The sequence below is a fragment of the Poecilia mexicana genome, unplaced genomic scaffold (genome assembly GCF_051168715.1).
Source record: "Poecilia mexicana isolate PSO_F unplaced genomic scaffold, ASM5116871v1 scaffold_20, whole genome shotgun sequence".
Classification (NCBI taxonomy): Eukaryota; Metazoa; Chordata; class Actinopteri; order Cyprinodontiformes; family Poeciliidae; genus Poecilia; species Poecilia mexicana.
Genome location: NW_028263389.1, coordinates 19,944,757 through 20,009,507, shown reverse-complemented (window position 1 = coordinate 20,009,507; position 64,751 = coordinate 19,944,757). Strand labels below are relative to the sequence as shown.

At 38.3% G+C, this 64,751-nt stretch overlaps 1 protein-coding gene and 1 long non-coding RNA gene across 2 annotated transcripts; one reads left to right on the top strand and one right to left on the bottom strand.

Annotated features, from left to right (window-relative positions):
• Window positions 1–13,939: 13,939 nt before the first annotated feature.
• On the bottom strand, window positions 13,940–61,216 carry LOC106928093 (uncharacterized). The gene is made up of 2 exons (XR_015761603.1): window positions 61,044–61,216; window positions 13,940–14,663 (listed from the first exon to the last, which is right to left on the bottom strand). It is a non-coding gene; the product is annotated as an uncharacterized LOC106928093 (long non-coding RNA).
• On the top strand, window positions 47,742–54,340 carry LOC106928090 (cadherin-12-like). The gene is made up of 2 exons (XM_015004141.2): window positions 47,742–48,045; window positions 52,998–54,340. The coding sequence occupies exons 1-2, from the start codon at window positions 47,766–47,768 to the stop codon at window positions 53,507–53,509; spliced, it is 792 nt and encodes a 263-aa protein (XP_014859627.2). The 5' UTR covers window positions 47,742–47,765; the 3' UTR covers window positions 53,510–54,340.
• Window positions 61,217–64,751: the final 3,535 nt, after the last annotated feature.

Sequence of the window (64,751 nt, the reverse complement as noted above, 5' to 3'; positions counted from 1 at the left end):
AGTCCTCCGTATTGAATGTCAAGTGTTTCCAGTTTGTAAGGTGACCTCCATCGGCCTCATACTTCTGCAGCTCCATGCGGAGGAGTGAGCTTCTCTGCTGGCCATATATTGTGCATTTTGAAGTAAACTGAGCGCCTCCCTGCTTGCCTTGTGTATAACCCTCCATTTCTTTCTCTCTTTATGTCCCAACCGCTCTTTCCCGCTACCTCCTTTTTCTTTTTCCCCCCACTTTGTGTTCCTTCTCTTTTACCTCCTACTCTCATAAATCTTGTTCTCACACCAGGTGTTATAAAGACAGCTTTGCCCAATATGGACAGAGAAGTGAAGGAAGAGTACCAGGTATTAATCCAGGCCAAGGACATGGGGGGGCAACTGGGAGGACTGGCTGGGACCACCATTGTCAACATTACGCTCAGCGACGTTAACGACAACCCGCCCAGGTTCTCTAAAAGTAAGTGTACTCTGAATACCTTAATATTGATTAAAAAAGCAGGAGCTCCACTGACAGATTATGTCACTTATAACAAGGGGGGAAAATCTTGTTACAAGTGAAATAATCTGCTTGTGTAAAAAGATCCATGCGTTTTCGTCGCAGCAAACGTCCCACGAAAAGCAGTGATCCCTGAGAAAAGAAGCTGTTACACTGATAAGTAAATCTCGTTCCTGCATGTGGAATTGCAGTAAAAACCTATGAAGTGTTTCACAGGTAACTGGGATGTATACTTTTCAGACTTTTATTCTAAAATCACCTTGAAAACCTTCTAGAAATGTCCTTCCACTCCAAAATATGCTCAGTTTAGTCTGTTACATAAATTTCCTCAAAAATACACAGAGTTGCTGGTTGTAATGTGACAACGTTTTGACACTTTGCGATGAATATAAGTTTTGTAGGAACACAATGACCTTACCCAGGTTCACAGATGATTTCAGAATAAAACAAACACTCCACAATTACAGCAAGGCAGGGGGCTTTCATCATCACTTCTCTTCCTAATTGCTTTTCATTATTTGTCATTATGCTCCGTCGTAAGCAGTGGCCTGTTTATTTGTTGTGATTGCATCTCCAGCTACAACTCCTGGCGAATAAAGCAGGGTAGATGTTATTTGGCTCGTGGGCATCCGTCTATATTTAGATCAGATTTGAGATTTGTTGCTGCAGCGTCAGGGATTCAGTCGGTGTGTTTAAACTCTGTATTTTTGTTCCCGTAAGCTGCTGCTAAACCAGATTACCTCGATTGTAGCGTTTACTAAATCATGCGGAGAGCCAACGTTTAAAATAACATAAGGCAAACCAAAACATCTGCTTCTCCGCATACTTTGAAGCACACGTATTAAAATGTATGCTAATTATATTCTTGATAGAAGCAGCAGGGGAGCAAGAACAGAAAGCAAAAGATACTCCTCCGTATTGATGCGGCTTCTTTGTGCGCTCTGAGGTGACACTGAGCGCTCTGCCCTGAATGTAAATACAGCCAGTCAGACGGTCAAGCTCCTCTGGCTGCTAGGAAAAGATGATATTTCCATAATGCTGTCACAGCACTGAGGCTTGGGCCAAGCATCCCCGCTCCTCTGCCCCATCCCATCCTCTTTTGTCTCCCACTGCTCACCGCTACAAAGGGCATTCAGGTTTTAAGGAATGAGAAGAAAAAAATTACCATTGAAGATTGTGTGCATTGTCCTGTGACATTCCTGATTTGCCCCCTTATGCATTTACTCTGTTTTCTTTTTTCTTTGACAAACATAGCGTCATCGTTTTAATATGAGACACAGACTAAATACAGAATTTAGTTTTTAAATAGCTGTTTCATTTATGACAGGAAAAATACTCCAAACTAATTTGGTCTTGTGTGAAAAAGTAATTGCCCCCTTTGTTAACTGACTAATGAACTGTGACTAATAACATTTTTTGGAAAGCGGAGTTCAATTTTATTCGCCACACCCCGGCCTGATTACTGCCAAATCTGGACAATTGTGATTTTACTTAACTAGAAGCTGTCTGACAATAACAGGTACATTAGAAGAGAGAAATAAATAACATCCAGCCATCTGACAGCCAATATTCAGAAACGTGTAATACAATAAGTAATCACTCTCTGCACTCAGGAGTGGCTAGCCGTCCAACGAAGGCTTCGTTCACGCAGCAGGTTCTGATGCTCATTTCCAGTCTTTTACTAAAATACAATATTTTTACGTTGTCGTTCTTACAACTAATTAAACCCGCCTGCAATGAGACGTTGGTGTGAACGGTTTACCACCACAAAGCAACGCACATGCACACAAGAAGGAGGTTGAGCAGCAAAAACTGTTTATGGGAGTAATAACAGATCGATTTCAAAGTTCAGCAATGGGAGTGAACGGCGTCACACGATCAGAACATGAAGGAAGCTAATAAAAAGAAAGTACAAGTAGCAGTAGTTTTGTGGAGTACTGAGCAAAAATAGAGAATCTGGTTTGGATTTTTCCTGCTGTGTAAATATTGCCTTACTTGCACATCGACAACTGGGCCAGAAAGTCACAGAAAAGCCAAAAGAGCAGCTCAGGCTTCACCTGAAAACAGATGGAAGAAGGATCTGGGCAAAAATTGCATTCACAATCAGGTTTCAAAGCCAAAACCACTAATAACCAAGAAGCATCTTAACACTTTTAAATCCTAATGAAACAATTTCACTATTGTGTCTTACGCATATCTATTACAGCATTTCAGACAATGAAAATGATGCCATCAAACATGTTGGTGTTAGTGTGGTGGGCTGGGCTGCTTTGCTAACTCAGAAGTAGCTCCATTCCACATAATACAACCAACATAAAGGTGTCTGTTGATGTTTAAATGTACTAAACTTGATTTAATGAACTAACCAAGTCAACACCTGGCCTAATAAACCACAAACGTCACATTTTTGGCTTTTTTCTTTCGCCAAACAAAGACAAGGATCTGGTTAGGCTGGAATAGACATAAGAAAATGTTGATTGCATCTAGTTAGCTGTAGATAGCTTTCATCTTATTTGAAAGGGACAATGTAGATTAGTCACATCAATGCTCCCTTATCTGTCATTAAGACTAATTCTCATACATGAAGTTGATTTTTGAACATCAGCTCAGAGAAGGAAAACTCTATAATCAAACCCCCAAACACTATATTGAAAAAAACCCCATCTGCGAATGCCACTCTGTGTGATCGAAAGATATTAAAATGATATGAAAGGTGCTAATTAAGCACAAGGCCTTGAGATGTGATGAATTACTAAACATTTTTTTGAGAAACAGCAGAAGCTGGTATTTTATCTGGCTCAGAAATGAGTTGGTGCTCAGATTGCTTCAGCTCATGGAGTGAACGTTTGGGTCAACTACACACTGGAACCAGTTTTATGGGAAATTATCCACAGATAAAAAAAGCAGTACACCAAACAAACTGAAAATGACTGCTTTGCTTTGAGATCTATTGCTTTGTTAATTGTCTAAATACCAAGAAAAATGTGGCAAAAATTACAATTTAGAGTCAAACAACATTCCTTTTTTTTTTCAAAAACTTTGTGTTGTGGCAATGATTTTAAACATGTTTTTAAATACAAACCAAAAAGGTGTATTTTAACCTTGTTTTACAAAGGCTGTATTCATTTACCACCAGCGAAAAACATTCTTTTCCTTAATCCTGTTTCGCATGATGCATTCACACCAAGATGGAGTTGGAGTTTATTTTGTCAAATAAGGGCCAAAGTAATCAAATTCAAACAGAAAGATAATCAGATTTTCTTGAAGCGCCCTCGGCTGTTTTTTTGTTGTTGTTGTTATCTCAAAAGTGAAACATGTTTGGATTTTTTCTGGATTCAATTTAAAAATGTGCAAGGACAGAAAAAAGGGAAGTAGCTCAACCGTTCAGAGGGAAGCAATTTGAATTACTTATGGAATTTCATTCAATAAAAAAAAGTCTCAAATGTGTTGAAGTTAATCATTTCTACATGAATGTCCAAACAGAGAAAAGAAAGAGGACATTTTTAGTTGTGTGGTTTCTCAGATCGTACCTAAAGTTATGGACTCTGATTGACTCGCGCCTGTTTCATGATCTCGGCTCGTACGGGTGTCAGACGTGAAATGCAACCCAGAAGTTGTCAGTTTTCTGGCACAGACAGAAACTAATCTTTAAGCAGATCTCAGAGAGTGAAGTGAGGCATAGAAATGATTAATTTCCTTCCACTTCAGGTGTAAGCGATAATCAGTCAGCTGTTTGCCTGTCCGTGGATTTAATTTTTTATTTTTTTAATGCCGCAGCACCTGGGATGTGCCGTTTTTCTTTGGTCTTACTGGTTTGTTTCAGGCCATTTCAATGAAACTCCAATAATACCATGCAAAAAACTAAAGGCTTGACATCAAACAGAGAGAATCACAGCTCCTTTGCTTATGGGTAGATACTTTTCGACATCCTTTGGAGGGTGAGGGAATAACTACAGAAGTAACGATGTGAGGAGTTTGCTCTGTTTCCTTTTGATGTCATATGATAAACCCGTCTCTGCTCTCATTTTCTCGGACAGGTTTCTTCCACCTGAGAGTTCCTGAATCCTCTGCAATGGGGTCTGCTGTCGGCAGAATAAAGGCCCATGACTTGGACATTGGGAGGAACGCCGAAGTAGAGTACACCATCGTTCCCGGCGATGGAGGCGCCATGTTTGACATCACAACCAATGAGCACAACCAAGAGGGGATGATCATTCTCAAAAGGGTACGCTAACAATCTACTTACAATTAATTGTTGATTAAATGAGTTCCAATTGATAAAGTAACAATGCACGCCTAGACCTTCCTCCAGAGGTGTAGTTTGGCTGCCATCCAGTAGAGGGCGGCGGTGGTCGTCCTTAAGTGGAGCCAGATGATACAGAAACAAAGATGGCGGGGCCATACTCTCCATCATGTTTTACATGATGGAAAGAATGTTATGACAGAATTGCAGAGGGGATGATGGAGAAAAGTTGTAAAAATGTGGATAAAAATCATGATGTCAAAAAGCAGGGTTGATTTTGAGAGCTGTCAAAGTTTTAACATTTTACTTCAAGAGCAACGGATGGTACTTCAGTTGTAAATATCTCTGTATTCATGGGGAAGTAAGAATATCGTATGTTATATTCCTTTAATTTTTTTATGTTTCCATTGAGCTAACCTAAGAAATTCCTGATTTGTTATATTTGACAAATATTTTGTCTAATAATGTGAGAATACCAACATTTTCTCTTTATTCAGTCAGTATTTCATACAGCTGACAACATTTATATTTAATTATGTTTCTTTTAAATTCAACATATTCTGAAAAATGCAAGCCTCTATGTTATGGAAAGATGGTCAGCCCTCTTGATACAAGGGAAAATGGCTGCTTACTGATTAATCGTTAGTCAATTGACAAAATCAATAAACAGATTAACTCAATCAATAATTTGCATCCTTACTACATGAACTCAATTCTTCTACTTTTCACTCACTCCATTGTTACATCTTTTGATGTGATGCGTTTTCTTTCTTGGTTGTAAGTCGAGGCATAATTTCAGTTTATTGGTGCCTTGTTGATAAGTCGGTGGTAGGATGGAGGACTGGGACCTATTCTGCAATAATGTGAGCTCAGAGTAACAATTACTTCTCTGCATTGAAAGAAATCAGTTGTGGTGGTTTAAATAATCCCTCTGCCGATTTTTCAAGCATGTCCCAGTGGGAGATGACTCAGCAGCAGACCCAGAACCTGCCAGGGCAAATATATATATATATATATATATATATATATATATATATATATATATATATATTACTTCTGGTCTGTGAACAACTTGGAAAATGAGCTGTAGAGTCGCTCTACAGGTGAACTGTCAAACTGTTTCTTGTTTTTCACCTTTGGGACCAAACACAAGCCAATCTACTGATTTGTTTTAGATTATATTTCATGTCTGACATGAATTAGATTAAAGGAGGCGACAAATAGCAGTTTGTTGTCAAACCAACAATGCAATAATGCCTTATTGGTTACAGGCCTCTGCTCAGCTCATGTGAAGCCTGTAAGGTCAAATGATAACTTTCTGCTATCAGTGCTTTCATTTTCAAAGGATTAGGCCTTTATGTCAGATATGCAGTGGACCCTTGGTATTTGCAGAGATTAGGGACCGATTGCTTAAATCTGAATTTAAATCCAATGCCAAACATACCTTAATATGCATTTATTACTAATCTAATATGTGAATCTGTAAATACTGAACACTTAATAGGTGGGATCCCTCTTTATGTGGCTTTTTTAAGCTGCTGAGCCGAAAATCGGCTAAAATGCAGTTCAGTCCCACACAGTTCAGTTTGCATTAAAGCTAAACTAAGCCATTCACTACTTGTGTTTCTCAGGAATATTGTTTATACTAGAACACTTGTAATTTTATTTTCAAAATAAATTGTTTATCCAAAATACGGATTTTCATGTTACTAGCCATGCTATTAGAAAGAGATGCATTTTTCCAAAAGTATAATTCTGGAGCTTAATGCCAGCTGATGTTATATTTAACAATGTATAAAACAATATTTTAGTAAACAGCAAACAATGTAAGTTTCTGCTTGTGAACTGAACCAAAGTTAATTACGTGGCTAACCTGAGATTACAAGTATTCTGGCAGGTTTTATTTGTTTTATTTTTATTTAATTTCTAAAAATTGTTTTTGTGATGCAATCACGTGATGTGTTAGATTAGCAGCAACTAAATGTGGATCCTAAGTAAAGGAAACTGAATTAAATGTAAAATACTCTTCATATTATAAGCACAAAGCAATAGAAAACTACTTTGAGATGCAACTGACAGAAAAATAAATTACATTTTATTTGATTCTTGTTTCCTCCCCTCTCATCTATGCCACCCTGAGTAACTGCCCCAAAAAAAACAACCAAGAACCACTTCCTTATATGGAAATTACCTGAAGAAAATGTTTTACTGGTGATATTAAGCAGTGTGTTCTCCCTCCTGCTAAATGTATTTTTACATCTAAACAAATGAAAATTCATATAAAAAGCATAATAAATTTATATATTAGTAATATATTATTTTTACACTATTTGTCCTTGGCTGGAGTGGAAGGTACTTATTTGCATCCTTAACATTGTATGCATTTTTTTATGCTCTTTTGGTGAGGAGCAGCACAGAGTCATCACTCAGGAAAGCGCTGCAGTTCTGAGGAGCCGCCGGTGGTTGAATGCTGCATTTGAACTCTGGCATTTCTTTCAAGTGTGAGAGGCTGTCTAAATCCTGTCCAAAAACTTTGTGCTTCGACAGATCAGCAGAGAAAGAGAAACATACAGTATGAAGCATCGAAGCCCTGCCCCGCTCGCAAGACTTTTTTAAAAATAGAAGAGCTACCGTACCTGACAGGGAATGGAAGAGGTGGGATGCAAGCACATACAGAAACGTCTCACAAGCAGGGAGGTTTAAAAATAAACAGCAATTCCCAGTCACTAGGGGGAGAGAGAGAGAGAGCATGAAGGGGAAGTTGGTTTTTTACACTTCCCAGAGTCAGACACCCATTTGTTAGACTTCTAATAAAGTGACTCACCTTTTTCTGCCTTGTTTTTCCTAAAATATATATTTGCTTCTTTAAAAGATGTAGAGGCAGATGTTGGGTCAGAACCTGTGATCTGGACCTCATTCGACATTGAGATGCTGCTGCCCAAGCGGTGAAGCATCTCAAAGCGATGACATAAGTCTTTCTGAGCGCCTGCGCTATCTAAAGCATTCACTTAGCATGTCAGGGCTCATTTGCTTTGCCATATGTTCCGATGGATTAATACACCCACAGCACTGTGACCTCCTCTCAAAAGTATCTCATTTAATACCAACTACTTTTACCACATAAAGCATTTTTAGAGTCATAATATCTCTTTAGAAAATGGCAAGTGGCATAAAAGAGCGCGATACATTAGAGAAATTTATTACTCCCAGGATAAACCCTCAGAGATATATCATCTCATTTTCGAAGGAGACCCGCAACTGCCAGAGGTGAATGGAGAAAAAAAGACATTAGAGCCCAAGACTAAAATTAGAGGGAGAAATATGGTGCTAGAGCCAATGAGATGAGTCCTAATCTGCTCAAAAGCTACACTGTAAGATTTGACATGAAATCAATTACTATTTTTGAAAATATGTTTGCATATTATTTTAATCATATATGCCCACTAGAGGTAGATTAAGAATTATATGTAAAATATTTATCTGTAAAATTACTTGACTGAATTAGGTTTTTGTGCTTTTTTGTGGCTGAATATTTGACCTTCATTCTTGGTAGAGTGCATTAAAATGTTTGGCTTCATGGCAGATGAAGTGAATCTATCGTATTGACCTTTGTATTTCAGCTTCCCAGGCTGCATTTTCTTTCCAATATTTCAGATATCTTGACAAAATAATAAAAAAACCACACATTTTCCATGAACATTTTGACGTTTCATTCCACAGAATAACATGTGAACAGGTGAATCCAGGAATATTTAACTGCATCCAGAAATGTTCAACAAGACTCGTACTATCAGTCTGTTTGACCCATTCTAAAACAACTAAGATGCATGTTTTGGGCTCATTCTCCAGTTCACACCTGATTATCCAGTAAACTCCATCCGATTGGGGACCAACATGTGCAGCTGCTGCAGTTCTCTTTCAGACCAAATCATTTAAAAACCCTGTTCCCCTCCTCTCCTGTGGGGGCGCTGCACCAAGAACCACTGAAGGAAATGACATGAAAAGCTCTGCATAAGTCACTGGGTTCAACTTCCTTCTTCATGAAATGTAAACAAAAATTTATTTTTTGCCAACCAGGAAATACGCAAAAGAACCGGAACATCCAGAACCTACAACTTCAGGATCAAAATTTACTCTGTTCTAATGATCTTTGCTCTTTGTTGTTTGCAGACTGGAAGAAATATTAGTTTGTTGAGGGCAACAAAAAGCATCTGAGACTTGCTGGAAAACTTTTGTTCAAATGTTTTAGCAGATGAATGTGTATATTTGAGCCTGAATGTCTAATAAGTGGATTAATGTAAATTCATCATGACTGCAAAATGTTGCAACCATGGTATATATTTTGCAAACATTTAGGTTTTATATTGTATAATCAGTTCAAACAGAAAACTATCAATTTAAATGAATCATTAAACCCCCAAATTTAAGTAGATTATCTTCAGAAGTGTGATTGTCCTTCCAACTAGAACAGGAGCTCTTGAAATGACTATCAGTCAGTACTGAGCTTCAGTTCTGCTTTACAGCAAAAACAGACGTGAAATCCTCCATCAGTCTTTGTGTGAGCTCTCAGAACATGGTCAGGACTTTCTGCTTCGTAAAAGTCTGCCCATTAAGAAAGTATCTTCTCACTTGTGTATGTGGCCTTGGTCTGGCATGACCCCATCTCCTTAGGGTGTGTGCACAGTTAAAATCTTGCAGATCAATCATGTCCAAACACATTAATAAAATTAATATCCTGCTTTCCCCACAGGCATGGCCGCAGAAGGCGAGGACATGATATTAGTTCACTTTAGGCGCTTAAAGCTTCCAGCTTGATGACAGTGGGTGGGTAATGTGCATTTATGAGTTGCATGGAAAGAGAATAAAACAAGAGCCTCAACAAAGTCTCATTAGTGTTTCAGGGGCCAAGATACACCTACTCTTAGAATAATGGCAAGCATCAACAAAAGGGTCACTAATAGAGGAATGAATAAAGGAAACGAACCTGAGCCTGATTATGTGACTGTTTTGCCACAATAATCAGAATTAAACCTGTCATTACTCAGATTCAGACTCTGCGAACTCCCTCCGACTGCTTTTGTTTGCAGCTTTAAACATAAAAAAAACATTCTGCTTAACGACTTACAAACTATTTCATTTACTTAGATTATATGCCTTAGCTACAAGAGCCTGTAGTACAAGTACACTTCTATATGACGGCTTATTATAGCCAAAAACAAAACAAGAAAAGGAGTACATTTCCACCAATTAACTCAGAAATGTTGAAATTTTATAGAGAAAAAAAGGTGGAAATTTCGGTTCCATACAGGTAAAAAAATATGCTACTAAAAAATAAATAAATTTGAGGTTAATGTCAGAAATTTTCTAGAGAAAGCTTGAAAATTTCTGAGTTTGAAAAGTGAAAAGGCTGGACTTTTTCAGCTTTTGATACTCAGAAATGTCCAAGTTTTGTCTAAAATAAAATTTTAGACAATCTAAAATTTTAGACAAAATTTAAATTTTTCTCACAAATTTCAAACTTTTGAAATTAAATTTTAAAAAAGTTTCTTTTCTGATTAATCTAAACATTTTGGAGTTTTGTCTCACAGATTTTGCCTTTTCAAACCCAGAAATGTCCACATTTCTTCTGGAACATTTCTGAGATTAATCTAAAAATTTCTGAGTTTTTGGTTGAAATTCAGTACTACTTTGAATCACTGCAATTCTTTGCGATGATTCAAAGCCTTAATATGCTTTGAATCACTGCAAAGATTTACCTTTTTCTCCTAAAATGTGCTATTTCTGTGGTAAAACACACATATTGAGGAGTCTGCCGCCCACACAGGAAGCTACACAGCAAAACCTTCCCTAATGTAAGCTTTTACCTGCCGACGCTGTTGCTCGCGGTCTGACTCGGCTAACATAAGACCCTCGCTCGCTGATACCTTCCTGCTCTGTTCTCTGTGTGTCCCTTTGGCAGGATGCAGCAGACCCCTGTGGTGAGTTTAAATGCCATTTGTTGTCAGAGGTATTGAGATTCGGAAGAATAAAGAACGGCAAAGGAATGCCACGTTTGCATAATGCAAAAGCCCCAAACAATTTGTGTGATATGGCGAAGGAAATAAAATGTAAATGTCAGTGAGTGAAGAGTTTTGTAAGCAATGCTTTTGTGCGAGGATGAGACGGGTTTCCTTCTTGATATTAATTCTTTTATCTGCTGGAAATGCTTCCTGGATTTGGGCTGCAGTTTGGTATCAGAGTTGTGGCATTATTTCCAAAAACTTATAGAAATATTAATGTTTCCAAGGGAATGCACAAAATATTACCAAGTGTATTTGGTCTAGTTTCTAGTGCAAATATCTTGGTGTACTTGAAATAAGACAAAACTACCTCAGTGAAATAATCTGCTAATGGAACAAAACAGCTTTGTTCTACTCACACATTACTCCACTTTAAACTAGAACGTTTTCATCAATATTAAGGAATTATTCACTTTAAAGAAGCTCCATCATCATGTTAAAAGGATACTGGTAAATTAGTTTTGTATTAGTTCAAGTGTAGTAAGATATTTTCACCAGAACGAGACAAAAATACTTTTTATGATTTTGTTTTTTCCGGTAATTGAACAGTTAAAGTAGTTTTGACAATTTAAATGGTTCCCAATTTATATGGCTTCTCTTTGTTGTGTAGAGATGGAAAACCAACCATGATCCAGAAACAAATATGTATCTTATGTGTTTAAAACTAAGTGAAAAAAAATATTTGATCACCAGAAAAACAAGACTTTGGCCAAGACACCTTTGCTAGCAGGAGACTTCCTGTATTTGTCAGCAGCGTTGACACTTCAGGACAGATTTTAGGCCACTTTTCTTTATAAAAAGTCTCATTTTCAGGTTTTCTGGATGCTGCGTGGCAGCTCAAAGCTTCAGACTCTTCTACAGATTTCTTAAAGATTGGGAATTTGAAGATGGGATAAACTGGTCTACGACTTGAATGTCTTTTTTTATACAGCACCATTTCACACTGAACATCGTCTTGAGAACCTTTAGCAAATTACTTTAATTCAGTCACTAAAACATTCCAGTTGATCCTGTATATCAAACAGTGCATTAATATCAGTTTATTATTGAAATTTGTTTAAAAGTTTCTTTTTAGATTGCATTGAATCATTGACTAGCAGCATCCTTCTGGACATATCGACAGTAGGAACTGTGCATTGTGTTGTTGCCTTTGCATGGAAAGGAAAAAGTCCCCTTTAACAGGAAGAAACCTCCAGCAGAACCAGAGTCTGGCTCAGTACAGGCGGCCATCTGCCAGGCTGAGCAGATTCACAAAGAAACAGAAAAACTGATACAGGAGTTAATAAAAAGTAATAAGTTAATGGAAGGAGAAGAGAACGTTTAGTTGGCAGCGTTATTTCAGCCGATGCTTCCCTGCAGTAAGGCAGCAGAGCCAAACAGAACGGCAGATCAGATGCAGCTTCTATAGAGACAGAGAGAAAAAACAGAGGAAACATAAAGCTGGCTGCTGCTTTATTGCCTTAGTGCTGTGTGGTCTCTTTGTCATACTGGGAGATTCCTTTATGACCAGTCCTATGAATCCTGGCTGAAAGAAGGAAGTTCTCCTCCAAGTTTTAACTCATTTGAACACTCAGCAGACAAACAGTCTCAATTCATAATGTTTCCAGCTCTCTGCTTGACAGTGGAGGTGATATTTTTTAAAGAGCTCAACTTTTCATGATTGCTACAGGATGGAAGATCCTGCCATCCAGATCAAGGTCGACTGATGCTTCTATCTCCCAGCACTTTCTCTAACAGTTAACTTCTTATCAGACTTTCTGCTGACAGTATTCTAGTCCAGGACGTTTCCATATCTTCGACCCCAAAGAGCATTAATCTCTGGCTGTGCAAACACAGGAAATATTATAAAACATGTAAAGAAACACCAACCTTTAAAATGTTTTTTATTCACCTTTCAGTAAGTATTACATTCATTTAGCATAAATGCTGCCTCATAACTTCTGACTTCATATGGCCATGAATTCTGTATCTGAAAATCTTAGATTTTATTGACAGATTTTTTCATTTTTCATTACAGTCCTCTCTATATGTAATATTTTATACTTATCGCCTCAAGTTTTTTGTTATTTCATAACTCTCCTTTGGTCTTTTTTTAATCAGAAACTTTTCCACTTCTTGTTTGCTATGCTAGCTTTAGGAGCTAAGCGGCTTGGGGAATTTGACTGGCAGCCAATCAGAAAATGAGCATAAGAAATTATGTTTAAATCAAATATTTTGACTTATATTTTATATTTAAGAATGATTGAAAAACAAACTGAAATAGTGATTTTTTTATGCGATTCAATTTTTTTTTATTTTCCCCACAGTGCCCCCTTGTGGCCCTCCAGGGCGCTGCAGCCTAAACCTTGTAAAACACTGTCCTAGTCCATTCCATATTTGGGTGTTTTTTTTACCTCAAGATGCAAATATTTCAACGTTTTTCTTGATCTTTCTTTCTTTATGCACACAGACTACACTTGGTTAATTATGAGTAGATTAGGTGTCCTACAAAATTGAACACTAAATGATATAAATCAGCGCCAACTTTTGTCCTGGCATAAAGTATCGTTCATTTCCTTTCTTCATTTTAACATCCAGACTTCAAACTTCCCTATTAAAGACTCTCTCTTTCACATCTTTTCATGCAAATTTCAGGCTGGAGGATCAAAAACATAGGTTTCTCATTAAAATCCGTACCTTCTTTGCCAACAAAATACTTTAAAGGAGTTATGACAAACCCGGCTTTTGTCTGTTGTTTTAATCAGGTATAAAGCACATATTTCAACTGATTGCAGAAGTAAGAGACGAAAGCACTTCAGTCTGTCTTTGTGCCTTTCGGGCTCTTTCTGATGTAAGTGTCTAAAATGCTCTTTGGGGGGGTTATGCAAATTCACATTTTTTTTCTTCTTCTTCTTACGTATCAGACAGAGAGGTGTTCGTTACCCGGTTACATTTTTAGAACATGCCCCGGCACACGAGCGCACAAAAGGTGCGTGATCCTTTGATCCGCAAAAATATGCAGCGAAGTGAGTAATTGATTCATGGCTTAGTGCAAGAGACGCCTCGGTCTAAACCGAGAACCTCGCGTTCTCGTCATCACAATGATACATCATGTTTAGTGACCTTCTCATTGACACTAATGGAGCAGCAGAAAGAGACAGTGTGCAGTTCTGATGCAAATGAAGACATTTATTTGTTTACATCGTGTACACCCCTGACACACGGCGTGGAAGGATTTTTTTCTCCCATTGTTTCACTCCCAACGTTTGATATACTTCCATTTAAAACAATAAGACATTGTGGTGTATTCCCTACCCTGGGTGGGATTGCGAGCCCATTTAATTGACCACATCCCCCACAGAGGAATGCACCGAACATGTGCTATAAGCCATAGGGGAATGTGATATTTGCAGGACACAGAGCCAGGGAGGGAAAATGAGCGATTCCTTGGAAAGGTGTGAGTAGCAGGTAGCTGAAGATGAAGCCTTTGTGTTCCCAGAATACTGACCCACCCACATGCTTGTCTTATTTCAGAGTGCTGGAATATCCCCTGAGATAGGTGCGCAAATGTGTGCAGAGGATCCCTGTTCACTCTCCTTTGACTCACTTCCCTCACACACATATTGATGAGGTAGAAAAAAGAAGAAGAAGAAGAAGAAGAAGAAGAAGGGCTCAACAGGAGAGAAACGAAAGCCACATTGTGCACAGAGCGGAGTTTGGCAGACCCCAAATTAGAGACTCAGGAAGGTTGGTTATGATAAGAGGATCAGGCTGAGTAATGGGTTCAAAGGATGATCATCTGCTTCCCAGTCTGCCAATACAAGGGGATGGATGGTGGAGTGGAGGGGGGGAAGAGCAGCATGGAGGCATTGAAGGGGTTTGCACATCCCATCTGCAAAACACAAGATTATGGGAGACAATAGGTAAACCCTGCGGAGAATTCCCAGGAAAGCGTGCAGACAAATGTGAGCGCACAAACCGACGCACTGAACATGAAAACGCATGCTCAAGGACACGGCTGCATTATAAGGCAACACACACAGATGGGAAGCAGTTGTTGCACACAGAGATTCAGACGGATAACCTTGGGTTGTGGAGGTAAAGATGAAATGATTGTCCATTTGCATGCTTGCTGATTTTCTCTTAGGAATGACAAAGAAACGTACACTGCAAAAACACAAAATGTTACAGAGTATTTTTGTCTAGTTTCCAGTTAAAATATATTAGTACACTTTAAACAAACAAAAAAAAACATTGCAAGTAAACTTTGGGCAACAAATATGAGCTTGTTCTAAGCAAATAATTCCTTAATATTGAAGAAAAAGTCCAGTGATTATTTCACTTCCAACATGGGGAAAATGTCTTTTTATAAGGCAAATAATATGCCAGAGGAACTAGGAACTCATCAAGATTAAGGAATTATTGACTTAAAATAATTGCTAAGAAGTTACTTTCAAGTTAGTTTTGTCTTATTTCAAGTGTACTAAGAAATCTGCAGTAGAAACTAGTCCAGAAATACTTGGTAAGATTTTATTTTTTTTCTGCAGCGGAGTTGAAATATTGTGAGCGCTAAAGTAGCAGTGCTGTTTAATGACAGCTTGTGTGGCATAACATTTGCTCGCTCCTACTCAGAGAATCCATTTTTCAAACATGACTATATCCTCGCTGTGCAAACTGAAAGCCCCCACTGGCTACAATACACTGAGTAAAGAGCATTTGCAGCAGACCCGTGGTGACACTTCCAAATCATCTGGCCGCGGAGTCTTATGGAGGGTCCATAAAAACTGTTGGACGGAGTTGCAGATGATTTGTAAACTGCAAACTTCTTAATACTCGGCCCAACCACAAGCTAGGAAAATAAGGGAACGCAAATACAATTGATGCATATAGTGATATCAGTTTGAAAGAATAATTTGTTCTTTACCATTTTCTAATAATATTCAGATTTTACTTTCATGTGTACAAGAACTCAGATTCCACAATGTCAATATGCAAGAAAGGTCGCGTGCTCTGTTGACGGTTAGCATGCCGAGTTAAAGTACAAGCAATTATTTTAGCAATTATAAAAGTTGCGTTGTATTGTCATTGGTTAATTCTTCATGAAAAAGCTAAATATTTAGCAGATTCTTTCATTACTATTAAAATGGTATGACTTTTCTTCTTAAGTAACAAACTTCTGTGGCATGGAAAGAAAACAGGCCACTGCAAGTAGAGTCCACATAATGTAACTTTTACAGCCTGCAACCAGTTTAACTATTGAAACGTTTTTGTTTTTCCAATATTTTCCGTCTCTATCGACTGTTCCCTGTAGTTCCATAATGTACAAGTCACCCAGAGGATGTTTACAAAAGAACGACAAAGTTTGTCTCGCGCTGCTGTCACTAAAGTTTGAAAACACAGTTTGCTTTAAGAAAACTTAAACTTTTTAAAATTCTTTTTTTTTCCTTCTTCTGCTTTGGTCCCACTAGATCTCAGAGTGGAACATTTCTTTCAGTGAGATTTCAGTGGGGATCCTGTAATCCTAGACCTGACAGAACCAAACACTTTTACCTTTTCTCACATCTGCCAGAAGAGGCTGAGCTAAACTCATTACTCTTTTTTTAATCTTAATTATTCCTTTTATTTTCAGGGTCAGAATCGTATTTCTAAGCTCCCTCGAGTGAACAAAAGTGTCCATGAGACATTCCTCCACTCGATGATGCACTGACACATTTACAGCTTCATAAATACTTGTACTACCGTTGTCACGAATCTGCTGACTGCTCACTGTAAATAAAATGTGGATATGGAGAGAAATGTGAAGCAGTGAATAAAGACATCAGTTTTGACACAAGCTTGCAGGATGGAGGGAAAATACTGGATACGTTGTCAGTCTGTGTCTGGTAAGTTTCATAAATTTAGGTATTGGAAGTGGAGTAAAACTTATTAAAACTGGATATTTTTAATAAATCAAACAGGGTATCTGAAAGTCAAATGCAGGACGTAAGACCAGCATAGTAAGAAATGTACTCTGTAGTTTGATACTTTATTGTATAAAACATGGTCTAAGAATAGAGCCTTGAGGAACTCCATGTGAGGCCTTTGGGCACTCATGTCAACAACTGCTAAATGAAGCAAAGTAATCCTGATCATTCAAGTCTTTCTTAATAAAAAAGCAATGAAACTGTTGATAAACTTCTTTCTTTATGATTTTTGGCACACTCACATCACATATATGGGTTTTTGGAGAATTTAGTGAAATATTAATCCAGTGTGAAGAAGTGCTAAAGTGAGTCTTTATCAGAAGTTAGATGAGAAAACAGACTTCCTTTCTCCTTTTATCGCCCCTGTCATTAATTACAGACTTAATTACACTAAAGCTATAAAATGACTGCTGTTTAATATCGCAATCAGACTTCTTATTAGTTGACTGTTGGAGCAATAAATATTTTTATGCTTTGTTGCCTTCCAAATTTATTGAGATGCTACCATGCTGTTTGGAAAATAAAAAAAGACTAAATCCAGTCCCGACTCTACTGAACAACAACTACTCACTCTGGTTTGCTGGTTGAATACTGCAGCCACATGGCATGAGATCAACCGTGTCTTGCTCAAAGACAAGAGCTGAAACCAACCTATTGATTGTAGGGCTGAATGTTCCAGTGGGAGGTGGAATGAGTTATTTTTGTCTCCATGTGGCAGGGACTGAAACGGAGGAGGAAAGGAGGAAACAATACCTCGGAACAGCAGGAGATTCAGGTGCCAAGCACAGCAGAGTAACACCTCACCAAGCAACCAAGCGGGGTGCAACGCGTCTGTTTATGCATGTGCTACGCCTGAGTCAAGTAGGGAACAAACTGTAGACGGAGAGTGACAAAGACGGCCGGAGAGGTGCTCTGAGTCGATGAAGTGTCCGCTCTCTGGTGGCTTTGAGGCGTGGGTGTAATAGATTAAGCTAGTGTCTCGGGGCTCATCCCAGGGCTAACCCTGTCCTATTAAGAGTGGCAGCGCAAGTCTTTTGCAGTCACTCTACTCCACTGCAGTGTGGACAGAGCTGCTGGCAAGCCACTCAAATGGCACTCCACTGTTGGGAGCAACCGAGAGGATGGAGATGCTCGGAGGCAGCCAAGGACACAAACCGATGTGACTGATGGCAGCACAATAAAGTGAGCATCTCTTCTCCACAGTGTTAAGACCCCCCGGTATTCAGAGGGACATGAAATGGCTCTCTGGGGCATGTAAGCTTTGCTTTGTGAAAGAGAAGCTGTTTTTTGCTCCGCGTTTGCTCGTCCGCCGATGGCAAAATATCGGTCAGTGGTCTTTAGTATTCTGCAATGTTCAGGTGAAATTATCAGTCACTGACCCCATGACATCACACAGCGCCTTGCAAAAGACACTCAGACCATTTGGGGTTTTCCACATTTTGCTGTAGTACAATCACATTTCAAAACATTTATTTTCTTGATTTTATGAGATACAGTGTACTTTGGGTACAGTGTACCCTGCAAAAGCACAAAATCTAACCAAGAATGTTGGTCTAGTTTCAAGTACAAATATCTTAGTAGACTTGAAATAAGACAAAATAACTTACAAGTAAGCAAGATTGTTTAAAGTCAATAATTTTTGATGAAAAAGCACATGTTCCGTTGACATTTTACTTCCTTTATATTTTATAACAAGACATAAAATACCTTGTTATAGGTGAATTAATCTGTCAGTAGAACTAGTACTTTTTCATCAATTTAAGTTTATATAGCTCCTAGATCTGAAAGTTTACTTGTAAGTCAGCACACTTGAAAATAAGATAAAACTAATATTTGCACTAGAAATTAGACAAAAATACATGGTTAGATTTTGTGATTTTTAGTGATTGTAATAATTGTAAGTTGGATTGAAATGAAGGCAGAATTTTCCCATTTTTTTTTACCAATATAAATGTGTTGGATATCTACATTTAGTCACATTTACTCTGGATGTATTTCCAGTGCAACCGACTGCCTTCAGAATGTAACAAGCTACAAAATACATCTCCACATATGTGTAATTTATTCAGAGCATAAATCCAGCTGCTCTGTGAAGGCCTCAGTGGTTTGATATGCAACATTTATGAATGAACATCATGACGAACATCAAGAAACGCACAAAAAAAACTCAACTTGGAATACAACCTCAGGAATAAAACAGTGAAAAAGTTAGTAAGGTCAGAGGACAATCAAATCAACGCCTAAGTGTGCACAGTGTGCAATTAACACACTGTGGTGAAATACGGTGGTGGCAGCATCATTTTGTTTTGAAGCTGCAGTTCATCCTGTAAACATCGTCGTTTTGAGCGCGATTAGCTGAGAGTAACCAAAATGAAGAGCCAAAATGTTTTCCAGTGGAGTGTCGATGCTGAATGTGGGATCAAAGAGCTTGAAATTCGGAGAAAATTAAACACCCCAACATCGCCTTTAATGCTGCCGTTTGGAGTTATATTTTGGCTCACGCAGCTGCAATTAGGAGTCTGTGATATTTTTGGCGTGTTTGAATTTGCTTTGAGTTTCTCTCAGCGGATAAATCAAGGGAGGGGGCGTTAATGATTCATAAGTGGTATTGTAAATATATAATACTCTGGTTAAATAGATTTAAGGTCGCACAGTGTATCATAGATTAAACATAATTCTGGAGCTTTTTCCAAGCCATTTAATCCCCATCCTCTTAGAGTAATGTATTTGCTAATGATGACAGAAAGCCGTCCTGGTAAGTCAGGTGAGAAATGTTTACACGCCTCTCTTTGGCATGAATGTCATGTTAGTTTTGAGGTTCAGACTTGTTTATATGGGCCGCTCAGTTCGTGTGACACGGATAATAACTCTCAAGCGACACACACTGAGAGTTAGTGTATCGCTAACTCTCATATGTAGTCAGGGGTACATATGAGAATGTTTTGTTGCAGAGCTCTGAGATTTTCTTGGTTTTCTTGGAGCGCTCCATGGGAAACCTTCAGCTCAAGTGCTCTTGGATTTTGCAGAAATTTGGCAATGATCTGAAGTACGTCAACAATTCCACCTATGAATGTTTCAAAACAAACAAAATGAAGGATTTGGAGGGGCCTAATCAAACCCTGCATTTAAATTACTACTTTTTCTCATGGGACCATGTTGGTTTTATTTGCTTTTTCTACCCGAAACAAAGAAAAGTAGCATTTGAAAACTGCAAATTGTATTTTCTCTGGTAAAAGTCTGACGTTCTGGAAAAATTTTAAAAATCTGTTCAGTGGGTAGGTTTTTTTCTGTACAAAAGATATTTATAGTTTTGATCTTGTCAGCTATCAGTAATGTGCACCTAATTGTTGTTTTAAACATCAATGCATGCTGTATGTCGTATAATCATTTCACTCTGAGGTTCAAAGAAATCATTACAAGTGCAAATTAATATGGTGTTCATCCCGAGGATGAATCTCTGTAAACTTCTGACCGTATCTAAGGTTTGAGAAGATTATCGGATTCAGGAATTGTAATTCTAAACTGAGCACAGCGCCAAAGTGAGAAGCCATTAATTATGCATTTCATTCTGGTTCTTCATTCCCTGAAATAAACAGTAACCAGAGAAAAATCTGCAACCAAGATTTGAGAGAGCAAAGTGGGAGTAAAACTTGAGTTCTTGGACATTTATTCCAGGACGAACTGTCACTGTTTTGGGAGTCTAATGATGTAAGGACTGTTTTATTATGTTTGAAGTGTAATACTGTAGCGGTGAGAGCGTGATGCGTTGATTAGTCCCTTGTTCTAAATTAACTAAATCCCTCGGAACATGGCAGGTTCAATTGGAAGGGGGGAAAAAAGCAGCTTCATTCAGTGGCACTTCCAGTGCAATGAAGGTGCACATTTACATATCAAAGGCTGCAGCACCATGTCTGGAATTTCAAGTGTGTTCTGTTGTGATGTTGAAGAGCAGCAGCACTGACATGAGAGGAACTTGCTCTGTCCTCCTTACAAATTCCACTGTTGATACACTTCCTTGTTATGTCCACAGTAACACATGAAAGGTGCAGAGGAGCCCGGGTTGTAATGAGACGCTTCAAATGCTCAACTGCACACGCAGAAGGTGCATGCATTTTGTTTAAAGATAACACACGTGTGGATCGGTGTTAACAGATACTCAAATGGTGCTGGATTGGGAGTGAAGAAGTAGGTCATCTGCGAGGAATGGGGAAAACATGTTAAATCATTTCTGCAGTCTCTGAACAAATGGCCTTTTTCCCCTCCTTTTATCATTCTTCACTTCTTGGGAAATTTCCCCCATGGCCCAGCAGATCTGATTTGATTCCCTCTTAGTCAAGCGTTGACACATTAGCACGTCTTCTCATTAACTTAGACTTTGTCATTATCCCCTTCTGGTCCCATTTTATTCTAATTTAACAACAGATATACCAGACATATATGCACCATCATGCATCTCAGACACATTTAGAAGTCAGTGAGCCTCTTAGCATTAGCGTTTTGTTGCCAAAGCTGAGTATGTAAATCAGTCCATAGAATGTGTTTGGAGGATAATTATGCAGCCAGTGAACCAGATCATCTCCATCTTCCCACAAGTGAAACCTTTCTGTTTTGATCAAATCTACATGTGAAAAATATATTAACAAGAATATAGGAAGTCTACGATAAACTTCCTATGTTCATCAAAAAACATTTAAAAACTTCAAGATTTAAAAGAAAATTATAATTTTGATTAAGTTTGCCTTAATCAATATAATAAATTCAAAAATTTTATATGACAATCTTCTCTATTGTAGGCAAAAAGCCATCCATTGTTGTTCCACTTTTTAAATAATTTCTGATTAACCAAATTTTGGGATTCAATTTCACTACTTATGCTGAGGCCTGATTACTGCATAAATAAATCAGTCAGATAAAACCTGTCTGACAACATGAAGTAGGCAAAAAAAATCACTTTTTTTGATTGTTCCCAGGTTAGTGTGTTTTGTAAAACTGCAAAGGAAACACTTTTTTGCTTCACACGAGTCATGTGATCAACAGTTACTACTGGTGGAAACCACAAAGAAGACGACAGGAAGTGGTAGGAGGACGACGGAGCAGCATTTTTTTATTGACTTACCATATGAACAAATTTATTCACGTGGGATTTTAGTTGTTTCTTATTTATAGGAAACACCGCAACTGTGATTTTTCAACAATAATGCAATATCGACAAAGTTTCAACAAATGAACACGCAGCTACATTTCTGTGATTCTGTAAAGAAGAGCGTGCCAAATTCCTCAGTTGACTAATTGTCAACCTTTAATGCCAACTGTTGCTGTGAAAGGAGAAACAAACCGGTCTAAAACTTGGGTGGTGATTACTTTTTCACATAAATCCATGTTGGTATGGACAGTTCTCTGAAACATACTGTAAGGGTGACAAAAAAAGCAAAAAAAGTAAATCTCTAATGGGGACAATGCTTTATTTTCAGCACTGTATACACAAACGAATCTGTCAGCAGGAACTTCAGAACACCAGCTGTGTTTGTTCGAATATTTTAACACCATAAAACACACTGCAATATTGTCCTCTGGCAACTGGGCTTCACATGGAAATTAGAAGCTCATATTTCAGTCCTAACTGAGGTGATGCACCAGAGTTCCTGCGTCTCCCTGATGAGAAACATGCTAATGAGGCCTGGTGTTCACCTCCTGCTGTCCACAATCCCTTGCACCGCCCTGTCTTCTCCATCCTCCCTCCACCTGCGCACAGATTTCAGCTGAGCTAGGCAGGATCATCCCCCGGCGTCCGTTTTGACTCAGCATGATCTATGTATGATGCGCTTGTAACACAAAAACCCAGAGTGCATTGTCATACACATTCCAGCCGTAGTGGCTTTACCTTCTTTTCCAGGCTGTCTCGACGTAAGCTTTGCATAATGAGAGGAATTTGATTACATATTTGTGCATTTATTGCAGTCTGACTCACTCCTTCAGAACGGCAAGCTGCTTTTAGATGCAGACTTCCAGGAAATCAAATGAACTGGCTCTGAAAGCTGAGATAATAACTGCTAAGCAGTCTTATCCTACTTTGTTGGTGTAACTTGATTGTCACGATCGGCATTTCACTGCAACGCATGCTAAATTCAGTTTGACACAGCGCTACTGGTTTGTCTCCTGTCTGTGTCGTCACTCCTTGGGAGATATTGAAGGGGACAGAATGAATTTCCTCCTAAAGGATCTTTTCTCTGGGCCCTGCCAGTTGCATTTGGTGTGCAATCAAACCAATCACAGCAGTTGATGGTCAGTGATTGCTTTCAGATTGGCTTGGCTTCACATAACTTTTTTTTTCCTCCAGTCGTTTTATGGGCCCCTGCTGTGAATGTGAGGCGAGGTGGGACAGACAGAGGGTTAGAGATGCACCTGTTATCACGGTGGAATCACAGTTTCACAGCCTCGCTTCATTTCTCCTGATTGGCCTCTAATCAGATGGCTAATTCATGCACAGATAAGCCATCCCATTTATTCTGCATCACAAGGCGTACAGTAGCTTGCAAAGATATTCAAACCCCTTGAAAGTTTTCACTTTTGGAAACGTGTCAGAGGGGCATCGGTGTGATTGGAGGAGTTCAAATTCCTTTGGCAGTTCTGACTTTTTACTTTTCAATTCTGAATTTTCTCTTGAATATTTTAAATATGCTTCACAAAAAATCTACAAATAGGTGAATCCAGGAAAACTGAACCACATATAGGGAAGGGGAGATGCACTGTAGTTGCACTGGAGTTTATTTGAAGGTATCAGCACACAAGCGGTTTAATAACTTTTTGGATTTTTATTTGGGAACCATTATTAAAACCTAGTTTTATTCTAGGATTGCATGTCACTGCAAAAACACAAACATTTACCAAGTATTTTCGGTCTAGTTTCTAATGCAAATATCTTAATACTCTTGACATAAAACAAAACTAACTTTTCAGCAAGATGTAGTAGTTTATTTTAAGTAAATAATTCTTTAATATTGATTAAAGTTCGACTGGCAGATTATTTAACATTTTCCCCATGTTTTAAGTGAAATATTCAGCCAGTGGAACTTGTATTTTTTAATCAATATTAAGAAATTGTTGACTGAAAACAAGCTTTTATATTTTACTGAACAGTTACTTGTAAGTTAGTTTTGTTTTATTTCAAATGTACTAAGATATTTGCACTAGAAACTGGATATTTGCACTAGAAACTGGATCAAAAATACTTGGTTGGATTTTGTGTTTTTGCAGTGCAAATCTTCTCACCTTTACTGCAACGCTTCTACTTCTGATTTTGAAGACATAAATACATAAATGTTTTTCTCATTTAGCAAACAGAAATCATTGTGATCATTCTAGCTGACCTAAAGCAAGAGAAGTTTGGTTTGATTTTGCTTCAGACTGAAAAAAAAAAAAGGTTTGTTTGGTGTATGTAAACTTCTGGCTTCAACTCTGTGGTTGTAATGTGATAAAATCAATTTGAGGAGAGTGCTGAACCTTCTTCTCCCTCTCCATCTAACAGTTGCTGTCTCTTTTCATACTCACATTTCGCAACACCATTACCAGTTGTTTTCACTCGCTGTCTTCCGAAACAAGAGAAGCCTGAGTCCTGGGGCAGGGAGATAGTATTGCTGCCATGGCGGACATGTTAGTCAATTTGAAGTACACCGAAAGGGAATGTCTCTCATGTGACTCCGGGCCAGCAGAGCATGACCAGCTGCTAGCTCGCCCAAGTATGGTCGGTCACACATGACGGGGCAGCAGACAGGCAGAGGCATGAGCGCGGGTTTCATTGCTGTCAGATGTGAGCACCTCAGCTGCAGACATATTGTGGAGGCAAATTCCTTCCCCCAGCTTTTGACTAATTGACCCTGAGTCGACGTGTCAGAAGCCTGAGGAGAAACAAGATATGAACTCGGTTTGGAGGCTTCTGAAAGTAAGGTGAGGAGTTTCTCAACCAAGTAACAGCGGCTTGACTTTTTATCGCTCTGAGAATGGAAATCTGACATTTAACGTTTTAGGTTGATGATTGATTGGTTGAAGATGAATGAATACTACGTTCAAGCTTTTTACAGCAATCTGATTTGCAAGCCTCCTCCTTTGACTTTATGCATCTAGAAATAGCTCAAGCTCAGCCAGGTTGGATGGAAATCACCATTGAACATTATACAGCAAAAACAAAACATTTTTCATCTAGAGTCTAGTGCAAATATCTTAGTGCACTTGAAATAAGAAAAAACTAACCTACAAGCAACTTTTCAGAGAGATATAGGAGCTTGTTTCATGTCAGTATTTTTGAAAAAGTGCTAGTTCCTGTTGCAGATTATTTCACCTACGATAAGATGTTTTTTCCCCTGTTATAAAGTGGAACTAGTCTGCCGGTGGAACTAGTATTTTTTCATCAGTATTAATGACTTATTGACTTAAAACAAACTCCTATACATTTATAGAAAGTATTTTTGCCTTGTTTCAAGTGTACTAGAAACTAGACCAAAAATACACGGTATAGTTTTTGAGTCTGGCTACATATTCCCAATTGGATTTAGGTTTGCACTTTGACTGGTCCACTCCTTTGATCTTTCCCATCCCATTGTACCTTTGGTTACATTTAGCATCACCTACATTCCTAAAGTCTTTTGTCACCTCTTCTAGGTTTTCTCCCATAACTGCCTTGTGTTTTTCCACCATCTGTCTTCCCATTATTTTTAACCAGCTTCCCTGTCACTGCGGAAGAAAAGCAGCCAATGTCGCTACAGCCATATTTCACAAGTGAGATGGTGTGTTCAGGGTGTTGTGCTGTGTTAGTTTTGCATATGAGCAAAAAAAAAGTTAAATTTTTTTGCTCATCCATCTTCTTCCACATGTTTCCTGTGTCTTCAACATCTTTAAATTAGGCTTAGTGTCCAGTGCCTCTGACCCAATGACCGCTGGTTCTGTGTAACTTTCCTCATCTTTCCTTTCAGCTTAAATCAGGGGTATCAAACTCATTTTCATTTTTGGCCATATCAAGATTAAAAATGTTCTTAAAAGGCCGATTGTCGCAGAATATATTTATATATAAATTTGAGTTTGCGATGTGGTTTAGGCCAATGTCCGTGTTTTTGTAGGTTTGCGGTTGTGCCACACTGTCTGTTTTATGTTGAGCTTAAATTGCAGAATAATTAGATCACTGGCCCAGGTTTTTTTAGAGGTACTGGAATAAAGTTGTGAATAAAAATGAGACTTTTCAGATTTTTGTTGCAAAGATTAACCATTTATCATTTGTCTTCCTACTTCAGATTTCTGCAAAACTTTGAGCTGGTTTATCACATAAAATTCTAATAAAATACATTAAAGTTTGTGGCCATAATGTGACAAAATGTGAAACAGATTAACTTGTGTGGATATCCTTGCAAATCATGGTTATCTGGATTTTTAATGGTGTTAAAAGTTAACTGCAGTCAGAGGGCAAACTGCAGTCAGTTAAGACTCAGAAGGACTTGCAGCACCACTTGAAGAGCTCTTAACTCTCAGCAAGTGAACTTCACATTGAGAGGAAATTAGAATACAAGTGCTGACACACTTCACATGATTTGAAATTAGGCTTTTAAATGTAGTCTGTTGATGCAACTTGAACGGTTCTGTTTTCTGTCTTCCTCTCTGTGTTTGCAGCCGCTGGACTATGAGACCAAGAAGGCGTACACCTTCAAGGTGGAAGCCTCCAACGCTCATTTGGATCCACGATTCCAGAGCTTTGGGGCTTTCAAAGACACAGCAACAGTGAAGATTAACGTGTTGGATGTGGATGAGCCCCCGGTGTTCAATAAGCCCTCCTATGTGATGGATGTGTACGAGGACACGCCCGCGGGCACCATCATTGGGGCGGTGACGGCACAGGATTTAGACGCCAGCAGCAGCCCAGTCAGGTAAAGTTAAAGCTTTCACAGTGTTTTAAGACAGGTTGATATCATTAATCATCTTCTTTATGTCAAAGTCCCCAAGAAAACCATTCAAAAAGTTAAAAGTTCACGTATTGAAGGTGCTGAAAGATTGGAAAAGACATAAGAATTCCAACTAAATGAAGCCATCTATGCATTTGATGCTATGAAGGGGCATTTGAAACTCATAATAAAAAACTTTCAGTTGGTTGTTTAAGTCACATGACTTGGACAGGAGTCATTAACATTAAGACATTAGACATGACTTGAATACGTGTTCAGATTTCTGACTTGACTTGGAGTTTTACAGAACTGACTTGGGACTTGCACCTTTTTACTTGAAAAGGCTTGAGCAAAATCAAGAGTTAATAAATACCTAGTCAAATATCACACATTTAAGCAACAAGTTCAAAGCACTTTACATCATAAAAATATCATTGTTTCTTTTACATTTGACAAATGTCATCAAAATCATCAAGCAAACAAATGTATTGATCAATGTTTCACTAACTACTAATCTAAGGCAACTTTAACAAGTAGGTTTTTAGCCCTGATTTATAGGAACTCAGTGTTTCAGCTCTTTTGCAGTTTTCTGGAAGTTTCTTCCAGATTTGTGGAGCATAGAAGCTGAATGCTGCTTCTCCATGTTTGGTTCTGGTTCTGGGGATGCAGAGCAGACCCGAACCAGAAGACTTGAGAGGTCTGGAAGGTTGATGCAGCAACAGCAGATCTTTAAGCCGCCCAGTGATTTATACTCTCCTAGCTACAGGGAGCCAGTGGAAGAACTGGGGTGATGTGCTCTATCGTCCTGGTTTTAGTCAGAACACCGGCAGCAGCGTTCTGGATCAGCTGCAGTAGGAGGATTGACTTTTTAGCCAGATCTATAAAGACACTGTTGCAGTAATCAATGCAACTAAAGATGAACGCATGGATGAGTTTCTCTAGATCTTTCTGGAACATCAATCCTTTAATCCTGGAAATGTTCTTCAGGTGATAGAAGGCCGACTTTGTAACGGTCTTTATGTGACAGGTCAGAGTTCATCACTAAACCCAGATTTTGCACCAGATCTCTAGTTTGTAGCTGTAATAGCTGGAGCTGTGAAAGTTTTGGCACATCCACACATTTATCTGTTCTAAGCATCTGTTCAGTGCTTCGATGGGTTCAGAGTCACCAGGTGAAATTGTATTGAAACTGTGTATTATCTGTGCAGTTATGGTAACTAATCTTATTTCTTGTTGTAATACGACACAGAGGGAGCATAAAGACAAAAACATTGTAATGTGAAAAACTGGTAAAAAATTACCCTGGGTTAATTTTCTCTTTTTAATTTGTCATTAAAGTTTTAGCATTCTTTCCACACAGAGAAGTAAAAATTTCCACTTTCTTTAAAACTTATTCAGCCTTTAGAAGCTTCACTTCAGGACCAAACCTCTTTTTCTATTCAGTGAGGATTAAAAACCAAAAGGGAGAACGACTGTGCCATTGCAGCCTGTGATTGAAGGTTTTAGATCTCTAATTCATTCATCAACGTCCGCAGTCTTCATTCATCAATGTCATCACGGCTTTAATCGTGAAAGTTTTGTCAGCTTTACTCATCAGTTTGAGAACTAATCAATCTATGTAGAACATTTGACTCTGTCTTGTAAAACCCTGCTAGCGTCATCTTCTGGCAGGTCAGCAATTGTCGGTGACACGGTGTGGCACGGAGGGAATATTCAAGCTTTGTAAGTGGTCTCATTATAAATGCTTGCACCTGCACGCACAAAACAAGGCGTTTCAGCAAATAAGAGAGTGGATTACTGTGTTTGATCATTGGTTCAGAGAGTGGCTATGTCTTTCACATGCAGATGAGGTTTTTTTTCCCTTGAAACCTTAAGATATTTCTCTTACAAACTCCCCAGATATCACTCCTTCAGAAACCTTCCATCAAGGCCAAAGCTCTGTTTTGCAATTTTTAGGAAAGTCTTGAAGTTTTGCACTGAATTTAAATGAACGCCTTAATTATCTATGTTTAATAAAGTCTGGCCTGGTTCTTTCACTCAATCCAAATTAATGAAATAAACCAAAAAAGTATTAGTCTAATTTTATGCACAGCTGTAGAAAACAATAAATGACAACATTTCAGCTTTGAATCAGATAGACCTGATTAATCGATCAACGTTAGAATGATCACTCGTGTGGATGCAGAAGTTTTGGCAGCTTGCTTCTCTGCAGCATACTGCCGTGTATTAACACAATGCAACAATGGGAAGCTATCAGCAATGACCTTAGAGAAGCAATAAATGAAACTTCTCTCTTCACCTGTGATTGCCAGTAAACCATCAAGCAGTGAATATCAATTTAAGCAGATTCTGTTTACTTAAATTTAAGATAAAAAAAAATTAAGGAAAGCATTCAAAAACATATTTCCTCATCGTCTGTGAGCCATTATTAATTTTTTAATGGTTAGCATTTAAAGTTGCATTTTCCATTAGTAATAAACATAATTGGCACGGCTAAAGTCAGAGTTTATTTTTATATTTCCTGGGGAATGTAGACCTTTACTCTGGAATTTGCAGAAGTCAGCCAACATTTCAAAATCCAACTTTCCTGTTATCTGCTGAAAAAGTTAAGAGCGTATATTTTGTTTCTTCAAATATTGTAGATTTGCTGAACAGAAAATCAGAAAATAGGCCAACTTTATGCTAATAATTTAGTTTTATTCCACATAAACGTTTGCGAACAGGGAAATCCTTGAATACTGAACTAGAAATAGGTATCCACTTTACACCAAACTGTGAAGATTCTGATTTCATCCTTTTTTTTCCTACATTTTTTTTAACAAAAAAAGTATGAGATCTAATTTTTAACATAGCAAAATGCTTTTCCTCTTGAAGATAATCTATTTGGACACTGAACTCAGTTTTGTAGAACCAACATGCTTCATTAAACTCAAGTCACACTCTTTCCAAGTCATTCTCTATCCGTCTGTCTTTCTGCCTTCGTGAGCACTTATAGGACATCACTACCTCCTTTTTTTAAGCCGTAAAACATTCATCACTTCTGGATAACAATAGCCCATCCATTGCAGAGACAAAAGAAAGAGTGATTTAAAAAATGCATAAGGAACCCTCTTTTATTACTCTACACACCACTTTTACAGTGTTAAATTGCTTCAGGGTGATGGGTACTCAGTCTTAAATGGCTGAAAAAGAGGAAATACCTGTTGCATGATGAGCAGTTGTTTTACTATTAATATTTCATCACGAGGAAAACAATAGAACAGCGGAAGCGGAGATTTGTTCAACAAGAAAAAGCTAATGCCCTCTGCTCTGTGGATCTCCACTTTGTCTCCGGTCTTTAAATATTCATCAGTAGCACAGATGACATTGTTATTTTCTGCGTTCTTCAGAGAGCAGCCTTGCATTGTGGGCTTCAAAACAATAGGACTCCATATGCCCTGTCATGCATAGGGAATCATGCTTTTAGACTTCAAACCAAACCCATTCGGCTACTTAGCGCTAGAAGATTTTCTCCAGCTCGGAATGCAGAGTTGCATTGTTGGGTTATTCCTATAAAAGTTTAGGTTTTATATTGTCATTAATTGTGACAGTAATCCTAAGAATTACAAGACAGCAACACTCCAGTCAGTAAAGATGTTTTCACACCTGACAGTCTAGCAGACTCTGTTGGATTGGGAACCAAAACTGCAACATTTGTCACACTTTCAGGTATTGCGGTTCACTTTCACACTCTACTGTGTCAAACAAACCAAATTCTTTGAAGAACCTGTTCATCCCCTCGCCTTTGATGGCGCTGCACCAAAAACTAGCAAAGAGAACAACATATAAACCACTGAAGAAGACCCTGAATGCAACTTTCTTCTTCAGGAAATATAGGCAAACGCTGAGCAGCGCCAGATTTTAGTGGTTGTAAGATTTCTCTTTTGTTTTTGGTAAAGGACCACAAACCATTTCTCCTGCTGCCAGTAAACTCTCACGTTTGCCATGATTACCCAGAATGCACTTCGCTTCCTGCTTTTGGAGCACTTGCTGGTCCACTTCAATCTGTTCACTTCAATCGAACACAGACTGAGGTTTGTAGGCAGGTCAGAGTTCGGATCAGAGTTTGATTGCACATTGACACCTCCCCAAACAAATTGGACTTTCAACACAAACAGAGTTTAATTTAAGCAGACTAGACAAGAATGGAGGAATGGTAGGAATGCACCATGAAACATCACCTGTAAACTCTAACACTCAGTGAGCGTGGAAAATATACAAAAGCACACCTCTTCTTTACTGAAATTATGTTCTGCGTTTGGTTTGATGCTCATGTAGAGGGAAGGAACTTTACTGCTCTTCAAAGCAGGAGATAAGAGTAATTAATTTTCATATCTATAGCTGTCACTGCCATGGACTCAGGGCTAAGGAGACTCTTCAGATCTGTGGTTTCTTTTCTTTTTTTACAGCTGTTTATCAGTTCTGCTGAATTAACTCAGATCAGCTACAACAAAAATAATTTATTTAATGTTTTCTGCCCAACACGGATACTGTATTTTATTCCCTCTAGTTTGTCTTTCATTTTAAGACATGGTGAGTTCTTATTATGACATGGTGCAAACCAAATAAAACATATGTATTATCCAGTAATGCCTTCTGAAATAAAAAAATAGAAAAGAACCTCTTTGCCTTGAGGAAAAATTATAAACCATTGATCTTTTGAACTCTTGATGGGAGTTTGGCTGCAGTTTTCATCAAAGAGAGTCTCGCTAAACTGGTTGGACACATTCATGTTCACTTCAAGGCTGCAGGCAACGCAGAGAGACACGACACCGACAAATCAAACCTGAAACACTCATGAAGTCGTTTGGTTACGTTTCTCATTACTGTAAAACACCAAATGAGGGTGAATGGGTATTTCTCTTAATGATAAAAAAAAAAAACCTCTACAGCCATTCATATTATTTCCTATTAGGATGAAAAAGCTCAACAGAAAATAAAAAAATCAGAGTATGTTGCCAAAGAGGCTGGCCCAGTCCAGACTCAGCCTCATGAGAAATTACCAAGCTGTTTTGTGGAAGTGCCTATGGGCAAGGCTTCAAATTCCCACCCTGTGAACTCTTTGTAAAGGGGAATAAAATATGACTTTCCCCTAATGGAATTCCATAGACGATTGTATGATTATTAATGAAAAAATGCAGTTTTTAACATCAAATAGCATAAAGTGATGAATGAGGCTGTCACTGGCCGGTGCTTTGGGTTCTGATCTCTTTTTTTTCTTTCTTTCCTTGAACTCCATAGTTTGCATTCAGAGCAGCCAACTAACACCAAAAACTTGCTCCGTAGAGAGAAGCATCCCTGCTCGTTTTGGACACCAATCCCAGTATTCTCCATGCTTTTGTTTTTCATCGGCAGAGGAAGAGATTGATACGCTTTCAACAGGCCCTAAAATAAATTTATGTTCCCAAGAAAAACATTAGCTCAGCATGGCCAAACGTGTGCTCCATTACTCGATTGGGATGCATGTGCAGTCCTCAGCACATTTGGTGGAAATGACCGTTCAGAATGAGTGATGAAGACTACGCCAACATCTCATTACACCCAACTCATATGAATACAGCGGGGGAAATAAGTACTGAACACGCCAATGTTTTTTCTCAGTAAATGTATATTTGACGGGGCCATTGACATGAAATCCACACCGTCTGCTGGTAACAGTCCAAGTCATCCACAAACAGTGGCATGAAAACAAATATGTCCACGGACCAACAAACACAAAGTTATAGAATTTTTTGTTTAGGCTATTAGATTGCATCTGGATTCTTACTGGATTATCGTTCAAAACAAAAAATGAAGGGAAAAAGTTTGCTTAAACTTATTGAAAATTGATTCAAAATGCAAAATAAAAATCACATGCACATAGAAATTCACAGCTTTTATGGCACTTAAAAATAAGATCAGGTGATCAGAAAGATAAAGACAGGAAATCAATACAAGGAAACAGAAGTAAAGGCTCCAAACAACACAAACATATTCTTCCACACAAATTATACTCAGATCTAGAAGTTCCTGGGATTCTTTCTATGCCCTCTGAAGTTCAGATATTCCCACAGATTTTCCCTTTACTTACAATCGTAGTATAAAGTGCTTTGAAGTCCTTTGGATGACAGGTTCTTATACAGACACAAGCAATAATACAATTCTAACAACTGATGAGAAGGTTGTCTTAGATTGATCTTCTTTGTCTAAAAATAACATTGTTTTCTTAAGATTCTGGTTTTGCTTTAACCATTTTTTTCATTTCAAATGCTTATCAAGAACGGCTCACAATTTTCAATTCATTTAATACAAAACCGAAAATGGCTCAACTCAATAATAACTCCAAAACCCAGCAGTTGTACACATTGCTTTTGAATTTATGTTCTCTCCACTTCTGCATTATTTGACATTTTAGAGGTTTAGAAATATATTAATACCGATACCAACCAACAATAAGATTGAGAAAGATTTGAAAGAGCTTTCTTCCACTTCCATCATGAAAATTTATTTTTATAGGCTGTCAAAAATGTCTAAACCAGCTGTATTGGTTGAATTTGAAAAAAATACAGCTTTCTAAACTAATACATTTCAGCTGATTTCTTGGCTTTCTGTGACTTTTAGCTTATCTTCCCATGTTAAATACTTAGCTACTATAACTTCTCATTGTATGTGTGAATTCATTTGGTGGGTCTTTTTTGTATCACTAATCCCTTTAATAAAATACATTTTACTAGGAAAAAACAGTCATTATTCAGCAAACTACATTTTACAGCTGAAATCTTGAATTCCTTTAAATTGAGGATTTGAATTTGTTTAGAGTTGCTTTAGATTAGAAGTACATGATACACTGATCATAGTGTATATTGATAATGATAAAATGTAATGTTGGTGATTGTAGTTTCTATGATTTAAAGCACTTTGAGCTGCCTTGTTGCTGAAATGTGCTCCACAAATAAATTTGAATTGTACTGAATAAGGAAAAATACCGAGATGTTCACTTCTTACGTTCCCTTCTGTACGAGTCCGGGGGGGGAATCACTCCACTGCTAATTCTTCAGTTTACCCCATTAAACAAACATTTTCTTTCTTCCAGGTATTCCATCGACTGGAAGAGTGACTTGGACAGCTACTTTGACATCGATCCGGTGGAAGGAACAATTTCCACAAACGAGCTGCTTGACAGGGAGAACATCGCCCAGCACAATATCTCTGTTGTGGCAACCAAACTCAGTGAGTATGACAATGAGATCAGCTGTGATTCATGCAGGTGTCACTGACCTTCCTCCTCCATAATCTGTGTGAAGGATTTAACGCTCTTTTACTCAAGTCAATACTCAATCCCATTTTCCCAGAAAGGTTTATAGGCGGCCATAAACCACGATGGCTGGCTCTCCTAAAGGGTTGTATCTTCAGGACATCGTCTCGTCTCGCATTGCTCGCCGCGACACTGCTTTCATTTTTAACTACCTTTTTTTTTTCCCGGATGGTATTTGGAGGAAGTTTTTTCGACTTTTACTTACCCCACAGTAAAGTGTGAACCATCCCAAGTTTTACAGCAAGTAGATGCAAGACGGAACCGACGCTGCGGCTTTAAGACGTGCCATCAAGCTAATTATGTTTATTATGAAGGAACTAGAGCGAATTTCCGCATAAATAAGCAAATCCATCGTCATCAAGTCATCAAATCGGCTAAGAACCGTCAAAGTCATTATCCCAGAGGCAGGCTGGCGCTCAATCAAAATTACACCCGCTGTATATTCATTAGGACAGACTGTGAAATATGGCCTGTTAAAACTTGAATCATTGTCGCCTTGGAAACTGATATTACTCACTTCCCCTCAAGGTCACATCAGTGACATTCTAATTGTGTTCTCGGTGTGTGTGTTCGTGCTTTTTTGTGTGGTTTTATGCATTGAAATTAGGAGACGAGGTGGGCTAAAAGGATTTGGTGCGGATGGCGGAGGATCGGAAGGCAGATGGGACTTTTATAAGGTTGCTTGTTTTGGTCTGTCATTCCTGATGAAGGAATGAGGGAGGATTTCTGCTGATTTCGCCCCTTTCACAGCTGCTTTTTACGCCTGTCTTCTCGCCCCCATGGACTCTCCCTCTCCGGGGAAAAAGTGATGATTTTTCCTCATCAATTAAAAATAAAAAGTTTTAAAGTCGATGTTTAAAAGTAACTGCTGGGGATGAATGAAGCGATAAAGAAAGCAGCTCAGCATTTGTGTTTGCGCCTTGAGTTCAGTCTGACTTTGACCTTGAGTTAGTTTTGGCAGAACTTGCTGTTCGGGGTATTGAACAGCTTTTATGGCTCCTCTGTGCTGAGCTGCATTGTTATCACTGGAAGAGCGTCTGTCTATTATGTGGGTTTTAAACCATGAAGAGCAACAATAAGTGCCGCTGTGCAGATACCTTAAGTGTAAATACAAATAATGCGTTTACTGAGGAGAGGTCATGCTGTGTCTGAAATGTTTTACTCTCCCACAATAACATGTTCTTATTGAGGATTAAGTAATGCATGGAAGGCATGGACTTTCAAGGATATCTGTGCCATGTTTATCATTTGTATTCATAATCCGAATGCAAATGCTCATAATAAAAATATGATTTGACCCCTTAGACTTTTTGTTGTTGTATTCTCCTGTGTGAATATAGAACATGGTTTGCAGCTATAATTAAGCTTAGGAAAAATTTCAATTTAATGTGGGTTTGGGCAATTATTTCTTTATTTGCCATATCTCTAAGGAAAATGCACTTATAAGATTTGTAAAGTTTGGCAAATACCTCTCTGCCAATGCCATGCAGCTTTTACTGGAAAAACAAGGCTTCTCATCAATGGGCGTAATGTCAATGCAAAGACATGTTGATATGTGAACTCATTAGATTGACAACTAGTTTTCCAATTTAACATTTTAAAACAGCTAAATTAGGAGTAAAGTTGTTTCCAGGTCTAATCCAGGTTCCCTTGACAAATTCAGAGATTCTGTATCCATCCTAACCACAAACTCCAACATGGCTGCCGTTCATATAAACATTAGTGGTTGCACCTTAAATCAGCAGACGTGGTTATAGTGCCCAAAAGCTGTACTTGAGTAAGTGTTGCACTACTTCAACATGTTTTGCTCATGTAAAACTAAAAAGTAGCTATCCAAGAAATTACTCAAGAGGAAAAAAAAGGTTTTCGTAAAAAGGCAGACCAAAATATGAATTTATGTAGAAATGTTGGTATTTTATTGGCCAAATTGGGGAAAAAAATTAAATAACATAATTACAAAATCAGACAAAAGAAAAAAAATCTAAATAAATTACTTTCAATATACTTTCAAAACATTACTCAAGTAAATGTTACCAGTTTCTATCAGTTGCCATTGACAGCTGGCCAACTTTTCCTCACAACTGTGATTCTATGACTCAATGCCTGACAGCACAAAAATTGTTGAGCCTTTTACTGGCATTGTCTTGTATTGCTAACTGTAATTAGCCTGCGCATTGAGCACAATAATTAGCAAATCCCAATGGTTTTTCCCAACAAGCAACTGGAACACAGTAAATTGGGAATGACGTCAATCCCAGATCCGGCTGTGATTATTGAGGTAAATAGAACGCGAGCCTGGAGCAGCCTGAGACGCCTCTGCATTGCTGTTTTTCCAAAAGCAGCAGTAGGTCATCGTAGACATTTGTTGTGATTCCTACCTGTATGCTTTATTTAACGGTCCAAAAACAATAGAAAAAGCACATTTTCAATATAGCTATCTCCAACACTGGAGAAAACCTTTCACTTTACAGACCTTGAAGAGTTTTTATCTGTCCGGTCAACCCCAAACGCTGCAGTCATGCATCAAAAAGACAGCAGTGTATGCTGTCCTATCCCGAGGCGCAGTCTGTGTTGCTTAGGGTGTGCTAAGGAAGAGCACGGACTGCAGTAACAGATTGTTGTTTGCCAATTAAACCCAAATCCAATTTTTAGGGAGTGAAAAACAGTGGGAAGATCTATTAAATGCAGTAATAACCTTAGCTGGATGCAATTAGAGAGAGCTTTCAAACCCCTATTTAAGTCAAATGAAAATTTGTCTCATAGTTTTCATGAAGTTTTGAGTTGTGAGTTTGCGCAATGATTCTGTCAGCGGTTTCACTTTCTAAAGATTAAATTCCACATCTATCTGCGCTTGATTGCTTGTAAAAATGTAGATTGTTCCATTAAAAGGAACCTAATTAAAACAAGTGAAGTTCAGCAACCAAGCAGTTTAAGTAGACGACTTTATCACTAATTTTTGAAGCATTTCCCAGCAATGCAGTGTTGTAACTCTCAATGTAATGAAAATGAGCAGTGGGTTTGTTGGGTTGAAAAGCTGATGCAGCCAAGACTGGAATGTATGCACTGTGCTATTGCTCCCTCAAGTGGTCTCAACGATGTACTACTTTTATAAGTTTTGCAAGTCTTTCAAACGATAGAAGAAAATTTTGCTTTTCAGCACCTAAAAAGTGAGCAGCTTTAAAGCCCAATATTACAGACTTTATGACCTAAGAGAGCATAAAAATCATTTTGAAGGCAGATCCAGAGATTCTTTGCTGGATGAGCATAAATGTTAGTGTCTGGGTCAGCGGAGAGCAGCAAATCCCGTGCTCTTTGTCATAGCAGAGGTGGGAAGATTGCTTTTTCCATCAAGGTCAGAGTCGGGTTGACATCTGAGCCTGCTCCTCCAATCCCTTCAAGATGACTACACAACCCCATTCTCAAGCCCCGCCGCCACTGACACGCCGAACCCAGCCAACACACAATGCATACCTCCACACACACTAAGCCTCCCACTGCACAACAAAGCCCACTGCACATCAAATCCATAAAGTTTTCCACTTGCACAGAGGGAACATTTCCCTTTTGTGTCCCTGCTGGGAGGCAACGGTGTAGCAAACAAGCCTGAATTCCAGTTAGTCTCACTCAGGGGGGTTTTCAAACCATAATTACAGTGGGCGGCGTGTTTTATTGCTCAAACCAGAGAGGGAAAAGTATTTAAAGAAATTCCAACAAACTTTTATAAACCTCCGCTTTTTTAGATGAGCGTAAAATTTCTAATTTGCAAAATAGGAGCATCTGGGCATTTTATGTATCAACATGTCCTGGACGCATTAGAAGTTATAAACGGGGTGATTTAGAGTGCATCTCTTCAAGGACGCTCTGACTGCATATTGGAGCGCTGCAGCCTCTTTAACCAGCCAGCCATCCCATTGCAACAGTGATAAAACCGCATGCTTGGCCGTGTCATAAAGCGGTAGTCCTGCAGACGTCCACTTGGTGTCAGTGCTGTGAAAAAGAAAAAAAAAGAAAAAGGTTTTTTTGTTTTGTGCTCCGGTCTGCAGACAGCCCGGTTCTGACCAGCCGAGTGGCCGTCACGGTGCACGTCCTGGACATCAACGAGTTCCCGCCTGAGCTGGCCAGTCCTTATGAGACCTTCGTTTGTGAAAACGCCAAAGTGGGACAGGTACGCTCATTGGTCTCATGTTTAGAAATGTTACTCCACTGTTTTTTTTTTTAATGACATTTCAGTTTTTTTAGGTATGTATGGACGGACGGGGTTTAGCAAAGATCTGTTAAGGTGAAACCAAAACATTTTAGTCCAATTAAAATCTGGATTTGATTAAGCCATTACAACACCATGAGTGTGTTGTAATTTGAATGTTGTTAAAATTAGAATATTACATACTAATGTGGTATTTCTTCCCAGTTACTTTAGAAAGCAAAAATCTACAAAAATATCAAATTTTTTCTCCATCATATCTCTACACAGAGTTCAATTGGCATTGCTTAAATAGAACCTTGTTTCCTGAGATTCCTTTCTATGTAGAAGGTATCGAATTGCCCATTTTACAGAGTTCAATTTAATAGCAGAAGCAATAATAAAGTGCAGCAGCGTTCTGCATATAACCGCTACCCAGACTGCATTTCAAACTCTATATTTGGGATGCGGTGGGGAATTTGCCAGGGTGCATTGTAAACTACCTGTGCCTGTAAATTAGCCCATTAGCTGGAATCTATATGCAGTTAGCGTTGTGCTGGAGCAGCTTCTCTGGCAGTCCATCAAATCACCGCGGACCCCTCTCATCACGCTGGTCCTTAGGCCCGCTGCAATCACAACAACGTGCCCTTCATTTGAAGGCACCGCCGTCTTTACCGACACAAGAATCTAACGTGTTTTCTTCCCTCATGATTGGATAGAAACAGCTCTGATGCTTGAAAAGAGAGTGTTGCTCTCCTTAACTATGAATTTATGAAAAGAAAGAAAAACACTGTTGGAAAACAGTTTGCTCCTCACAAATTCATGTTTATCTTGCTCAGTGAGGTAGAGGTTTCCAACATAAAACTGGTCTCTGATTTGTTTTCTTTAGTTTGTGTGAAAAAAAATCTGAACTAGTGAAATACCCTTTATAGAGAAGAAGATGAAGGTCATTGAAAAGAATAATTCTGACTTTTTTCACAATGGCATATATGGACCATTGTTGTAGAAAAAGGAAGGAATTTTAGCACAAAAAACCCCTCAAATTTCAGAAATTTTCAAGAAATTTTTTTTAAAATGTTCAACTTTTGGAACTCAGAAATGTCCTTGTTTTTTTCTGGAAAATGTCTGGGATTAATCTCAAAATTTGAGTTTTTTGGCAGAAATTTGCTCATTTTTTCCTCATCTATAATGGCCCTGATACACCGTCATAGATTTTGGACTTTTTTTCTCAGAATCATTTAAATTGTTTATGCACCATCAGACAAATCTAGTATTAAAACTCAGAAATTCCAAATTTGGGAAGGTTTTCTGAGTGGATAACGTGCAGGTCTATGAATTCTTTAAAACTGAAAAAACATGTATGTGATTATTCTTATATGCCAACAACATAACTGACATACACCTAAGAATGCTTTGTTGTTTATTTGGATTTTGACAGAGGGGCACAAAATTAAAACTCTTAAAAAATTCACATACTTAATGCAGCTGGTTTACAGTATTCCCAATGGTTAGGCAGTTCAGCTCCACAGTAGAAGCGTATTTTCTCTTCTAGAGGTCACCCTGACCTCCACTGCTTTAATTTTAAAATGTATGCTACAGACTGATGTAACAGCTGGCTAAAAATGCTTTGCTGTCTTATTACAGCATGCCTCTGCTTTGTGAGCCTCAATTATAACTTTCAGTGCCTGGCATCTGGTTTAGGAGGCTGATGGCTGCTGATTGTTGGAGAAAAGTTTTGTGAGTCAAAGTCTTTATGGACCTTTGAAATTTGCAACACCTGGTCCGACTAGATGATGCCTCTGAACAAACCATCACTCTGCAAATCTATAAACACAGAAATGTTATGGGAAATCCTGGATACTTGGGAAAATGAAAACTCTAGCTTGCTGATTAACAAAGGTCAGACTAAAAAGTTTCGCAGGGGCCCTTGGTATTTGCTTAGGGATCTCAACCCTGTTCAAACAGCTAAAATCACAAATACTTAAGAACTCCTACTTATGCCTATAACTGCCTATTTTACTAGGTCAACCCCCAAACTTACTTTAATATGGTCTACTGTACAAGCTAATATCTACAGGTTTCTTTATCACCAATCTTATCAGTGCCAAGGAAAATAAATTGGCTGCTTTGCAAACGCCGGCCAGTAGGATGTCCGTTAGCTTTGAGTTTACATATATATTTTAGATATACTCTTCATGTGCACTTACATTACACAGAAAAATCTATATTTTCCCCATATTTCAGAGCTACATGTATGACAAGGATGATGATCTGTAAACTATAAACATGTTGCTGTTTTTGCAAATGTGCAAAAACAGCAAAAGACGATTCTTTTACATGCCAACCATAGCTACACTGTCACAGTAGAATAATTCAGTTAAAAAATAAACCTGAAGATGTAGGTATTATTAATTTAGTGCAGTGTGTAACACCAAAGTAAAAAATGCAGAAAAACCAGTGAAGAATAACTCAAAATCACTCATATTCTTTTATTCCTCACTCTCTATCTACTGAAGTGGTTTATTAGTTAGTTTAAACACCTGCTCTACTGACGTTCAGTCAGACAGTTTGCTTCTGGGTCACCTTTTTAACTGAACCAAACCACTCTGCATTCTGCAGCACATCTACATGTCAAGGTTGTCAAAGTCAAGCTAGCATAACTGAACTACTTCCCTCTCCATTTTTTTAATTAAAACTTTTTCCTGACCTTGTCATCTAGTTGTGGCAGTGCTGACATTTAGTAGCAAAGCACTGCGTCCCTTTTTCTTTAACATATCATTCATACATTTAAGATATAGAGAGTTATGCTGACAACTTGACAGCTAAAACAAATACTAGTCACTGTCAGCAAGCAGGATCTTATGATGTCACACTGCAACATTTTCATACGTTCATGATGTCTTCATAAAGTTCAGAAGGGTATATTAGATATCAGGTAGTTGTCTGCCCCAAATAATTATTTGAAAGCAAAACTTTTGCGCAGATCTCATGCAATCCTGCAGCAACACAGAGACCTAAATTAAAATTCATTTATTCCCTGTTTTTACCCCAATTTACTTTAACCTTCACTCCATCTCTCCATTTTATCCTTCTTCGTGTCTCCTTCCTCACCCCCTCCTACAGGATCCATGTTTTCCTGCAGCGTTTCCACAGCGTGATTTCACCAGGTGTTGCACACAGCTGGGGAACGATAAAAAATTGTTGATCTGCTTCTTGGAAAAAAAAAAATCCATCGTATACCTCCCCCCGATGATTATCTGCACCGGCACAGCCGAAATACACACACAGTGCCTGTTTTGGAGTGCCTCACGCTGTGGCCCCTCTGATTGAAAATAATTTGTAACCATGATGAAACCAAGTACAGGAAATCAATATTTTTTTTCATGTAAATGTGTGCCTCGAAACAAGAAAAAGCCTGGAAATTTGAAGGTGAAAAGAATCAGAGTCGAGGTGGTTACACAAAGCAGGTCTCTTCCTTAATTTTACAAATAATGGTTCACGTAGTCAGTTGGTCAAGTGTGAAATGGGACAAAGCAGAAAGGAAACATAAAACAAGTCCCTCCCTACTGGCTGTATTTAACAGAGACAGTTCTCTAATGCGTTTCTGCTGTTTAAGGTATTTGCTGTGCCGTATTGAAATGCTAAACCGGCGAATCAGCCCATTATGCAGGAGTAATTACACTGATATTTACACCATTTAGCGAGCATCCTTATCTTTCTTTGCCTCCAATGCAGCCGAGTGTGAAAGCAAAATACATTTGAAGCTTTCACATATACAATGGAACGCAATAATGAAAAGCTGCAGCCGTGACAGCCACACTCATGATCACAGGTGGGGTGGGAAGTGTTCCTGAGTGAAGCAAAGGGGGAGTTTTCCATGACAAATTCTAATTAAAGAGCAAAAGCTTTGCTGTTTCGGCTGTTCCTGCCTGCAGTGTTAAGCAGCGTTAAGTGCATCCAAGATGTTTGCCAAATTACAAAGATGCATAAGAAACTTTTTTTTAAAACCAAATACCACCTGCTGAAGTGTCTGGAAAAAAAAAGCAATTCCCTTGACTACCCAATCATTGCAAAACCATTTGCTTAACATCTGCTTAATCGCTACTGCAACATGCTTTAAAATAAAATTAAAAAAAACACAAAAACACAGAAGCTGCCTTGAAGTTTACCATTTCTGGAACATCCTGGGTATTTTCCGAATATAAAACTTTGTTTTAAAAGTAACGTGGCCTTCCAGAGCAATAAAATCTGCGAAGAAGAAAAGTTATGCTTTTTAACCTCCGAAATTTGTGTATTGTGGCCGTAATCAAGACTAATGATAATCCTCAGAAATAATTATGGAAAACAGCAACAGCTGCACCTAGTGTGGTAAACTCAATCCTTCTAGACTATGAAGCAAGAAGCGACTGAACTCAGCTGAGACGTAAAGTAAGCAGCACAAAAAAAAACATTTTAAGAAAATAATATAAATGTTGTAAAGGGAGAACAAAAATAAAAGTAATGGCTGAAACTCTGTTCTGTTTCTGTTGTCCGACAAGCTAGGATTAGCAGTTAGCCTCAAAAGGAAAGCAGCATCGCTAGCTGCTACAGGAAGTTTGTTCTTGTCAGCAGTTACCTAAAAAATAAGAGTTATTCAAGGAAATATTTCATTATATGCTACAAGAAAGCAACACAATTCTTGCTGTTTTAGTTATTGTTAGCACAGCAACGCAGCTAGCTGCATCAAGAAGTGAGAAAATTGACCATTTCAAGATTCTGTCACCAATTACCTAAATTTAAATTTCTGGATTTGATTATTTTCTTAAGAAAATTACAAATGTAAAAGTCACACACTTATTCCTGTTTTATCTAGCGTTAACACTAAAGCAATCTGCAAAATTGTTAGATCAAACATAAATTGTTTTGAAATAATTAGAAAATATTCGACACAATCAGATATCATCACTAATATTTTATCTACTTCATATGTAGACTTCCCCAGTTCCATCAAATAAAAGTAATAAAGTTGTTTTTACTTAAAAATATTCTGCTGCAGCTGATCAGACTTCCACATGCTTAAGATTTTTTTATTAAATTGTTGTTGCAAAGAAAAGAATATCATATTTTGCTGTTGTGAACCTCTGAAGAGTTTTAAATTTTGCTTATTTTACAACTGTGCACTTCCGTTTTCAACAAATGCAAATAACATTTCATGGAATTAGGCCCAAAGATTCTCCCAAAACACAACTTTCCCCAGTGTGTATTGTTTGATGGGCACTTGCTGTCATTTTTACTCACTAATTCAGCACAAAAAAGACAGGCTTAATATATTAAACTCTAATTAAAGTGACTATTAGCTACAACGGGACATATTCATCACAAAGCTAATCCAGCTCGGCGGAGATCGAAAGTGTGAACTTTACATCCGCTGTGGGGAGCACAGCAGAACACTCATCACACCCAGAGTCAGCTTTATTCCCCTACAGGGAATTTTATTCAAATACTGAGAGGGCAAACATGGAGCGCAGCAGAGTCGGAATAATGTAACACGACAGCAGGGCTGATTAGTCGCTCCTGTTTGTTGGAGGGGGATCTTGGGATGGGCCTGGAGGTCTTCAGCAGGTCAAACCCAGTGACTGAGGAAGAGCAGACTGGCTGCAGTGCTGCACTAATCACAGGGGCGAGAGCTGTAACAGCAGCAGGGAGAAATATAAGGCATGTCTGTCTTTCAAGATGGTAGAGAATTAGTAGAGTATTTTAACTTAGTGGTTTTGTTTTGTGTTGAATTAAGCAAAGTAAATGAGAAACTTTGCATTAATTTTGTTGATTTTCACCCCTCCTCTCAGCTCCTATTTTTTTTTTTTTGTTTGTTTTATATGACAACTGTAGTACAATTTCTTTAATTACTAAAAGACAGAAGGGACTGGGTTAGGAAAGCACTGGTGTATTAATAGCAAAAGGTTAAACATGAAGGAAGAGTTAAAAAGACTGTATATAATCTGAGATAGTCAGATTGTTCTTGTCATTAGAGGTTGGTGGATCAATGCAAAATATCAATAACATCGGTAGCTATACTGGATTCGATACTAGCATAATACAATTGATTTAGTTTCAGATTCCCTCTTGAAATTTTGTTTTAGTTTTGTATTCTCAAAAAAGATTTTGTTTTGATTTTTTCTCTAATAATATTTTTTTTTGCATTTTATTTTGAAAAATGCACACAAACCGTATTAATATGTTATATTCTTTTGTGGATACCTATGAATGTACATATTCTGCCTTACGTTTGAAGAAAATAGTTAAAAAAAAACATATCAAATTTAAATAAAAAAGTATTGGTATCAGTATTGGTATCAACGATACGGGCTCGGGTTTTAGTTATCGGACTGATGCCAAAATATGCAGAACCACACTTCTCTACTTGTCAGTGCTTCAGATGTAGAACATGTTTCGCCTAGTTTCTAGTGCAAATATCTTAATACAATTAAAATAAGACAAAACTAACTTACAAGTAACAAGTATTCTTTTTTAAATATTGATTAAAAAGTAGATTCCACTTGCAGATTCACTTAATTCAAGACATTTTCCTCATTTTTAAAGCTTCACTTTGAAGTTATTATACTTAAAATAAGACATTCACAGTAGAAACTACACCACAAATACCTGATAAGATTTTGTGTTTTTGCAGTGTTTATTAATTTTCTTCATGTTTGTCCCATTTCCTTAACTTTCCTGGGATTTCAGGCTCCATGATGGTATGACTTTGAAAAGTCCAGTGTTTTGTTTGGTTGTGTGAACAGCTTTCCCCCTTCACATATGAGAAGGTAGAAAGTCCCGTAGGCACGAGTAGGAATTACTCAGGCAGCACAACAGGACAAAAACAAAAACTGTGGATAAAAACATTTTTCATGGAAGAGAAACACAGGAAACTGTGTTAGAGGAGGAAATAGTACATGAGCTTCTGTGAAAACCTTTCGCACTGGTGTGTCTCACTCTAGAATTACAACCAGTGAGCAATCCCCAGTGGTTTTAAAGGAAGTTAATCCATCACACCATATGTTGAGGTGATGTAGAAAGTGCTCAGCAGCTGTATCCAACATGACAGGGAGAACCAATCACTGCCAAGTTTCAGGCCTGAAAGGTTTGATATGCACCGTCTTCAGGAAACGCTACTGCTTCTATATTATAATGATAAATGTAATCAATTTACTCCAACACAGGAATCTGCATTTAAAGTATATGTAAATCTAAATAAATGTTTGTTTTTTTCATGCCTACCAGGTGATTCAGATCTTCAGTGCAAAAGATCAAGACCTACCGAGTGCTGGGCAACAGTTCTCCTTCAGAACGTCCAAGGAAGACGTCAAGAATAAGAATTTCACAGTTAGAGACTTTGGAAGTAAGTATGTGAATATGAAGGAAACTAAATGGTGCAAAACATTTTTGAGCTGAACAGTAGGTATTAAAGATAGCTATAGGCACATTTATATTTATATATATTAAAACAATTTAATCTGGGGTGCTGTGGTGGTGCAGGGGCAAAGCACAACCCATGTATTGAGGCCTTAGTCCCTATGCCGGTGGTCGCAGGTTCGATTCCCAGCCTGGCAACATTTGCCGCATGTCTTCCCCCTCTCTCATTACCCTCTTTCCTGTCAAACTACTTTCAAATAAAGGCCACTAGAACCAACAAAACCTAAAAAAAAACAATTTAATCTCATATTGCAGACCTATTTCTGACTAAGAAATGTGGAAAAATGTAATCTTTCATTTGAGTATATTTTGAGTATATTTCAGTGGAATAAAAAAAATAATGTTAAGATATAATTATTTTGAAATAAATTGCTTGCAGCAAACTTATTGGCAACTCTAAAATTCTCTAGAAGATAAAAGTAACTAAATGCTTTTTATTCCTCCATTTTTGGGTCAGATTCAGTCAATATATAATTTTCTGATTCACGCTGGTATAAATATGACGTCATCTACATAGTAATTGATTATTTCTACTTTTCCATCACAAATGTAAATGTGGGGTTTGCAATATGCCCTACAAATATTTTAGATTTGGCAAGTATTGAGTGTTTCAGCAACAAACACTCCACCAGTATATATATGGTGGATGATCTGTGATGCTGTGGGCCTATTTCTGTTCTAAAGACACATAACACTTAAATCAATTGGTTCTGCCAGAAAGCTAAAAATGGGACATCACCGATGCTGAGTTTTGAAAAATGGGATATTGATCCAAAACAGAAGGCCAAATTCACACAGAAAGGGTTCACTTGAGATATAATACCAACTGGTTTGGTAGAAAAGGTCCAACAGCAATCATCTTACTAAAAGGTACAGAAATAATAGATAAATAAAATTCAGAGCTAAAGCAAAGACAATGGACGGATCTAACAATGAACAAGGAAAGATCAAGGCTCTAAATGCTGAGGAAGATGGATACAAACAACGACCAGGTGGGTCAGGAGATCACGATAGGATCACTGAAAGAGGGAATCCCAAAAACCCACATGATTAGTCAACATCATACTGGAACCATGCAAAACACAAGCTTTCTAACGGCTTTTCCTCCATTTCTACCTTCAGCTAATTAGCTTAAAAATCGCTGAAGATCAAGCAAAAGTTCGTTAGAGTGTCACGTTTCTGTTCTGAAAATAACTTTAAAGCACACGGTGATATGATAAGGCCACATGTGACACTCTTCAGCGCGCGCACGCCAAGCCCTTTGAAGTGGAGCCAAAGAGACGTGCAGTGAAAAGTGGGACATGGCAGGATGAGGCCAGGGGAAACGAATGGATTCACCGTCCTTGACAAGCCCAGGTCTGAACCTCTGATCCACTTTTACCTTTTGGACACACTGTCTTTCACTTTCCTGACTGCCAGCAGCCTAGGAAACACACTCTGCGGATGGAGGCCGGGATCTGATAGGCAGGGACAGGAAATACAAACACTGAAGGCGATGCACGCAGGTTGAGCCGGGGAGGAATAGAGGGAGAGCAAACAAAAATCACGGCTGTGCACAACATGCAAGGTGTGTTAAAACGCCTGACCTCCTGTCAGAAAGAGTGCAGGCTTTGTTGGTGCAACAAACTTGTCTTGACAGGGGTCAGACAACGTGGCTGTGGAAGACAGGAACAGGCAGGTTCGAACCGACATGTCCCCCCTCCCGTGTGTACATTGTCACCCTCTATTCAACTTGCCATCCTTGCACCTCCGGCTGTCTTCTCAACTCGCACCTTTTTCATGTTTTCATCTCTATTTTTCCTGCCAGTACCCATGATAGCTAATTTCAGAATCAATCCTTACTTTGTGAGCAAAGAGATTAGAAAATAAGTCGATCTCGGAGCAGAGGAAGAATAAAAATGCTTGGCAGGGTGTGGTTAGGCGATAACTTTAATAAGATGGGACTGATATGTAGGCATTTTTCATTTCATTCGGAAAGGTATCAAACACCATCAGAAATAAAGTTTCACCTCCCATTCTTGAACTTCTAGACTTTCTCAGAAGCTTGTTTGATTTATTTCTCTGAACATCCAACCTGCAAAGATGAAAAATAAGCCCTAATTCTAACCTAGTTCTAATTCAAAATAGGTTCTTTTGAATCGATATGAATCAGCATGCTGCATCTCTTTCAGACAACACGGCAGGAATTGTGACAAAGCGGAGCGGCTTCAGGCGGCGTCTACAGGAGATCTACATCCTGCCTGTTGTGATAGAAGACAATGGCTACCCACCGAAGAGCAGCACGGGCACGCTAACCATTCGTGTGTGTGGCTGCGAATTGGACGGCTCGCTGCTGACATGCAGCGCCGAGGCCATCTTCCTTCCTGTGGGGCTGAGCACAGGAGCTCTCATCGCCATACTTCTGTGCATCGTCATCTTATTAGGTGAGATCTGGTAGAAAATGGTTTTTCGCTATTTTCTTTTCATAGTATGAGGTAAAATGTAACAACTTTAACGAGTTTTAGTGTAAAAGTGCATCGCTTCACAAAGTAAAAGGGATTTTCTTTAAAGCTAAATTTAATTTCTGGATAAATTTGAAGAAATAGGATACTTTAGGTTTCAGATAAAATTCTCAAAAGTAACCAGTAAGTTTTAAAAAGTAATGTGTCAGTTCAAGATAGGTTAACTCTCTAGTTCCAGAAAGTAACAGGTACATTTCTAAAAATTAGTTGAAATTTCTGGGTAAAATACACTTTAATTGCACAAAAGTAACCTGATAATTTCAGAAAGTTTTCTGGAAGTTGCAGAAGTAATTTCAAAAAGTAACCTCAATGTTTAAGAAGGTTAACCTGCCAGGTGTGTGAAGAATAGGGTGTGTTTTGTGTGTGTTTTTTGCAAGAAAATATTTTTCCCTGTAAGATTTTGAGATGTCCTAACATGAACCATTAGCAAGAAAATGCAGCTTAGCATGGAGTCTGCAGGCGACAAGGAAAATGGCATTTCCAAAAAGCTGTGCTAAAACCAACTGAAGTTTGACCAACTGTTTTCTGTTTCTTACTTGTGGGGGCAGTATCGTCCTGCTCTGCAGTCAGAGGAGAATGGTGACGACCGGATTCCAGGATAGTGGTATTGATCACCACGTCTAACTGTTGTCAAAAAGAGAGATGTTGACATTTTATAAAATGTCAAACTACTGACATTTCTATTCCACGGCCATTCATTTGCCGTTGGTGATTTGTGCTGCTACCGAAGACAACGACTTTCGTTTCACAGTTTATTTGTTTGCCATCAAATTAAACAGAAAATCTAAAAGTGATCTTATTAATGACAGAAATAATTTGTCCTAAAAATATGGGGTTATTTGGGTTCTTTTCTTAAATTTGTCCATTGCCATCCATTTATTACCGATGTTTTCCTTCCTAACAGTTTTCTGCAGGTTTCATACATAGAGGCTGATTAATGTAGAGACGTTAATAGATAGCTACTAAATGCTTAGATGTTTAGATGTGCTTCAGCATTTCACTGTAATGCATTTTTGCCTTTTTTCACCATCAGAGCAGGGATTTTTCCAAGAGCAGCCGGGCTTAATTAAATCTCCCATATATGATCATTCAGTGGGACGTTAAAGATCGGGGGGGGAGGAACCGCTAAGCTCTATAAACTAAATTTAATCTTTCTGCCATGTCGATGCCTCCCATGCTACAGCTTTTAATGCTTTCCACAAGGTCACGGTAAAAAAAAGGAAAAGAAAAATACCCCACTTTTTCCTTTAATCTTCTATTAACTTTTCCAACTGATCTGCATATTTCAAGAGAAGTAAATGTTTGGTTTTACAGTGAAAATTTATCTAAAGTTGCCATATGTTACATTTATATAGTTGATAAATTATCACGTCGTGACAATTTGTTATGAGACATGCACAGTTCCTGGCCATAAACAACCAATCAGAGCAAGGAGGAGGGTCTTAGTGCTGTCAATCAACTTTGTGAACATGCTGCTAAATGTGCTAATGAAACAACTTACCTTTACAGAAAAGCTGTTTATCCGCCATCATTGGTGACCATGCAAACTAGCATTTCACAACAGGCTCTGCTGAAAGCAGTGTGAGCATGGGCATGATTGACAGCGCTAAGACTCGCCTCCTGGCTTTGTTGGTTGTTTCTAGTTAGCACTGTGTGCGCCGAAGAAGGCAGAGCAGCTTGATTTTTTTCTATTTCATACATCTTCTATATATGATAAACTACATGCTGCAGCTTTATTTTTAGTACTATTACCTTTCCTAATTGACGCCCAACATGGAATTGAAACCCTTTCTCATTCTTAATCCAATTTTTTATGCGCCTTCTGAATGCATTCAGGTGACATATCCACTCACGGCTGAGTGTTTAGTCTGTTATCAAGCATAAAAAGGCTTGTACTGGATTGTGGTGGGTTGCTGCATAGCCGTCTCGGTGTGTCCTCTCCATCTGAAGGCTGTCTTCAAAGCTCTCGCTTGAGTCAGCCCCTCAAGGCTGAGGCTGACGCCAAACTGTCAGACTGTCCCCGACAAGGGAAGAGGCAGAGAGACTCTGAACTCACACTGTGAGCGTTTCCGTAGAGACACTGAGCAGGATTTGTTGTACCAGGACAAATAATGATGCAAATGAAACAGATCGTTGCGAGAGCTTCACTTTGCTTCTTATTCCCTCCAAACTGATGAGCACGGACAACGTGACGGCTCGGCATGCGACTAGAATGCCCTACATTAACGCACCGTCCTGCTGAAGTCTGAAAATGCGCCACTAGGGGGAGCTGTCACACCACAGAACGGTTGATGAATTCATTTGCAAGTGAAGAAAAGCAGAAAAGTTATATAAAGGAGGGGATTAAAGCAGGAGACCTATTTTTTCAACTTCAATGTATTTATTTGACTCTTTCATTTCACTGACTGATTTCAGAGTTATTCCTACCATTGCTCCACCACTGAAGTGCAGCTATACATCACAGAGCAAGAAGAAAAACACATATTTACTGCATTATTCAGAGCACAGACAGACCAAGGGACGCAGAGGGGAGATAGACAGAGTAAGACAGATTGCACTGACAAGGGAGAAGAGAGAGCAGGAAATTTACTGCTTTGCATCGGGAAGAAAACAACACAACAGTGGTCTACTATGCTGTCTAAAATAAGCCGTTTAGGGAACCGCCGAGGGCTTTTTTTGTTTCCATGAGTTAAAATTAGCCTCTAATTAATGTTCATGTGGGAATGGATTGGCTACTGATATCAAAAGACAGCAAGGTTTGAAAAAGATACGGTACCAAAACCGTTAAAATGTTTTTGCAACCCAAAGTCCTTAATTTCTTTTACCAGGAAAGTCCCACTGACATAAAAATCCTCTTTTTCATGTTTCACAATTAAAATGCCATACAAATAACTAAAAACAACTCAAAGATTTCATCTCTAGTGTGAGGAATCATGGATTTTTTTCAAGCCCCTCCGTTGCCCTTTCCTCCCCCGAATTGAAATAATATTGCAAATCTGATCAGATTTAATCATTTATCTGTTTTTCTGTTTGAAGTAACTAGAAGTATTAGTTTTATGTTTTTGTTGAAAAGTCTTGTCTTCCTGTCAGGTAACTGGTATTTTTTCCAAACTTATCACGTCATAGGTCTTAGGTTTACCTATTCATGGTTGAGCCCAAATCAGACCAGCAGGCATTAAACTGTATGTTGGAAAATAGCCAGACCCGCAGTTAGTAATAAGAAATACTTCAGACAAAGCATGCACATCACTGTTGTTTCAACTCACCGTTAAAAGAAGTTAAAATAAAACAAGCATTGTCTGTGTAATTGAAATAATGAGCTAACTTAGATGTTTGAGCAGGACTCAGAGTCATTTAAAGTCAGATTTCAAGTCCGTACTGTAGGCACAGGGGAGCCTGTGAGTTAATTGCTAATGTCAGTATGTTAACTTGCTCACTAGACGAATACAATGTTCATCATCTTTCTGCTTCATGTTAGCATGATATAAATGCTAATGAGATAATAAACTCGGATGGAAGAGTTTGCAGGAGCTTTCGCATAAAGAATGACCTAAAAAAAAAGTTTAATGATACTAAATAAAATCCAAGATGTACAACCAGGAAATTGAGAAAATGTTCATGTTGGGATAAACTCTCATGATCTTTAAATCATCTGGGAACTGGAAGTTAAAAAAATGCTGCATTGCCAACAGCTGGCTATATTAATTGCTAAGTAAGGTGGGTGAAATGTACTTTAAATATATTTTTTTTAAATTACAGACTGTTCATAAAATAGCCACAGTGGCTGTCAACCTATTGTACAGAACCATACAATCTGCTGTATAATAATGATAATGTTTAATGTTTGTCATAAAACTTTTACATTTTTTATCAGACTCCACACTGACCTGGAGAGGTGGTTTTGGTTTCTCTGCTTTCAGCACACCTGATTTCAATTTATAGCCAGTTAACAAGCGTTTTGCAGTTCAACAAGACAACAAACCCAAACAGAACAGTAAAGGATTGCATGTTGGTTCCAGACCAGCAAGATTAACATAACAGCACAGTCAGGACCAACCTTCAGACAAACTTACATTCTGACTGAATGCTTCTGTAAAATGTAAGCCAATAAGCAATAAATCAATTCATCACATGGTGAATTAAAAGAAACTTCGTTTCCATTTGCATGATTGTTTGTATTTCTCATGTCTCTCCTTCTACCAACGACTGGATGACAAAAGACTTCAGTGGTGCTTTGGTCTCAACTGTCCCCTTTTTTGAAGGACAATTTTATTTACAGACTTTATCCATTTTATTTGTTGTTTTATTTATTTTGAATATTTCAAATGTCTTCCAGGTCCAGTATTAAATGTTCATTAGAAATTAAAGTTTATTCATGTTTGAGAGGGTGCATTTATATTATAATGACATTACTTGAAAATGGTCTCAAAACAACATCATAATTGTTTATCATAACTTCTGGGACAATTTATGGTCTGGCAAAATATATCATCGTGACAGGCCAAAGTCCAGTTAACCTGATTAGTCAGAGCCTGTAAATCAGTTCTTAGGTACAGAGTTTACACAAATGAGTTCAGTTATTAACAGGAAAACAGAATTTTTCAATGAATCTGACTTTCAGCCAATCAGAAGGTTGAGCATGGCAAATAACATTTCAGTAATTTATTTTATTTCAGTGTATGTTTTATAATGATTGAAAAGCAAATCAGATTTCATGGAAAAAAGTAGAATTAAAAATGTATTAGATTTAAGTTTTTGTTGTATTTTCTTCTCATCTCTCCTCCAGCTTTCTAAAGCTCCACTATCGCCCCCTGGTGGGCTCCACTATCTAAAAACCTTCTCTAACACCGAGCTTTTTTAATTTCCTTCCCCAGTTATCGTCGTGCTCTACGTGGGATTAAGACGGCAGAAGAAAAAGGAAACCCTCATGTCCTCCAAAGAGGACATCCGAGATAATGTGATCCACTACGACGACGAAGGAGGAGGGGAAGAGGACACACACGCCTTTGACATGGGGACCCTTCGAAACCCCAAGGTTGTCAAGGAGAACCTGTACCGCAGGGACATCAAGCCCGAGACGCAGCAAGGCCCCAGGCTGCCCGCCTCTCAGGACAGCTCAGACATCCGAGACTTCATCAACCAGCGGCTGAAAGAGCACGACACAGACAACTCGGCTCCGCCCTACGACTCTTTGGCCACGTACGCATACGAGGGGGACGGCTCGGTGGCAGAGTCCCTCAGCTCCATCGAGTCGCTCGCAGTAGACTTTGAGGAGGACTACGACTACCTCAGTGACTGGGGGCCTCACTTTAAAACTCTGGCGGGGATCTTTGGAGAGCAGTCGGAAACTCACTCAGATTCGACAAACACAGAGAACACGCACTGATGTTCCTCACGGACTCAAAAAGGGAAGATGTAACATTGTTTTGTTTCTTTTTTTATTTTTTTGCTATTGCCTCATATTTCTTTCACCATAGTTTTTCTCCAATGTTTGTTTTGTTTTACAACTCACTGGTTCTATTTTATAAGTAATTTTACAATGTTCAGTCCCAAAATTGTAAAAAAAAAAGAAAGAAAAAAAAAAACACAAAAAAAATATGTTAACATGATTAGATGGGCAGCCATTCAATTTTTTGTCGATTGAATGTTGTTTCACGTCTTGCATTTAGTTTCCTCTTGGGGAAGACGCACGGAAATGTTGTCATTTCCTGGAACATCCTTTAAAGTGCCTCAATATAATTGTTGTTTCACTTGCTGTTTCATGGCACATATCCGGTGCATTTCTTAATTTTTCTCATCCCCATAAGTAAAAGCTGATTCCGTCAGCGTGCTGTACTGTGCTCAGACTGGCATCGAGACCAATGCCAGAACCTGTGAGGCAAATGAAACGGGCCGAGTTTGCCCAAAGAATCTTCTGAATGTTATTTATTGTTCTATTTATTTATTGGATGACTGAGTCTGATCGGATGCTTGTGTATTTATCTATTTATCTCTCAATCATCAATCGGTATTTTTTATTTTTGGAAACACTTGAGGATTTTTGTAATTAATGAAAAAGGCCCATGTGAAAATTGTATGTTTCTGTTAGTTGGATCCTGTAAATAGACTTGTACTAGAGTTGTAAAAAAGATACGGTTAGGGCTGGCTAAATGCTACAGTTTGGTCATGTAATAAGCACTGTTTTCTTAAATAAATGCCACTTGGACAGAAAAGCTTACTTATGTTTACAATTGCATTTATCTCCATTAGAAACATCCCAATCTCGATTTTTTTTCATTCCTATTACTATCAGTCACACTGATACCGAGCTTCAGTACCTGATTAATACCTGATTAAAATTATCAATATTAATGCTGTTTACTGTAAATCATCAAAAACTCAGAATTCTTCCTGTTATCTGCCAATTGACAAAACTTCCTCAGATTGGGGGGAAATTTTGAGTCATTTTCCAGAAAGCTGCAATTCTTAGATCAACTTGCTGCTCAACCGTTCAAGAATTATTTCCAAGATGAATATTAATGTTCATTGGTAGAGTTATTTTCATATCAGAAAATGTAACAACTCTAACACTAATAATGGCTAACTTTAACCCGCTTCCTTCTGTACACTGAACAGTTTTATCAACCAGACCTGGTAGGTCTCAATTATGACACAATCTGTGATCTGGAAAAGACTCCAGCATATTTCTTGGTGCATCACTTATTTCAGCTGATTGGTTTCCTTGAGACAAACATATATTTTCTCCAAAGGAAGGTTTCTGTAGCATAGCTTAATATGCTGCTTCAACATGAGGTCAAGAAGGCAAAAAAACCCTATGATGCTCTGAAAGCCATTACCTGAAACAATGGCTTAATGTTGAACAGTGTGGTAAAAGTGCTAAGCTAATGCTAGGATATTTACTCTCTGGTAAGACTCACTGAAAGCATGACTTGCAATTTTTAAAATATGATTCATTTGCAAAAAATAAAATAAAATTAAGCACTTTGGGGATATTTCAGCAACTCTGAAGCCACAAACGAGACTCAAACCAGACACACTACTTAGGATTGGATTGGGACGTCACCAATATCTATAAGTTACAAAGAAAGTCTACAAGTTGTGATACGTTTCATAGTGTTTTGCTTGTGCGAACCAGAAGGCACCTTTTGGGAGAGGACCACAAAAACTTAACTGAAGCCATCTGTTCGCTCTGTTGCTGCTTATATTACACATCAACTGCAAAACATAACACTTGGCTGTGATTTTACTATTAACAGGGAATCCAAAGGAAAACCAATGTGGATGAGAACAGATGGTTACCTGAATATACATATATACACCATCTCAGGACAATCAGAGAGATATCTGCAGTGTGCATTATCTCTGCTGTTAGGAGAACAGCCAATCAGTGCAAAGGTAAATAAATGGCACTGCTTGATTGGCTGGTTTGCAAATGCTATCCAGTTGTGTGTAGAGTAGCACTGCACCATTTCAGCTCTAAAGCTGCATTTTCTAATATTTAGATGAGCAATTTGAAAAAGATGAACAGATAAGTTGGGTTTCCTGAATAATTAGGATTCCTTTCCACAAAAAAAAAAAAAAAAATCAGCAAATCTGTGAATCGGCAAATGCTGAACAACCTCTAAAGGTGGTTTTACTCCAGGCCCTTTGTTTTTTTAATAACGATGCACTCGTGAAATGACCAAACATGATGATGATTTTTTGTTACTAAAAATAAAACATGTGATTTGATAAAGAGATTCCAAGTGGACTTCTTCACAAAATCCACCAACCAGAAAGCAGCTATGATTGTTTATTCCAAAAAATAAACCAATAAATGCTTTAAGAGGCAAATCTCTCCATAATCCTTTAAACATTCCAGCACCAAGGAAAAGTGAAAAAGGTACAAGACTTACAGTCACACGTACAGGGTCTAGTAAGGTATCAGCACAGACTATTTCTTCAGTTGTTGAGCAGAGTGGCAAAGGCCTTTCCTGCCATGGTCTGGTGACGACCTAATGGAAGGTCTGGATGATCGCCAGAGCAGTGACATGCAATCCAGAGCTTTTACTGCAGGACGGAAAGTGAATCCCCTTTCTGTCTCACTCTGTCACATCCAGAAGGTATACCCAAGGAAAGCTTTAGTAAATGTCTTCTGATGTGTTTAAATGGGCATTAAATGAACTATGATCTTCGTAGGTTGCAGCGATTACAAAGACAATAGCCGTTTTTCACACACACACAAAAAAAAACACAATTTCGCAATTGGGGTGTTTCCATGAAATAAGAAACACAAATAAAAGCACACATGAATAACTTTGTTGATGTGATAAGTAATTAAAAACATGTCGTGACATTCTCCTAACATTTCCTGTCATCATCTTCTTTGTAGTTTCCGCCAGTTATGACATCCGATTGTTGATCATGTGACTCGTGATGAGAAAAAAAGTGACTCCATTGCAGTTTGGCAAAATAAACGACAAACGTTTCAATACGGCCAAAAAAAGCCACTTCATCCGAGCGTCAAAACCTTTTAACAAAAACGTTTTCCCAAAACTGGTGTTTCCAATAAGCAAATTTACTTTCAAAATGTCAAATTGTGCAATGGAAATTCAGCTAGTGATATGAGTTTATTCTTAAACGCTCACATCGCTTCTTGGTGACGTTGGTCTGTATAACAACTGCTGTCTCCTCATCACTTTTTTCCATATTTCCAAATGGTACAAATGAAAACTATGAAGTTTTGATTTCTTTTAAAATAACCAATAGCTATTTTTCTTGCTGAAAAGCTGGCAAAAGAGGCTCCATAAGACTAGCGGCAGCAGTTAGCAAACAACTGGTGACCTGCGCATCTGCTGAGCTGACATTCAAACTGCAGCTTTCCTAAAAACAGTTGTGAAAGACGTCAATGGGCAGCATGGAGAAGTATTGTTACAATGTGGTGAAGGAGGAGTGTCAGAAAGAGTAGGGTGTTCTAAAAACAATACAGACGCTCATTTCAAAGCGTTAGACATGGTTATAGTCACATTTCAATTCAAGTTATTGTAGATATTTAACATCATCAAAATAACTGGAGGTAACATGATTGCTAACCACATGATTGTTAATACCTTACCCCTATGAACACTGGGGTCCATTGGAAAAAAAAAAAGCCTTCCAGCTAAATTTAGAAAACATACTCATTGCATTGAATGTTAACTCTGTTGTCCCACTCTGCTCTTTATAAGGAAAGGTTGACGTGAGCTATGTTTAGCCAAGAAGCAATCCCCACCATTAGTGAAGCTGCAGTTGGATTTGTGTTGTGCTGAGAGACATGCTCTCCCCCTGCAGCTGTTTGCAAATTTAAGGTTAAACTCTCACTAACTTAAAAATAATGACAGGTACTTGTCTTGACAAGAGCCAAATTTTTATAGCTATTCCCCTCCATTGGCTACACAGCTGAGTGACACAGCAACAGGTGGGGGAGAAAGAGCGCTACTCTAAAACTACATAGGCTGGATAAAACCCTGTACTGCCTGTGGCGTCTTGCTAAAGGGAATTTTCAACAGCAAGAACAAGATAGACCTGAACTACACTGAAGGAGTAATGAGGAGGGTGTGAGGAGTTCAGCCAACTCTACTCCACTCTCAATTCAGTGAGTTCATAAAATCTACATCTTAGCTTCCTCGTAAGTCACTTAACAAATCAAAATGACAAGTGGAGTTGAAAAGCAGGAAAACATGATTATTAACCGGACAGTCAGGCATCCAGAGCATTGTTTGGTTGGGAGCCAATTTGTTTACAGCATTCAATTACTGAGTCACGCAAGGCGCGCTGTCGTGATGCAGCAAAGACGAGCTGTCAAGGCGTCTTTTGAATAAACTCCTCTATTGTTGTCGCCACAGAACAATCTGCTTTGGCTCAAACAAATGAATACACATTAGCCAGTTTGTTATGCTAAGACTTTCCAGTTCGCTTTGCCTCGGTGTCCAATAACACCTCAACTCCGACCCCACCGGAAGGTTAGGGATTGTAGAGCTAATTATGATTAAATTAAAATGAGCCACTTCGTCTGTCGTCATGTGAAGCAGGAAGAAAGCTGTCACCGCAGCAGCTGAGTGTTGGCTCAGTTAGCATGTTAGCTTTGCAGGGTGGTGTTGGTCTAAGTGGGTGAAACTGCATTTCTTTGCCAGACAGCTTCATTAACCCCACTAATTGTGCGGCGGCAGCAGAGGCTGACCTTGACACAGAGACGACCGAGCAAACGCACCATCTATTACTGAACTCTGAAAAGATGTGTAGTCAAAGTCAGACGATAACGAAACCAAGAATTAAAGCAAACCACAGGAATGGGGATTGTTTAATTGGTTTGGTTCTGTGAAGCTTTGTTAAAGGCAAAATCATGCAGGATAGCAAATCAAAAGCTTCAGATATTGAGTTATTGCTGGAACTGTCAGGGAAATAATGACTGATAGCTTTGATATGAAGGCCACAGGTGGCTAATTGCATCATACAGTATGGGTATCAAATCCCATTTATTTCAAGTACGGGGGAAATTGCCCTCATTTTCCAAGGGATTATATATATAAATAAAATGATTTGTGCTCCAGCAGTGACACTGCCATACTGAGGCTTACATGAATCTCATTTAAATGGCCATAACTTAACAAGTCTGACACTAAACAGAATCCTCTCAAAGTCGTCTTAATTATTGTCCAAGAGAAGGTTAGCATTGAGAAGCATTAGAAAATATCAGACATTGTAAAAGTTTTACAGAAGAATAAAAGCAGGAAGATAAGTTTCTGAATCAAATGTCTTTAAATCAAGTTTCAAAGAAATGATTCTCCTTCATGAAATGTCCTTTCAGCTATCCAGAACTTTTCATTCCAGAGGCAGTGAAAAAGTAAGTCAAAGAAAATCTTTTTCACATCTAACCAGACACCAGTCTGTCAAATGTTCGCTTTCGTTTGAAATGTGGAATCATTTTGCAAAGCTATGAAATAGTTTTTTTCCTTTTTTGGCAGGGAGGTGTGGAGCCTGGACACATATGAACTGGGAAATCAAAAACGCTACACAAAAAAACTGAAGAACCGAACAGAGTCAGAAGGAGAAACGTGCATTTAACAAACAGTGAGTGGTTAGGCTGTTCACATGTTGGGGTTTATTTCATTCAATTCAGATTATTTACTTTATTTATCAGGTCTTCTGGTTCCCAGAACCAAACATGGAGAAGCAGCATTCAGCTTCTATGCACCACAAATCTGGAACAAACTCCCAGAAAACTGCAAAAACAGCGTACCTTTAAATCTAGAAGTTTAGAGTTGCTTTTGAAACATAATCAATGAAACATTATTCAACATTTTGATGTGTAACGATGGCTCTTGACAATTGACTGTGTATTCTACAACTTTGTATTTTTCTGATGTAAAGCACTTTGAACTGCCTTGTTGTTGAAATGTGTTATATACATAAAATTGATTGATTTATTTGTCCTAAAGAGATATTATCCAAAGACCTTCAGTCATTTTGGATGGTGATGTTGAGGGAAACAAGCATCTCTGGCAGCTTGCAACGAATCTGAAGAGGCCTCTGACTGAAGACTGCTAATCCACCTCATTTGCTTTTGTTGCACCTCTTTAATGTGTGGTTAGAAAGTTGGGCAGAGAGAAGCTGGAGTAGGGGACGTGACCAGTCAGTACAAGTTGCCCGTTATGATCAATGGAAGGAACAGGTTGAACTTTCTCCTTCTCTTCTCTCTGTTCCTCCTTTTCAATGCCTCTGGGATTATGACTGTTATTATTATCCTGTACTTATTTGATACCAACTCCTACAAACATCAAAAATGTCTGACTTTACAAGGAGTAATGACCAAAATGTAGAGCTGAGAAGTAATTAGTTACTTGTAATATTAAAATGTTTCATACACTGACATCCGTAGGTCATAATGATCAAAATGAACAAAAAATAAATAAATAAACGGATGTCAGCTCTACATGAGTGCGGATTGCCTTTGTTGAGGTGCAGAATGTTGTCGCTATCACTGATATTGCTGCTGCAGGCAGGAGCACAAACATGTGCATTAAACATTGAATACCACCATGACTCAGCTATCACCTTGCTCCCCTCTTAAAGTTACCATCTCGCTTTAAAAGGAAAGGTTCACCCTAACAAATGTCCATTTTTCTAGAGTTGTCTCTGGAATATAAAGGAAGCGTGTATTTTCTATTTAAAAAAGCATCTAAATGCCAAAACACATCAGCTTCGTGATTTAAAAAGTATAAAAGAATCCTGTTTCATTCAGGAAATACTGCAAGATTAGTAAAACCCAATTAGACAGTCATAATAAAAAATTAACAAAAGCTTTATTGAGCTGTTTTTAAATTCACTCTCATGTTCTGAGGCAGGATACATAATTGTGACTAACAGGAATCCTTAAATAGCAGCCTGTCTCACACTCAGTGCTGTCTGCAGCACTTCATTAAATCAAGAAAAGCACCTTTCTCTTTCCACCACTGAATGACTCAAAGCCATATGCTCGGCGTTCTGTTCAGACTCAGCGATGCCTGAGCTCTCTTCCCCCTAATTCATTCACTCCATTCTCCTTTTTTTTGTGTCTTACAAACACAAACAGACACAGGCCATTTCCTTTGTGGGATCTGCCCCGAGGGACTCCATGTTTGCCATTCTCAAAACAAGTTAAGCTGCCTGGAGGGATGCAAATGGGAATGGTGTTACCAAACCAAATACGACACAGCTATTACCATGTAATGTAGTCTAACTAAGTGAGTCATCAAATATTTTATGACTGCCATGGCTTTTATTGGCTTCCTTTCCAATAGCAGTGAAAAAAAAACAGTTGTTTCGTTTTTTATTTCTTGAAACCACTTTATACATGTATAAGTTACCGTCATTACTGCAGTGATGTTTTTAGTAATTAAATTTAAAGAAAATCTTGATCTGACCTGTTCAACTAGTTGTCATGTCGGGGTGCTAAATGTCAGGGTTAGAGAAGTGTTGAGTTTAGTGGGGCATCCTTCCCTGAAGATCTCCTTCCATGCACTGCTGATACACTGGCTGTGCGGATGTGCCAGACTCCTTCAGCAGATTTGACCACAGATCTGTGAAATTAAACAGATTACTGATTAACACTATAAAGTACTCAAACAGATAGCGCTGTCAAGGTTGCATAACCCTTCAAGTCTGTCATTTTATTAAAGCGGGGTGAGGAAAATTTAAATTCCTGGAAGAAATAAAAAAATTTCTACGCAAGTTAAATTCTGTTTTGACATTTCCTTGACCTTTCCTGTAACAAAATAAATAATAAAAATTAAATAATGGGTTCAACAAAGACTGGATGTTTTGGTAAATGGATTTCCTTTGCATCTGCCACTCAAAGCAGAACAGATTCTCCATTATTTCAATGCAGGTCTCCACTACTGTGTTTATTTTCTTTTTTTTTTTGTTTGTTTGCTTGTTTGTCTTTCCATGTTTTTGTGATAATATTCATGTCTTTAAGATCGAAAGGGCGCCTTGTTAGCAACCTAATCTTTTGTAAATTCAACAGGTTTTCTAGCGGATTCAAGTTGGGACTCTGGCTGTGTCAGTACTAAATGTAATTACCTCCAGTTACAATATGTGTATTGATAAAATTAAAAGATTAGAGTGGCAGTGACTTTGACCTTCTTGTTGGGTAAAATACTTGCTATCTAGCATGTACCTGGAGCATCATTCAAGTCAGAACTACCTCTGTACACAATGAATATTGGATAATTTTCAAATAAAAGCAAAATAAACCTCTTAAAACCCAGTTAGTAAAATATCGCGGTCTTCTAATCACTTTATCTCGCGTGACTTTCGCAGCGCGGGCTGGCGTGCTGCCAACTTTACCCTCGCCTGATAAAACTGACAACTACTGGCAAAACGGTGCACAAAACCCTAACACACAGCTATATACTGGTCAAATGAGAAGGAAACATCTTACAGAGTAGTTTTGGTATGTTTTCACCGTGTACTGACCAGAACGATAATAAAATAGAAGTCAGCACCTAAGCGCTGCCGTTAGCATCCACATTGCGTTTGAGGCAAACCGGAACTCCGCCCCATAACCAACCCGGAAGCAACGTCCCCCAAACAAAGGTTCCGCTTCGCCTCTACTGCTCCCATCCCAACCTCAGGAAAGCGCTCCTGACTACCAGTAGTTCATTTTTGTCCTATGTAGAGGACATTTCTAAACTTGAATATCTCCCACCCCCTGCATTCTACTGAATTAATTCCTTTTGGTATCTGGAGAGGACATTTAGGGCTTTTCAATGATACCACATGTGAAGGGGTGGGACATTCCAGACTAGCTGACTGCAAATCAACAGAGTTCCAAGCAACAGACAAGGCAGCATCCCTGAACTTACTTCTAATTTCCCAAAAAGTATAAAATACACATTGTGGTATATAAATCTTCCCGCTACCTCCGCTGGCTTCTTTGGTGGTGGAACAATTTCTCCACCTTGGTGCAGTAAGAAAAATCTCCTTCATAAATTAGCTGAAGACTCGCTGAGAGCACTTTCACAATTAATCTAGTCATTCTGTTTCACTGAGCAAAAAACGAGAGAAACTATTATTTATGGGCCACTTATGTGTTTCCTGATGCACCTGTAGCCTTGTGGTGATGATGGTAAATGAAACGATGGAGTGTTGGGGTTCTTATTTTCAAGGGTCTCTCCTCAGTCTGCTGCGCTGCTGTCTGCATGGCATTAAGGAAAAAAAGTGTTCATAAACGAAACACATTGATGTAAATGTAGAAACACTTCTAGCAGTTTAAACTGAAATGTGTACTTAACATATTACCAAGTCTGCATCATCACAATACGTAAAGATGTTTGTGATTGCTCCTTTTTCAGCTTTCTTTCAGTTTCACGGGCATCAGGAATGAAGTGCTTAATTTGATAACTTTACACCACTTGATATTTATAACATGATTAAAAGCATAGCATTTGGTGCAGTCTAATTAATCTGGAACTTTTCTTTACATGATTTTCCTTTGGATGCTAACTTCTATGAAAGGTGAAATAATCATTCAGACTGCAGTCAGATGCACATTTGACTTAATAACCACATCAAATCTGCCTTTGTCTGAGTTGAAAACAGAAATAAATGCCATTTAGATTACCATAAAACAAATATATTGTTCACATATGGGCTATAAAATCAGATTTGGCCCAGATCCTTAATCTCATTTGACCAAACCACATGATTCCAATTAAATGATCCTCTTGTTTACTTTATTGTTGCCAAGACTGGAGAGGATATTTTCTGGCATACATCCCAAACAACCAGTTAGTACATATTTGGTCATCTTGGAGATTTAAAGAAGGACCAGAAAAAAATATAGCAAATTCAGAAATAAAGACTCAGACTGTTCTTACATTATTTTACAATTTATTTTATGTCCTTGGTATTATTTGAAAGCTTTTTATATATATAGTAGTGTTGTTATCCCTTTGCAAATAGTAAAAAGCCCACTTCTTACAGTTTAATTTAAATGTTTCCCGTTTTGTCTTTTGCTAAAATACTTGGATGTGATTTTAATCCTTTACAGCTTTTACAAGATGTTTGTCAAAAATATCTTTGAAAGCTCCATAATGCAAACTCATCTTGTTCCATTGCTGTGGAGCTAATGGTAGCCTTTCCCTGCTACCACACAGAGACATAACGTCTGCTTTTATGCTCCATCTGCTTCACTTGAGTGGAGAAATGTCATGCTGTCATTGTCAATCAGACTTTCTAATAGGCTTGATAACAGCAATTATGTTTTCATCATTTAATGTGTTGGAGATCTATTTGGTTTTTTTGGGGGGGGTTTTCAGAAGTGTTCAGACATTCTGGTGTTTAGATGTTTGTTATCAGATGATTCAAAACATGGTGTTGATTCTGCTAGATGTGTGAACCCAAACCTGCCTGGATTACTGAAGCTATGTCTTCTGTCGTATTGCATCTGTGGTGAATCTTATCCACACACCAATCCAAAACATTCACTGGTTTTATGTGTGTAGCTTCAGCTCCCAAATAAACAGTCATTTGTGCAGCTTGGGTTAGTGCAGGGGACTGTGTGCTGCCAACAGTAACCGGGCAAGGTCCAGCTGTAGACACGATGACAAAGTAAAACCCAAAAAACACTATAACCATCTGCGTCATGTTTCTGTGGGCTGTGAAGATGCATGACTTTTAGTGAATAAGTTCGATTGGGGAGTAAAATGGCTAAATTTGTTCTATTTTCAGTTGCTGAGGTTCTTTTTCATACTAAACTGATTCAAACAATCCAAACTGACTGTAAAAACTTGTTCCCGGTTGAATGGTTACCAGCGTTTGACTGCACATTCACACCTACCCAAATGAACTGGTCTTTCTAGGCAAATGAACTAGAGTTTGACTTACAAGGACTGAATAAGACTGGTGTGAACGCACCTTTAGACTCACGTTCACAAGTCACTTTCTAAGTCTGAAGTCTTTAGGGACAAATCCACATTATTTTTCAAGTATTTTGGAGAGAAATCTAAGTAAGTTCCTGAGTTTGAGGGACAAGTTCAAGTCAGGTCTCGAGTGAAAATGAAATAAAAAAATAAAAAATCTACGAAAATGTAAAATCAACAATATAAGTTGATATTTTTTCCTCTGCA

Bases quoted from the DNA above. Each gene is read 5' to 3' on its own strand.
- LOC106928090 (XM_015004141.2), top strand. From the start codon at position 47,766: ATGAATCAGCATGCTGCATCTCTTTCAGACAACACGGCAGGAATTGTG. The intron at 48,046-52,997 runs GTGAGATCTGGT...TTCCTTCCCCAG, and splicing joins GTGCATCGTCATCTTATTAG to TTATCGTCGTGCTCTACGTG.